Here is a 72,089-nt window from a genome sequence, read left to right as displayed (position 1 = left end):
ATGAGAAATTGATACTGTTCTGACACCATTTGGCTCTCCTGCAATTCAATTTTACTGTGATGCCAACTACCCTGAGCTAATACCAGTTCTCACAAGTCAAGGGCAAAGTCTTCCTGAAGACTGCCTTCCCTTCGCAAAATCTTATGGCCACCGGTACTTCTTACCAACTGGCTAAATTCAGGGGCTCCCATTACCATCTCAGATTTGTTAATTCTCTAGAACAATTCCTAGAACTTCCTGAACCTATAGTTTTATTATAAAGGCTACAACTAGGGAGCAGCCAAATCAGAGGTGCATATGGCAAGGTCTGGAAGGATCCTGAATAAGGAGCTTCTATGTTCTCTTCCCTTGGACTCAGGACATGTCACCTTCCTGGCACATCAAAGTATTCACCAACTAGCTAGTTCTGGGAGTCCAGAGTTTTTTAGGGATTTTATTATGTTATTAGCCACTTCATTAAGTTCAGTCTCCAAACCCTCTTCTCTCCCTGGAGCTGGAGCTGAAAGGTTCAAATTTCTATTCATATGCTTGGTTTTTCTAGCAAGGCCATCCCTTCACTCTCAAAACTATCTAAGGGGCCCAACCTTAAGTCAACTCCTCAGCATAAACTCAAGGATGGTGAAAGGGAGCTTACTATAAATAACAAAAGAACAGTCCCATCTCTCAGGTTTTTGCAGCATTCTGCAACCAACAGGGACAAAAGCCAGATTTATATTATACATTTTTGTATTTTGCCTCTGGTTTTGTAACATTTTTGTTATGAGGGACACAAATGGTAACTCCAATGAGAGGATCATAATTTGCAAGCTTATAAGGGATAGTGAGCAGTAAGGAAACTGGAAATCCATCAAAAGACTAGTAAGTGGCTATGTTTCTCTGGGATGGGAACTAGAACTCCATCAAGAAATGGAGGAACAACTGTAATAGAATAACAATAAAATATTTATTTAAAAAAAAGAAATGGGGACTTCAGCCAAGATGGAGGCATAGGTAGACACACTGTGCCTCCTCACATAACCAAAAGAAGGACATCAACAATTTAGAAACAAAATAACAACCAGAACTGACAGAAAACTGAACTGTATGGAAGTCGGACAACCAAGGAGGTGAAACAGACAATTTCATCCAGACGAGTAGACGGGGCAGAGTCAGGCAGCTGGGTGGAGAGGGGTCGTGGCACAAAAAGCGGTGGCACCGAGTGCACAAGACAGCAGCGGGCGGGCCCCGGGAGCGCAGGTGGTGGCTGGCAGACCGTGGGCATGGGGTGGCAACAGGCAGACCCAGTGAGGCAGTGATTATGAAGCAAGGCACTACACGCAAAGCAGCTGGCTGACCGGGAGGTCCCACATTTGTGCACAGATAAACCAGGCAAAACTGGGGAGTGAGACAGATCGCACAACCCAAGGTTCCAGCACTGGGCAATAAAGCCTTAAAACACCAATTGAAAACACCTGTGTGGGTTGAGGCGCAGGGAGAGACTCCCAGCCTCACAGGAGAGTTCCTTGGAGAGACCCACTGGGGCCTAGAAGGTACACAAGCCCACCCATACAGGAATCAGCACCAGAAGGGCCCAGTTTGCTTTGGGGAAGTGGCAGAATGGACTGAAATCCAACAGAACTGGCACCATTGTACCCTCTCAGACCCCGCCCCCATATACAGCATCATGACCCACAGTCACGGGTTGCCCTGCTCAGGCAAACACCTAACACTCTGCCGCCCACTATGTAAAAGGCGCATCAAGACAAAAAAATGGCCCAAATGGAAGAACCGACCAAAGCTCCATAGCAAATATAACTAAGCGACGAAGACATAGCCAACCTATCAGATGCACAGTTCAAAGCACTGGTGATCAGGATGCTCACACAATTGGTTGAATTTGGTTGCAAATCAGATGAACAAATGAAGGCTATGCTAAGTGAAATGAAGGAAAATGCGCAGGGAACCTATAGTGATGGGAAGGAACCTGGGACTCAAATCAATAGAGTGGACCAGATGGAAAAAAGAAACAACCAAACAGAAAAAAAATGAATAAACAAGAATTCAAAAAAATGAGGAGAGGCTTAGGAACCTCCAGGACATCTTTAAATGCTCCAACACCTGAATTATAGGGGTACCAGAGAGGGAAGAGGAACAGCAACAGGTGGAAAACTTATTTGAACAAATAATAAAGGAGAACTTCCCCAATCTGGCAAAGGTAATAGACTTCCAGGAAATCCAGGAGGCTCAGAGAGTCCCAAAGAAGTTGGACCGAAGAAGGAACACACCAAGGCACATCATCATTACATTAGCCAAGATTAAAATGAAGGAGAGAGTTCTAGAAGCAGCAAGAGATAAGGGGACAATCACCTACAAAGGGGTTCCCATCAGACTGTCAGCTGATTTCTCAAAAGAGACCTGATAGGCAAGAAGGGGCTGGAAAGAAGTATTCAAAGTCATGAAAGGCAAGGACCTATCTCCAAGATTGCGCTATCCAGCAAAGCTTTCATTTAGAATGGAAGGGCAGATAAAGTGCTTCTCAGAGAAGGTCAAGTTCAAGGAGATCATCATCACCAAGCCCTTATTATATGAAATGTTAAAGGAATTTATCTAAGAAAAAGATTAAAAAATATGTATAGTAAAATGACAGCAAACTCACAATTATTAATGACCAAACCTAAAAGAAAAACAAAAAACTAAGCAAACAACTAGAACAGGAACAGAACCATAGAAATAGAGATCACATGGAGGGTTATCAACAGGGGAGTTGGGGAGAGAGGGGAAAAGGGGAAAAGGTACAGAGAATAAGTAGCATAGATGGAAGGTAGAAAATAGGGGGAGGGCAAGAATAGTATGGGAAATGTACAAGCTAAAGAACTTAAGACACATGGACATGAACTAAAGGGAGGGAATGTGGATGGGAGAGGGTGTGCAGGGTGGAGGGGAATGAAGGGGGAAATGGGACAACTGTAATAGCATAATCGGTAAAATATATTTAAAAATAAAAAAGAAAGAAAGAAATGGAGGCACCTGAAGAAATCCTCTCTTTTTTTTGAAGATTTTATTTCTTTTTAGAGAGAGGAGGAGGTGAGAAAGAGAGGGAGAGAAACATCAATTTGTGGTTGCCTCCTACGTACCCCCCACTGGGGACCCAGCCAGCAACTCAGGCATGTGCCCGGTACTGGGAATCGAACCAGCAACCCTTTAGTTTGCAGGCCCATGCTTAGTCCATTGAGCTATACCAGCCAGGGAGAAACCCTCTCTGTTATGGGCCATGTATACACTATATTTCTGTTCTATCACCTTGCCTCTGATAGTTTTGCCCTTTTTTGACATTCAATTTTTTCTCTACCCTAGAGCTTCTGCTTACTGATAGTTTCTGCTTCCTTATGAATCCTTAGAAATCCAGTTCTAGTTATTACTAGGTTATGCCTGTTTAAATCTTTAGTGCTTATGAGTTGTAAGGCTGTCATCTTGACTGGCTCTTACCTAGGCTGCTCAGCTGGGGGTTGGAAATTGACAGTATTCTTGGGCTCCGAAAATAAGGAAGTTTCCCTCATGTGCCAAGAAAAAATAGGCTTACTACAAGAGAAAGCACTTTGAAGACAATATTAAAATAGTTCTTTTTAAAGAGTGATAAAAATGTTAAGGATATCAAGGGTACAATTCCTTCTCTTGCCCCGGCTGGTACAGCTCAATGAATTGAGTACTGGCTTGTGAACCAAAGGGTCAAAAGTTTGATTCCCAGTCAGGGCACATGCCTGGGTGTGCAGAAAGACTATTTAGCTGTGCAAAGCTTTTAAATTTGATGTAGTCCCACTTGCTTATTTTTCCTTTGTTTACCTTGCCAGGAGATATATCGGCAAAAATATTACTACACAAGATGTCTGAGGTTTTACTGCCTGTCTTCTTTTAAGATTTTTGTGGTTTTGCAACTTACATTTAAGTATCTTATTGCTTTTGAATTATTCATGTGTGTGGTGTAATTTTGTGGTGTAATTTTGTAACTTCTAGTTTCATTTTTGGTACCTATCCCAATTTCCCAGCACAATTTATTGATGAGAATCTTTTCACTCCATTGTATGCTCTTGCTTCCTTTGTCAAACATTAATTAACCATAAAAGCATGGGTTTATTCCTGGGTTCTCTATTTGTTCCAATGATCTCTGTATCTGTTCTTATGCCAGTACCAGGCTGTTTTGATTACAGTGGCCTTATAGTATAGTTTGCTATCAGGTATTGTGATTCCTCTAACTTGGTTCTTTCTGAAGATAGCTACACTATATAAGGTCTGTTTTGGTTCCATATTTAAATTTTTGGAATATTTGTTCTAGATTTGTGATATATGTCATTGGTATTTTAATAGGAACTGCATTAAATCTATAGATCGCTCTGGGTAGAATGAACATTTTAACGATAATTAAATTTTCCGAATCCATGAACATAGTATATGCTTCCTCTTGTTTGTATCTTCCTCAGTTTTTTCCTGAGTCCTATACTTTTCTGAGTACAGGTCTTTTACCTCATTGATTAAATTTATTCCTAGTTACCTTTCTTTAATCATTGGAATTAATCCTTCAAGCTGAGTGACTGTAAGAGTAAACCTCAATCACCACACATGAAACGCTGTGCAGGGGCTGCCCCCCACCCCATGCAGGGTTGTTTCCAGTAGGGTCTGGTGCCTGCAAGAATCCCCCTTTGGATGTTCTGCTTGTGTGGCTAGTTGGGTTGAACTGTGTTGTGGTCTGAAGCCCACCACTGGTTTTGAAGCTGACCACTGGTCCGCTTGGATGGGATTCAGATACAGCTCGCTGTTAGATGTTGTGTGTAAACTGGCCTTGGGCTACCTGTCTGTAGTTACCACACTGTTCACTGTTTGTCTACTGGACCTGGGTGTGCACAATGGAGGCCAAGCTGTGTAAAAGGGTTGGTTTCTTCATGCTTAGAACTAGGGCAGGTCTGTAAAAGAACAGAGGCTCCTTGGGGTCCACCTCCACCCTTCAGCTACTCTGCCTCCCCCTGAAGTTGCCTGGTCTTCCTCTAGAGGCTTCTGAAGAGACTGTAGGATGAACCTAGGCTAGTTAAGATAGGGCTACTGGGTCCCCTACTTGGAGGTCATGCAGTCAGGCATTCAATGAGGGGAAAGTATTACCTTCTTGAAAGCCAAACCCCTAACTCTCCTCCAGAGATGCCAACTCTAGTTCCGCCAGGGGGCTTGCTGGTGATTCAATATGGGTACAGCCAGCCATCCCCTTTGCAGGAGCAAGATCAGTCCTCCTGGGTTCAGATCAAAAGAGTCTCCAATTGGGCGTGTTGCTAATGGAGCCTCAGGGGTAAGCTAAGCTCTTGGTCCTGGTCCTAGATAATCACCTGAAGGTCTAACACTTTGAATGTCTCTGTTATGAGTCACTCTCCTTTCCATCCACAGACATTCTCAGCTGAGGTATCAGGGACTTGGCAGGGCTAATCTAAACAGTCACCCATTGTTGTCGTGCCCCAAAACCTTGGGAGGGGGTAGGCACTCCTCCCCCTTCCTGGGGTAGCACAAGCTGAAGTTACAGAGCAGGTTGGATTTGCCTCCCTGCAATATGTCCATGCAGCACAGCACTTGCCCATCTGGCTCTAGGACAGAAGCCTCTCGAGCAAACACACTCTGAAAATTCCAGCTCCGTGAAGTTCCCCAGCCTGCAGTGGAAACAAGAAAGATAAGGCCAAAAACCCCAGCTCTGTGCCACACTCCAATCTTTCTGTGTGGCTGGTCTCAGTGTGGGGGGGGGGCGCGGGGAGAGGAGTGGGGGGCCAAAAGCCTCCCTTCCCCAGGGAATCCTAACCCAGTAGGCTGGGGCTTAAAGTCCCAGCTTGACATGGTTCACCTGTGCTCCCAAGTACTGCAGGACAGGGCTGAAAGTCTCAGCCTTGTGCAGCTCTTCTGCACTTCCAAACAAAGCAGAATGGGGCAGGTGAGTAGCTCAGCAGGTGGGGGAAGGGCTCCAACTGTGCCCTTGAGATGGGGAAGATGGGTCCTCTTCCCCAAGCCACACAGTTATGTCACTGAGTCTCTGCCTAAAGCCTCGCCAGAAAATCCAAGGCCCCATAAAGTCCCTGCTGGCTGTATCCAGCAAACCTCTCCAGAGGAGCTGAGTGTGGCAGCATAGCCTTTCCAGCAGTACGATTCCAAGCGATGATCTCCCCAGGCCGGTGCTTTAATAATAGGAGTGCGCTACACTGGGAGTGTGCACGCTGAATCTCCCAGGTGGGGCGAATCCCCACTGATTCCCACCACAAGACACTACAGTCTTCTCTTCCTGTCTCTGTTGCTCTGGGTTGGGGGTCTCTGTGTGGGGTTAAGACCCTTCCCTACTAGGGGGAGGGAGTTTTGCAGCCACATGTCTCTCCAGCTTCTCAGCTGCCACTGCACCAGCATGTTGCGGCTTTCCCCCTCTGCATTTCAACTCTTCTTACCAGTCTCTATGTAGCTTCTTATGTACTCCTTGGTTATAATATTTCATATTAGCTGTTCAGTTGGTTTTTCAGGTTGATTGCTCTGCAATTTAACTGTAAATCAGATTTGGGGCTGGGAACAAGTGGATGCAGGTACCACCATCTGCTTTGTAGCATTCTCAGAATCCTTGCTTTTTCCCCCGAGTTGTGTAATTTTCTATTTGTTAATTCACCCATCTTTTCCTTACTGACTTGTAAATCACCTTTATCTTTCTATGTCTTGAAACACAGAAGCTACAATAAGATTAATACATGCAGCCTTATGAATAAAATCATATGAAAAAGCACTGTAAATGAAGTCAAAAGAAAAATAAGAAACTTAGGGAAATATTTGCAGCACATTTACCAAGTGCTAATCTCCATTAATACATAAAAATCTTGTAAATAAAGAAAGTCAAACAACCATGGGCATGATTAGACATTTCCCAGTAAAACAAGTGACACAAACTTAAGAAAGAATGCTCTAGTTCATTTATAAGAGAAATGCAAACTAAAATCACAGAAAGTTAGTACTTGAGAACTTTGTTGGAAGGGCTATGGGAAGACTGGCATTTACAGAATGTTACAATACAAAACAGCATATTTATGAAGGGCATGAAGGTAGTTGTCAAAATTCACTAGTAACCTTTATTCTTCTGTTAGTGGCAAAACAGCACCAAAATGTTGCTGGTGATTGGACTTCAATTCAGCAATCTCGGTACTTGCATTCTGGCTAAGAAAGAATTCAGCCCTGACTGGTGTGTCTCGATTGGTTGGGCCTTGTTTTGCAAAAAAAGTTGCCAGTTCCATTCCAGAGCAGGGCACATGCCTGGGTTGTGGGTTCAGTCCTGGTCAGAGTGCACATTAGTGGCAACCAATTAATTTTTCTCTCTCATATTAATGTTTCTCTCCTCTTTCTCCCTCCCTTCCCCTCTCTCTAAAAGTAAATAAAATCTTTAAGGAAAAGAAAGAGAAAGAGAGAGACAGAGAGAGAGAGAGAGAGAGAGAGAGAGAGAGAGAGAGAAAGATTGATTCAGAGCCAAGATGCAAATACAAGCAGAAGTTTATTTAGAAAGTCACAGAAGTAGCCCTGGCTGGTGTAGCTCAGTGGATTGAGCGCGGGCCTGTGAAGCAAAGGATCACGGTTCGATTCCCAGTCAGGGCACATGCCTGGGTTGCAGGCCAGGTCCCAGCAGGGAACTCACGAGAAGCAACCATACATTGATATTTCTCTCCCTCTCTCCTTCCCTTCCCCTCTTTCTGAAAATAAATAAATAAAATATTAAAAAAAAAAAGAAAGTCACAGAAGTAGAAGTGACCCGTGGAGGAAGTGAGCCACCTGGGCTGCATGGGCAAAGTAAATGAGTTACAGAGGTAAAAGAGGGGGCCTTGGAGATTAGGAGAAAGAAAGGCAAAGAAAATGTGCCTGAGGAAAGAACAGAGTGGGGAAAAGCACAGCAGGGATATCCAACCCATTGGTCCAGGATGGCTATGAATGCGGCCCAACACAAAATCATAAATTTATTTAAAACATGACGATATTTTTTTATTTCGTTAGTGTTAAGGTATTTAATGTGTGGCTCAAGACAACTCTTCTTCCAGTGTGGCCAAGAGACATGGAAGGGTTAGATATCCCTACAAGAGAGAAAGAAAGAACATGTGTGCTGGGTTTTTCATATTAAGGAGTTTTATCTATTTTTCCAAAGGTGGTGATTTTAGGGAGGTCTCAGAGTAGGATTTCAACAGAATATCAGCTTTCCAGGTGTGTCCTTTTAGGGTCATGATCTCTACTGATTATTGGCAGTAGAGAAGGTGTTCACTGCTCATTGCATCTGGTCCTGAGGCAGCCGTGGCATCACTTTGTCTGGTTTTGCTGCTGCTCTGGGCCTGGAGCTGAAACACAGCTGAAACTTAGATATTATCTCTAGTTTGACCAAAACTGTCTCTGTGGTCAACAGACCAGAAGCTTTGTTCCAGAGATCATTTAATGCTGATCATGACCTAACTGTCCTGAGAGCTTAATGCTTAAGGGAGTGGTTGTACAAGGCCTTGTATGGAAGTCATGAGGCTATTCTCTGGCCCATTGTTCCTCCTCTAAGTGGGTCTAAACCACATGACCAGCAAAATGAAAGATCAGCGGGTCTAAACTGCATGACCAGCAATGTGCTAGGGGAGGAAAGGTCACCCTGGGAGGCAAGGTTCTTGTTTTCCCAGTTTTGCCTGTTGCTAGGCACCTGGTGACCTTCCATGCCTGGCCTGTTGTTCCTATCCTGCTCATGCCTGTCTAACTGGCTACTACACTTTGATCTAGTGATCCTTCTTTCTAGAAATTATCCTACATATCTGCAAATGTAAAACAAAAAGCATATGTATTATTGCATAATATTTTATTATTTTTTTAAAGATTTTATTTATTGATCTTTAGAGGGGAAGGGAAGGAGAGAAATATCAATGTATGGTTGCCTCTTGTGAGTCCCCTGCTGGGAACTGGCCTGCAACCCAGGCATGTGCCCTGACTGGGAATCGAACCGCGACCCTGTGGTTCGCAGGCCCGTGCTCAATCCACTGAGCTACACCAGCCAGGGCTATTATTGAAGAATACTTTATAGTGACAAAATATTGGAAGCAACCCAGGGGCCCATTAGAGTGGGGCTGGATAAACTGTTGCATTCACACAATGGAACACCATATTGCTATAAAAATGAATGAAGAAATAATCTGCAATGATGTATTATCAAGTGAAAAAGTCAAATACACATGTTCATTTATGTAAAAAAAATTATACTGGGACTTCCAGCCAAGATGGAGGTATAGACAGACACACTGTGCCTCCTCACACAACCAAAAGGACAACAATTTAAAAACAAAACACAACCAGAACTGGGAGAAAAGTGAACTGTATGGAAGTCTGACAACCAAGGAGTTAAAGACATATTCATCCAGACGGGTAGGACGGGTGGAGAAAAACAGTGGGGCAGAGAGGACTTGCAGCAAGGCAGTGGCTGGAGTACCAGAGCGGGCAAAGCAATGTCTGGCGGACCCAGTGAGGCAGCTGATTGCAGACTGGGTGATCCCACATTACCACGCAGATAAACCGGGAAAACCAACTGGGGAGGGGGACCGACTGCGCAATCCAGGGCCCCAGCGTGGGGAAATAAAGCCCCAAAACACTGATTGGAAACACCTGTGGGGGTTGAGGAGCCAGCAGGAAAAACTTTCAGCCTCACAGTGGATTACACTGGAGAGATCCACAGGCTCCTAAAACATACACAAATCCACCCACATGGGAATCAGCACCAGAAGGGCCCAATTTGCTTGTGGGAAGTGGTGGAAGGGACTAAAATCTTGCAGAGAGTAGAGCAAGTGCCATTGTCCCCTCTTGGACCATTTCCCCACATATAGCATCACAAACCAGCAACTGGGTCACCCTGCCCTGGTGAACAACTAAGGCCCCACCCCTCACTGTGTAAGAGGCGTGCCAATATAAAAAAAATGGCCCAAATGAAAGAACAGACCAAGGCTCCAGAAAAAATACAACTAAGTGACAATGAGGTAGCAAACCTGTCAGATGCACAGTTCAAAACACTGCTGATCAGGATGCTCACAGAATGGGTTGAATTTGGTTACAAATTATATGGAAAAATGAAGCCTATGTTAAGTGAAATAAAACAAAATGTACAGGGAACCAATAGTGATGGGAAGGAACCTGGGACTCAAATCAACGGTGTGGATCAGAAAGAAGAAACATCCAACCAGAAAAGAATAAAGAAACAAGAATTAAAAAACAATAAGGAGAGGCTTAGGAACCTCCAGGACATCTTTAAACGTTCCAACATCCGAATTATAGGGGTACCAGAAGGGGAAGACTAAGAGCAACAAATGGAAAACTTATTTGAACAAATAATACAGGAGAACTTCCCCAATCTGGCAAAGGAAGTAGACTTCCAGAAAGTCCAGGAAGCTCACAGAGTCCCAAAAAAGGTGGACCCAAGGAGGAACACACCAAGGCACATCATAATCACATTAGCCAAGATTAAAATGAAGGAGAGAATCCTAGAAGCAGCAAGAGAAAAGAAGACAGTTACCTACAACGGAGTTCCCATCAGACTGTCAGCTGATTTCTTAAGAGACCTTGCAGGCAAGAAGGGGCTGGAAAGAAGTATTCCAAGTCATGAAAGGCAAGGACCTATCTCCAAGATTGCTCTATCCAGCAAAGCCTTCATTTAGAATAGAAGGGCAGATAAAGTGCTTCTCAGATAAGGTCAAGTTCAAGGAGTTCATCATCACCAAGCCCTTATTATAAAAAATGTTAAAGGGATTTATCTAAGAAAAAGAAGATAAAAAATATGAACGGTAAAATGACAGCAAACTCACAATTATTAACAACCACACCTAAAACAAAACAAAAACAAACTAAGCAAACAATAGAACAGGAACAGAACCCCAGAAATGGAGATCACATGAAGGGTTATCAACAGGGGACGGGAGGAGGAGAGAGGGGGAAAAGGTACAGAGAATAAGTAGCATAGACAGTGGGAAATGTAGAAGCTAAAGAACTTATGACAAATGCACATGAACGACAGGTGGGGAATGTGGGTGGGAGGAGGTGTGCAGGGTGGAGGGGAATGAAGTGGGGAAGGGGAAACTGTAATGGCATAATCAATAAAATACATTATTAAAAAAAGAGAGAAAACTGCAGGCCAATATCGCTGATGAACATAGATGCTATAATCCTCAATAAAATATTGGCAAAGTGGGATTCATCCCAGGGATGCAAGGATGGAACAATATTTGCAAATCAATAAATGTAATACATTATATAAAAGGAAAGACAAAAATCACATGATCATATCAAAAGGCAGAAAAAGTATTTGATGAGGTGCAGCATCCATTTATGATAAAAATGCTGAGCAAAGTGAGAATAGAGGGAGCATACCTCAACATCATAAAGGCCATATATGAGAAATCTACAGCCAACATCATACTCAATGAGCAAAAACTAAAAGCTTTCCCACTAAGATCAGGAACAAGTCAAGAATGTCCACTTTCACCACTTCTATTCAACATTATAGTAGAAGTTCTAGCCACAGCGATCAGATAAGAAAAAGAAATAAAACTCATTCAAATTGGAAAGGTGAAAGTAAAACTGGCATTATATGCAGATGACATGACAGTGTATATAGAAAACCCTATAGACTCCACCAAAAAACTACTCGACCTAATAAGTGAATTTGGCCAAACAGTGGGATATGAAGTCAATATTCAGAAATTGAAGGCATTTCTATATATCAACAATGAAATATCAGAAACAGAAACTAGGGGGAAAATTCCACTCACTGGAGCAACAAGAAAAATAAAGTACCTAGGAATAAACTTCACCAAGGAGGTAAAAGACCTGTACTTGGAAAACTATAGAACTCTGAAGAAAGAAATGAAGGAAGACACAAATAAATGGAAGCATATACCATGTTTATGTATTGGAAGAATTAACATCATTAATATGTCCCTACTACCCAAAGCATTCTATAGATTCAATGCAATCCTTATTAAAATACCAAAGATATATTTCACAGATTTAGAACAGGTATTTCAAAAATTTATATGGAACCAAAAATGACCTCAAATAGCCACAGCAATTTTGAAGAAAAAGAACAAAGTCAGAGGGATCACAATACCTGATATCAAACTATACTACAAGGCCACTGTAATCAAAATGGTCTGGTACTGGCACAAAAACAGACACATATAGATCAGGGGAATGAATAGAGATCCCAGAAATAAACTCATGGCTCTCTGATCAATCAATATTTTACAAAGGGGACAGGAGCATAAAATGCAGTAAAAATAGCCTCTTCAGCAAATGGCACTGGGAAATCTGACTGGTACATGCAAAAAAATGAAACTCAACCACCAACTTACACCGTACACCAAAATAAACTCAAAATGGATAAAAGATTTAAACATAAGCCATGACACCATAAAAGTCCTAGAGGAAAACATAGGCAGTGAAATTTCAGGTATCCCATGCAATAATATTTTCACCAATACATCCTCTTGGGCAAGGGACATAAAGGAAAGACTAAACAAATGGGACTACATCAAATTAAAAAGCTTCTGCACAGCTAAAAAAAAAAACATCATCGAAATGAAAAGTGAACCAACTGTATGGGAAATATATTTGCCAACAATACCTCAGACAAGGGTTTGGTCTCCAAAATATATAAAGAAATCATACAACTCAATTACAGGAAGACAATCCAATTAAAAAATGGGCAAAGGGGAGCCCTGGCTGGTGGCTCAGTTGGTTAGAGCACTGTCCTGACACACCAAGGTTGCAGGTTTGATCCCCTGTCAGGTTACATACAAGCAGCAACCAATAACACATCAATAAGTAGAACAACAAATGAATGTTTCTCCCTCCCTAAAAATCAATAAATAGAACTTTTTTTCAAAAGCCCTGGCCAGTATAGCTCAGTTGGTTGGGCATGATCCCATGAGCAAAGGGTTGCTGTTTTGATTCCCAGTTAGGGCACATACCTGGGCTGCAGGCTAGGTCCCTGATTGGTGTCATGGGAGAGGCAACCAATCGATGTTTCTCTCTCACATTGATGTCTCTCTCCCTCTTTCTCTCTCCCTCCCACTCTCTCTGTAAAATTATTTATTTATGTATTTATTTATTTATTTATTTATTTAAAATGGACACAGGACCTCAACAAATAAGTGTCCCAATTATAAAGAAGTGGGACAACTGTAATAGCATAATCAATAAAAAATACTTCAAGATATGAATGCATACAAATTTCCAAATTGGATCATGATTTTTAAATAACATTTTCCTCCTTTTTACACATTAATATTTTTAAGTTTTTAAAAGTAAAATTTGAACAGAACAATGCAGTTAACATACTTACGGAAACATCTGTATGTGTATTTCCCTGATGATTTCCTTTATTACAAACTTGTTCTCTACCCGATTGTTTTTTGTCTGTTTTACATCTCTTAATCAGCTGATGTGAATAAAGTCAAACATAAAATAGACACAAATTGAAGAAGCAGACATTATTTATGTCACTATACCTTTTCACACTTATCATTCTCACCACTGACAAACAAATCATCTAGTGCCCTGCTGTCATCCACCATTCTTTGCCTTCCTCTTTCATCCCTACGTTTTGAGATGGTTCTGTTCCTTTCTCTTTCATTAAATAATACACCTCTCATGGTTGCCAGATTCTTTCACTCTTTTAATCTGCTTTTCCAGCACTTTCTACCAAATACAACTATAGTCGTCCCTCGCTATATCAAGGTTCACTTATTGCGGCTTCACTGTATCACGGATTTTTTTTAAAGAATATATCTAATTCTGTACCATGGAATTTTTGCTATATCGTGGGATTTTGCAGTATATAGGTATTCATATAATATTTATGACTTTAATTATTTTTGCCTAAAATTTTAAAAACAGTGTAAAATTAAAAATGTTAATTCAAACATATTTAAAATATTAAATCAAAATAAAATACAGTATGTATTTCATCAGCGAATGAATACCGTACTGTGCACAACGGAAATGCAGTAGGCCACTACCGCTTGCGCAAGTTTGCTAGCAGCAGGGCACACTATTGGCTGATGGAATGGAAGGCGACCAACCACAGCACTATGTTCAGTATCCTGGGCGCTGATTGGCTCAGTGACCATAGCAGCGGTCTGTTTACTCTCCCACACTGTGCCCATATGTTCAGCATCTTTCCTTGGCCACTTCACATCAACATCTGATCACTGCGTGTAGTGTTGCTCTGTGGTGGTGTGTTTTTGTGAAATTTTCATTAAAGTTTGAATTTATTTCAAGCCCTAGGGTGCCACCCAAATGTTCTGTGCCTTCTAAGGCTTCTGGCAATGAACCCAAGGGCCAGAGGAATATGCGTACCATCAAAGAAAAGGTGGAACTTCTCAACATGTTAAAGGAAGGTAAAAGCTACGCGGCTGTAGGCCACCATTACAGGATCAACGAATCTACTGTTTGCTACATAAAGAAAGATGAGAAGAATATTAGGTCTACGGCAACAGTGACTTTAACAAGACTGCAGAGAGGGTGGCCACTTCCCACAATCTGCATTGGCCCTGTGCATGAATGACTGCAGGAAGAATATCTCGCTGGATACCAACCCCATCCGGATGAAGGAAAAGAAACTTTATTTATGGTAGTTGTGCTCTGCACAGACGTTCATGACAGTGATGAGGATGAAGATGAGGGTGGCGATGCAGAAGCAGGGCCCTCAAGTGCTTCTCCCACCAGACCAACCCCATTCAGTGCCAGCAAGGGCTGGTTTGACAACTATCAGAGACGTTTTGGACTCAAAAGCATTTCTCTTCACGGAGAAGCTGTCTCGGTAGACAAAAAGCAGCATCAGCAACTCCCCACAACTATATTCATCACTCAGCCGAAGAGATCAGTTACACCTATGCCTTTAGCGGAAATAGCAGTTACAACCCAGGGCGAAGATACTGCACCACCTGGTGAAGTGGTGCCTTCAGAAGAGCTGTAATGCTCTTCCTGGCTGTGCAGTACATGCGTCTCATTGTCATCACCCCTCACGGCCATCAGTACTGCACAGCTACATAATTCATGATCTTCATGATTCAAGTTGTAGTATACCTCACTGGTGAGTTCCCACAGAGAATGTTATGTGTTGTTAAAACTACGTAGGTTTAGCCCTGGCTGGTGTAGCTCAGTGGATTCAGTGCGGGCCTGCGAATCACACGATCGCGGTTTGATTCCCAGTCTGGGCACATGCCTGGGTTGCAGGCCAGTTCCCAGCAGGGGACCCAAGACAGGCAACCATACACTGATGTTTCTCTCCCTCTCTCCTTCCCTTCCCCTCTAAAAATAAGTAAATAAAATCTTTTTTAAAAAGTTTAAATGCTGGACCATGCTAGACACTGACAGAAGAGTTTATAAGATAGGTGTGTCAAGATTAACTGGGGTGCATCTCTAGTAGAACTGGATGTGACCTTTGTCTCCACATCTGGTTTCAAACATGGCAGACATAGTAAATCATACAGAAATGGTTAAAGGCCATTTCCCCCCAAGGTTTGTTTGCTTCAGAGACAGCCAAACCCAAATTGTTGTAATTGCTTCTACTTGATGTAATAAATCTTACCAACTGTGCTAGCATTTTTTATTACATCTTAAAGACAGATTATCAAACTGAAGGAAGTTCAGAACATGGCAAAGAATAGCCACCCAGTAAACTATGAACTCCCTTCTTTTTTTCTAAAAAAAGATTTTTTTAAATTTATTTTCACAGAGAAAGGAAAGGAGGGAGAAAGAGAGAGAGAGAGAGAAACATCACTGTGTGGGTCCTTCTTGTGTGCCCCCCACTGGGAACCAGGCCCACAACAAAGGCACGTGCCCTGATCAGGAATCAAACCAGCCACCCTTTGGTTTTCCAGTCAGCATTCAATCCATTCAGCCATACCAGCCAGGGCTAGACTCTCTTTTTGAATCCACATCTTATGATACAAGAGCCTAAGCTCTTAATTGTCTCAGGATACTACAATGTCAACTTTGGATGTTTCTAATTACCCTTGACCACAGAGGTCAAGGGTATTACCTCTTGTGATGTCTCCATCCTAACATTACTATACACGTTTATGCCATTTAACCACATTTCACAGAAGAAGCCCTTTAGAATGAGTGTTGTTCCAAAATACTCTATTGGCTTCCCAAGTAGAGAACTAATTGCTTTTTGGTTTCTTTATCTGGCTTCCGGGACAGTGATTTCTGGGAGCCAACCTATCATCAAGTGTTTTGCCCCAGATGTCTCTTTCTAGGCTCAGCTTTGGAAATTCAGGCCACTTTACATACAGATCTTAAGCCTGCATCTGACTTGCCACTTTGTCCACTGAGGACTGTAGAGTTAACTTAGGTGAGGAACCATTCCATCCCATAGTCTGTAATGTCGCTAGGGAGAGGGCTGTGTTTCCATAAGAGGGAGAAGTTTTATTCATTTAAACTACAGAGTAAGTTATGAATTATAATGCATTGTACAACTGGTTTAAAGAAAACCCATTAGTAACATAGCTTTACTGTGTCAGAGTATCTTATGTCTATGTTCCTATTAATTTTTATCCACCATGTGCCTTGCAGAAATTCTCTTCCCTGCATCCCCTAATGTGTTCATTTTAATTGGTGTTATATCATCTACATTGCATAGATAATCAAAGTGTGAATTGGAGAGATAATTTTAACAAGATCAGAGTGCTTTTTAAGTTACAGTTTGAATTTGAAGACTCAGTTCATGGCATTTTACATTCCAAGAAGCTTGGAACTGTTCAGTACACATACTGAAGGAAGAGAAACATGGCTACCCTTCAAACATGAAAATTTTCCAGTATTTGCCTGGCAACATGCCTCAAATGCACTTAAATACTTGTCAAAGGGATACACGTGGTAGCAGTTAAGCATTTGATTCAATTGCAGTGTGGTTAGCCTGCCCCCATCAGGGCAGTTGTTTTGTGAGCACCGTATTTTTTTTTAATAGAAAAGAAAATGGCTATGCACAGAGGGAGAATTGAGCACCGTGTGTTCTTCAGAGAGATTCCTGTGGCGGTGGTTGGGGCTATCAGTGCTCACTGCCCTGACAGAGACCTGCTTCAACAGGGTAGAATGAGTGTAGGCTTTGGGTGTCAGACCTGCATCTCCAGAGTTCATTGAAGCCTTTGGAAAAGTCAGGCCTTACTCCTTTTTCAGTATCAAAAAATTCCCTTTGGAGCCCTGGCTGGTGTAGTTCAGTGGATTGAGCGCGGGCTAAGAATCAAAGGGTCGCCAGTTTGATTCCCACTCAGGGCACATGCCTGGGCTGCAGACCAGGTCCCCAGTGAGGACCACGTGAGACAAAACCACACATTGATGTTTCTTTCCCTCTCTTTTTTAAAAAATTTTATTTATTTATCTTTAGAGGGGAAGGGAAGGAGAGAAGTATCAATGTATGGTTGCTTCTTGTGAGTCCCCTACTGGGAACCGGCCCGCAACCCAGGCATGTGCCCTGAGTGGGAATGGAACTGCGATGGATCGTGTGGTTCGCAGGCCCACGCTCAATCCACTGAGCTACGCCAGCCAGGGGTCTGTCCCTCTCTTTTTCCCTCCCTTCCCCTCTCTCTATAAATAAATAAAAACATTTTTAAAATTCCCTTTGGAATTGAGAATCTGTTCTTTTTATTGGCTCTTAGCCTTGACTTGGTCATGAAGTTTTTGAATTTCTAGCTCTTAAGTTTTTTCACATTTAAGTTAAATGCACTTAAGTTCACATACATGAAAGTCATTCAAGTTGTAATGTGCACAAGTTCTTATACCAGGCACAATACAGAGTTCAGTTTCTTACCTGCCAATTACGGCCCTAGTAAGAAGAGCAAAGCACAGTGACTGACAGACCCAGATTGTTGGGCCCTAGATTCAGAAGTAGCTAATACTTATTGAATTGTTACTATGTGTCAGGCACAGTTCATATATTAAAGGATTTAATACTGACAATAATCCTTTCCTTTAGCTTCTATAATTATCCACATTTTACAGATGTGGAAATTGCAGCTTACATAGTCTACGTGACTTGTCAAAGGTTATCTAGCAAGTCATGTGCAGAGCTGGAATTTATATCCAGGTCTGAACTCGTAGTCTCTACATAGAAGGCTCCTCAGGTATTCCTGTTTATTCTTCTAACTCTGGCACATGTACTTATTATCCCTTCTTAACCCCTTCCATCCATCTGAGTCTAATGTTGTCTTGAGATTTTTAAAAATAATCTTCCTTCTCACCTTTTTCTCCAATCCTTTATATTCAGAGTTTAACCACCTGCCTAGAAAAGGTAGCACACTCATACAATAAAGAAATCTTCATAAAATTATCAGCAAAGTAGATGGCAGTGGGTGTGTGGGTTATTTATCCTTCTTTTGGAATATAAATGGGTTGGTGTTGGGAATTATGGTCTCCTGGGATCTCGGGAGTGTCAGTGATTCAGCTATACTTTGTGGTACAATACAAGGCGTTTCTGTGTGCTGGTTATTTGGGGTCCATGTCTGGAGCCAGGCAAATGAGGGCCTTTATAGCATCTTAAGAATAAGGCCCTAACTGGTGTGGCTCAGTGGATTGAGTGCCAGCCTGCAAACCAAAGGGTTGCCGGTCGAATTCCCAGTTAGGCCACATGCCTGGGTTGTGGGCCAGGTCCCCAGTGGGGGGCACTCGACAACCAACCACAAATGAATGTTTCTCTCCCTCTCCCCTCCCTCCTTTCCCCTCTCTCTCAAAATAAAGAAAAAATATTTTTTTAAAAGGTGGTTGTGTGTGCTGGGCTTACTTGTTGAAGGCTTCTATATTGCACTCTGGCCTATGCTCTGTGTCTTGCCTCCCTGCTTTTCTGTCTGTGAGGCTTTAACCCCAGGTGACTCAGCTCTAGTTTAATAGCAGCTTGGCTGTTAAGTAAATAAATGTGCTTACCACCAGTGATCTTGCATTTTACAGTGCCTCTGAATTAGGTTGGTCTATCCAGGAAGTCACACTGTTTCACCCTGGCCCCTGAGGAATGACAAATATCAGGAATTGGAATCACTTACGTTTTACCCTGCTGCTGGATGCCAAATGACCAAACCATAAGATAGCTTTAGGAAGAATCTGGAAGGTGCCTTCAGGTCCAAGAAACACAGTGGCAGGCCAAGAGCTCATTTGACATTATTAGGCTTTCCCATGGTTGACAACCTGTTGCTGTTTCAGAAAGCTGGTGCATCTCAGAAGATGGTTGAAATTGTTCCAACTCCTCTGGGGTCAGTGCTATCACCAGAGCTGTCCTGGGTTGCCCCTCCTGAGCCTCAAGGTAAAAGTATGTGGTCTGAGGGAAGGAATACAAGCTCATACTGAATAGAGTATTAGAGCTGAACAGATGATTGCCTGGGGTAGTAAATAACTGGTCAACATTTTCTGGCATACAGCTTGATGCTATTAGGAATTCTATTTGAGAGTTATTGGGTAGGGGGAATACATAGGAGTGAGGACCTGAGGGTTTGGGGAAACAGGGGAAGCAGGAAAGGAATGGAGGGTCCATATGGAATATGTTTAAAAGAAGAAAAGACTGGCCCTGGCTGGTGTAGCTCAGTGGATTGAGCCCCGGCCTGTGAACCAGACAGTCGCGGTTCGATTCCCAGTCAGGGCACATGCCTGGGGTGCAGGCCAGTTCCCAGCAGGGGATGCACAAGAAGCAACCGTACATTGATGTTTCTCTTCCTCTCTCCTTCCCTTCCCCTCTAAAGATAAATAAATAAAACATTTTTTAAAAAATGTAACCTTAAATTTAAAAAAAAAAGAAAAGACTGAATAGTACTTTGAAGAAATCAAGCAGCAGTCCAAGAAGAAATGTGAACACAGCAGCCATCTTCACATCACCCAATCTCCTTAGCAAGGCCCAGCCCCACCTTTGTCCCCTTAATGCCGGTCCTGGTTCTGTGTATTTTGGGAGACAGTGATTGTGCATGCTCTGGGTGAGTTCGCGCACTGGGAGATGGACCACTTCAGGCTGTCATTTAGGCCACCAAAGCAGTAGGGAAGGCATGGTTTCCTGTGGTACGGGGATGTGATGTCAGGTAGATGGGGAGCAGCACAGGAGGTGTTGGGGCGGAGGGAGCAGCATGGAGGGAAGGGTAGATATCCTGCAGGAACCAGGCAACACAGGTTTTTGTGACCTTTCAAGTGCCCCTCCAAAGTCAGGAATGATTGGACCTCTATTATTACTCAGCCCTGTCTAGCAGGCACTATAGTTAACAGCAGTGCTTTGAAAAGAATTATTCCTTTGCCACTTCCCTGTTTTACTTCCAAAGTGCTTAATACGTTGAAAATGGAGTTATTGGACCATCAGCTTTATACAGAAGTCCCAGCTTGAGATGCCTCCATTATTATATCCAACCATTCTCTCCACCCTTTGTCTGGCTTCCCATGCCTTATGAGACTGATGGGCCAGCCTGTGTCCTTTGGTGTTTCTTCAGTACCTACCACTGTGTTCAGTTTGGGAGTCAATGGGGGAGGAGTGGGGAATCAGGTATAGTAAGATCTCAGAGACTTTTTGTGGATTTCAGATGCCTGAAAGAATCTTATTCTCTAGTAAATACAGGACACTTTAACAACAATGTAACTACAGCCATTAGACTGTAAGCCATCTGTTTCAGTTACTTGACTGTAATCACTTCCATCCCACTTTGCACATGAAGATAAGGCTAAAGTTCATTATTACCAAATCAGTATTGCAAAAAATATTAAGGAAATTACTTTAAGAGGAAGAAATAGAGAGAGATAGAAAATTAGGTATAAAGAAACAACTGCAATGACCGTGGCTGGTGTAGCTCAGTGGATTGAGCACCAGCCTGTGAACCAAAAAGTTGCTGGTTTGATTCCCAGTCAGGGCACATGCCTGCGTTGTGGGCCAGGCTCCCAGTAGGGGGCGCACAAGAGGCAAGCACACACTGATGTTTCTCTCCCTCTCTTTCTCCCTCCATTCCCCCCAAAGAAAGACTCACTCTACTATTTGGTTTAATGAGAATGAAATTGACTGTTAAAGAAAAAAAAACAATGGCAATGAATAAGTACCTAAAAATAACCTTAAATATAAATAGATTAAATGCTTCAATCAGAAGACATAGGGTAGCTGAATGGTTAAGAAAACATGACCCATATATATACACTGTCTACAAGAGACCCATCTCAGAACAAAATATTTACAAAGGCTAAAAGGTTTGGGAAAACATATTCCATGCAAATGGAGATGAATAAAATGCTCAGGTAACAATACTTTTATCTGACAAAACAGACTTCAAAACAAAGGCCATAACAAGAGACAAAGAAGGTCACTACACAATATTAAAGAGATCAATCCAACAAGAGGATATAACCCTTTAAACATAAATGCAGCCAACATAGGAGCTCCTAAATATATAAAGAAAATCTTGGTGGACAGTAAAGAAGAGGTCAACAGCAATACATTATAGTAGGGAATTTGAACACCCCATTGTCACCAATAGATAGACCTTCCAGACAAAAAATCAACAAGGAAAGAATGACCTCAATGACACTAGATCAAATGCATTTCATTGATATTTACAGAACAGGTCATCCCAAAGCAGCAGAATACACATTCTTCTTAAGTACACACAGATCATTTTCAAAGATAGACCACATGTTAGGACACAAAATAAGTCTTAAAAAATTCAAGGCAATTTAAATCATATCAAGAACTGGGGGGGGGGGGTGTATCACAATGCCATGGAACTAGAAAGCAACTCAATTAAAAAAACACACACACTCAAGACAGACTTTAGGTCAAGATGGCACATAGGTACATATGGCTTGCCTCATCTCACAACCACATCAAAATTACAACTAAAATATAGAACAACCATCACTCAGAACCGTCAGAAATGGAGTTGAATGGAAGTCCAACAACTACCCAATTAAAGAGACCACATCCATCCTAAATGGTAGGAGGGTCAAGCACATAGAATGAGTTGGTCCCATACCCATGTGTGGTTGATACAAATTCAGGAGGGATATCTTGGAAGTAAGGAGTTCCAGCCCCACACCAGGCCCACCAGACCAGGGTTCCAGTGCCAGGAAGATAAGTCCACATAACTTCTGGCTGCAAAAAACAACAGCAATTGAGTCGGTGAAAGAAGTGCTGGAGTCCCAAGCAGTTTCTCTTCCAGAACCCACAGAGGAACTCACCCAGACTCATTCCCTCTGAGTTCCAGCACTGGGGTAGCAGAATGAAGGGCACCAGTGACATATAGGGAGGAACTGAAGTATTTGGCACCAAGGTGAAAACGGAGGGACAGCTTTCCCCCAGACAGAAAGGTGAGCAGAGGTCATTGCGCACTTTCTGAACACTCCCCCTACAGAGTCACAGAGCTGATAGGCGATACTATAAAAATCCTAGAGAAAAACAAGGCAGTAAAATTTTAGCTATCCTGTGAAGCAACTTTTTTGCCAATATATCTTCTAGGGCAAAAGAAACAAAGGAAAAGAATAAACAGATGGGACTACATCAAATTAAAAAGCTTCTGCACAGCTAAAAAAAAACCATCATCAAAATTGAAAGAGAACCCACTATATGGGAGGACATATTTGCAATGATACATTGGACAAGGGGTTAGTTTCTAAAATATATAAAGAACTTATAAGACTCAACACTAGGAAGGCAAATAATCAATTAAAAGATGGACAAAGGACCTGAAGAGACACTTCTCCAAAGAGGATATACAGATGGCCCCTAAGTATATGAAAAAAATGCTCAGCATCACTAGCCATCAGAGAGATACAAATTAAAACCACAATGAGATATCACTTCACACAGGTGAGAACAGCCATCATCAACAAATCAACAAGCAACAAGTGCTGGTGAGGTTGTGGAAAAAGGGAACCCTAGTGCACTATTGCTGGGAATGCAGACTGGTGCAGCCACTGCGGAAAACAGTATGGGATTTCCTCAAAAAATTAAAAATGGAACTGCTTTCTGACCAGACAATTCCACTTCTGGAAATATATCTTAAGAATCTTGAAACATCAATTCAAAAGAACCTATGCACCCCAATGTTCATAGCAGTACAATTTACAATAGCCAAGGGCTGGAAACAGCCTAAGTTCCTAGCCGTAGATGAGTGAATAAAAAAGCTGTGATAGATTTACATAATGGGATACTATACAGCAGTAAAAAAGGAAAACCATGACCTTTTGTCAGAGAATGGATGGACCTAGATACTATTATGCTAAGTGAAATACGCCAGTCAGTGAAAGACAAATACTGTGTGATCTCACTTATAGGTGGAATCTAATAAACAAAGTAAACTTAACGAGCAAAATAGAATCAGAGGCATGGAATCATGGAACAGAGTGGCAGCTGTAAGAGGGGAGGGCCAGGTGGGGACCAACTGAAAGAAGGCAAAGGGAGCCCTGGCTGGTGTGGCTCAGTGGATTGAGTAGTGGCCGACACACCAAGGGGTTGCTGGTTCAATTCCCCAGTCACAGCACATGCCTGGGTTGTATGCCACGTCCCCAGTGGGGGGCACATGAGAGGCAGTCATGCATTGATGTTTCTCTCCCACTCTTTCTCTTTCCCATACCCTCTCTCTAAAAATAAAAAAATAAATTAGTAAAAAATCTTTTAAAAAAAAGAAAGTGTAGGGATTAATCAAAGGACATATATGCATGACCCATGGACACATACAACAGTGTGGGGATTGACAATGGGGGTGGAAAGTCGGCTGGGTGTAGGGGGGCACAGAGAGGTAAATTGGGACAACTATAATAGCATAAACAATTATATACACACACACATACAAAGATAGAGAGGGAGAGAAATAGTTTTAGTTGATAATGGAACTATGTTCACCTAATACAGGAAGCCAGTATTCTTCAAAGAAGATGAGGTTGCTTCATAAGATAATGGAGAACAATTCCCAACACTTTTCCCCCAGGTAACCAAAGACTAACTCAGAACATGTAGACATGTTCCTGAGTCCCCTTAGGAGTTCACTATCATGTGTATTGGTGAAATTCCAGCTGGCCATTGGCTTGAAATGTCTTTGGCTTAGCTATACTTTTCACTGGCTTCTGCTTATCAGTACTAGAAGGCTGTCCAGAGAGACACCACTATGCTGAACTCTTGGTGTTCATTTCAGGAACTTTCTGCTCTACTGCCTTTTAACTACATGCAGTAGTGGAGTGTATATGTTAGAGTTGAGAGGTCTTACATGGAACTCCAAAATAGACAATTTAAGAAATCCTATATCTTATGTTAGGACCAGAGAATGTAGTAAAGGATGTAGTAAGATGGCTTTTTGCCAGAAGGATGATCACAGGCAAGAATAATTCCAAATGAGCCCTGGCTGGTGTAGCTCAGTAGATTGAGCGCGGGCCTGCGAACCAGATGATCACAGTTCGAATCCCAGTCAGGGCACATGCCTGGGTTGCAGGCCAGTTCCCGGCAGGGGACCCCCGAGAGGCAACCATACATTGACTATTTCTCTCCCTCTCTCCTTCCCTTCCTCTCTAAAGATAAATAAATAAAATCTTTAAAAAAAAGAATAATTCCAAATGGGTTTTATATGAAGAGAACAAAGACTGCTTTCATCAGGAAGAGGACTGAGCCTAATGCTTTTTCTTTGTGGCACACTTATCCCAAAGAACTTTGTAATACCCTCAAACATTGATAAAGGTAATCTTTGGTTACTGACAGCCAGAATGGCCAGTGCATCTTGTACTCAGTAGTCTATATTGAGTTACTTGTCATTTGGATGAGGTGTGTTTAGTATGCTTAGCATGCTTAGCTTTTTTAAAGTGCCCCGAAAGCTTCCTTTGCAATTTGTGGTTCACAGCTCACCACCAACCACATATTAAAATGGGTCAGGAAAGGAAAGCTTTGGATTTTGGCCAAGATGGAGGCATAGGTAGATACACTTTGCCTCCTCGCACAACCAAAAAAAGGACAACAACAAATTTAAAATAAAAACAACCAGAGCTGCCAGAAAACCTAACTGTATGGAAGTACAACAACCAAGGATTTAAAGAAGAAATATTCATTCAGACAGGTAAAAGGGGCAGAGATGTGTGGCTGGGGCAGAGAGAATACATGGCAAGGCTGCAGCTATTAGTCCCAACGGGCAAGGTGGCAGGTGGTGGACTGGGTGGTCCCCCATTGCGTGCGGGTAACTAGGAAGAACAACTGGGGAGTGAGACAGACCATACAACCCAGGGTTCTAGCACGACGGGGGGGAAAGCCTCAAAAAATCTGGCGGAAAAAACCTATGGGCTTGCAGCGGAGGGAGAAACTCCCAGCCTCACAGCAGAGATCGTTGGAGAGACCAACAGGGTCCTGGAACGTACAGAAGCCCACCCACCAGAAATCAGCACCAGAAGGGCCCAATTTGCTTGTGGGTAGCTGAGGAAGCAACTGAAAGCTGGTAGAGAGCTGAGCAAGCGGCACTGTTTCCTCTTGAACCCCTCCCCCACTTACAGCACCACAACGCAGCAACATGGGTTGCCTCACCTGGCAAATACCTGAGGCTCTGCCCCTTACTACGTAACAGGTATACCAAAACTACAAAATACGGCCCTAATGGAAGCACAAATCAAAGCTCTGAAAATAGAACGAAGTGATGCAAAGATAGCTAGCTAACCTATCAGATGCAGAGTTCAAAACACTGATAATCAAGATGCTGTCAGAAATGGTTGACCATGGTTGCAAAATTTAGAGTTATGTAATTATTTTATGTTTTTGTACTAAATTTGTCTACATTGCCTTGCTGTTTAGCAAGTGATGAGTTTCCATTCTAACTTTTGAACTGAAGGAACTTTGATAGGCCAAAGTATATATGGGTAAATTTAATCATAAATATATGTCTGATTCTGTTAGCTCCAATATTGTCTTTTGGCCATTTTATTATTAGTTCCATTGACTATTAAATCTATGGTAATGGTGTGGCACACTGATAGGTTGTAATGTATCAGACCTTTCCAGATTTGTCAGCGAACTGCAGACAAATTGGAGCTAATTCAGAACTTTATGCTACCCAATTGGTAGATACATCATTGCCCTTTGGGAATGTAGAGGGTTTGAAGTTCACATGAATATAGGAAATTAGTTCCATCAGCAGTGTAGTTTAATATCTCTGCTACATAATCAGAAATACTGAAAATGGTAGGAATTTGGCACCATCTTGTGGTCACTAAATTATGTAGTACCTAATTTGTCCACATGATAGCGCCCTTTACCAAATAACTACACACCAGATACTGCTCTGCAATTTTCCAGTAGTATTACCATCTAATTTCTCCATTCTGAGTCACTAACATATTGTAAGATTGTTGCACATGTTTTATTATTAGACATTTAAATAGTTTCAATGAGTACTCAAGATTTTCAGGCCTAGCAATTTGGGTTTTTCTTGTTTCTTAAGAGTATAAACAAGAAAGATTATTTACCAGTTCCTTCAGTGTCTTATTCATCCGTTTACACTGTACCTGTGAATTTTGTACATTCCTGTGGACAATAAGCGATGATTGTGGAAATTCACTAGTACTTAATTGTCCACAGTTTGTATTAGTGGTATTGGTTGCCTATTTCCCTTTAGGGATTATTACTCTCAATTTTATGCTCCAATGGTAAGAAGACAACAATAATATTGCAGGGTTCTTGACAGCATTGTGATTCTCAGCTAATGCAGTTTTAGGTATGTATTATTGGTAGTGTGATTTATAGCTCACTTATTTACAGCTCACTTTCATTATGTAATATGTAAAATAGTAGTCTTGCCAATTACATAGGTCCAACATGAGAATGGGGTTTTTACTCTTAGAACTCAAAAAAACTTCATCCAGATTTTGCATAGTTTAGTGGACAAAAAGGAAACAATAGAAACACAGCATTATTCAATTTACCTAGAAATACAATGCCCTTTAGATATGTTAGGGTTACTCCTCCCAACAGAAAATTGGTCATAGGAAACTCCTATCAACATTACAATCTGATAGTACTAAAAAGACAATATTTTAGTCTTGATATAAACTGTTTATTTGCTTCTAATATTGTTAATTTTACCTCTATATTCACTGAGGGGAGCGGAATTTTTAAAGCACAACAGTGTAATTATTATGTATGTTACAGTGGCTATTTCCCTACAAGTTTTGGCATCTACCACCCAATTTTTGGAGATTTTTATGTCCTTCATTTTCAGAAAGTATATCAGAGCTTGTCACCACCTTATGGACACATTAGTCCACAAAGTGTTGCCCTTTTGAACTGATGTTGCATCACTTGCATCACATTCGGGTTCAGATAGAGTATTAATATGCTAAACTGAAGACTATGTTCGTGAGCCAAAAATACATTCAAAGAATTTCTTTCCTTCTTTTTTTTCTGTCCTCACTGAAGGACACTTTATCATTGCTTTCAGAGAGAGGGGGAGAGAAAGAAAAACATTAATGTAAGGGAGAAACATGGATTGGTTGCTTCCCATAAAAACCCAGACCAGGGATCATCCATACCCAGACCCAGGATTGAACACACAACCTGGCTATGTACCCTGACTGGGAATTGAACCTTCAACCCTTCAGTTACAGGACCACACTCCAACCAACTGAGCCATACCAGCCAAGGCCCTTTGAAGAATTTCAGGGGTGTTTACCAGATTTTTAGGACTATAAGACACACCTAGGTTTAAGAGGAGGAAAATAAAAAAAAAATTTAAGCAAGAAGTGTGGTAAAATATTTAGTAACCTGTGACCCTGCTCCACCACTGCCCTCACCTACAGCAAGCCAAGTAAGCTACATTCAGACCATAAGACGCACCCCCCTTTTTCAACCAAATTTGGGGGAAAGTGCATCTTATAGTTCAAAAAATATGTTGTTTCATTTCTTGACTTTGTGAAATTACAGGTTCTGGCTCATAAAGTTTGACATTGGTGTTTGTGTGCAGTATACATTAGTGCTGATGTACAGTTTGCTTATTTTGATAAACTTACTTCTTAGCTTCATTCTGATTTATCAAAATCAGTGTTAAAATTTCCCTAACAAACTAAAAATATACAGACGATTTATTTACAACAGGTACCAAAGATTGTGTTTCTCCTAAAACCAATCAATCTCACAAGAATACATTATTCCATATATGAGAAATACCTTAGGGAGTATATTGTTAAAGACTTAACATACTATTCCAAAATTTCCAAGTATATTTCATATATTTTTATCACACCTTTGTTGCAGTAACTTTAGCTTTTTTTCTTAAGTATAACATTGCCCCAGTAAGCCCATTTCCTATGATAAGCTGACATGGATATCTGTCAGTGTACTACTATTACTAGAGTTGTACCCTGTTTTCCAATTTATATTTTTATTATCTAGTGTCCATATGTATCATGCAGTGATGAATGGTGGTTTAATTTTGCTGATGTTCTCTACATTTGAGCTGCAACTCACTTTTAGTTTCAGTTTTTTGGTTTGTTCTGGAGGCATTGTTACTTGCTAAATATTAGGAAACCATAGGTCCATGATTAGTTATACCGCCAAAGTTAATCACGAAATGTATCCCAGAACTTTATCTTGATGAGCAATCGTTGCTTTCATCTTGCTATCATTATTTCTTGAATAGTGTTCTTCTAAAGTCTAAAACCATAGTTGCCCAGGTGATTCAAATATACTTAGTATGTCTAGCATCTTTCTTAGCATGTTTTTTAGTGGTTTATCTGTGTTATAGTATGTGTTAGTACTTCATTCCTTTCTATGGCTGAATGATATTCTATTTTATAAGTTAACTTTATTTTGTTTATCCATTTATCAGTGGAAGGAAATTTGGGTTTTTACCTTTTGTCTATTATGAAGAATGTTGCTATAAACATTGATGTACAAGTTTTTAGGAGGACATATTATCATTTCCTTGGATATACATTTTGTATTGTAATTGCTTTGTAATATGACAACTTTGTTTAACATTTTGAGTAACTGACAAACTTTACTGAGGTGCCTGTACCATTTTACACTCTCGCCAGCAATGTAAGAGGATTACATTTTATCCCTATTCTCACTTATTTTCTGTCTTTTATAATCACCTTCCTACTAGATGTGAAGTATCTCGTTGTAATTCTGACTAGAATTTCTGTGTTAGGCAACTTTTCACTTGATTAGCCATTTGTATTTCTTTTGAAAAATGTCTAATTAAATACTTTGTTCATAAGAATTGGGTCATATGTCGCCCATTTTGCTGTGAGAGTTCTTTAAACTCGTATAACTGGAAAATAGATGCTTACTGGGTATGTCATTTGTAAATATCTTCTCCCATTGGATGTCTTCTATTTTCTCTTTCTTGCTTGCATTATTTGATACACAGAAGTTTTTAATAAAGAAAGCATTATCTAACTTGATTATAGCTCTTACATTGAAGTCTGATCCATTTGGCATTTATTTTTGCATATGGTATGACATTAAAGTCCAATTTTATCTTTTTGAATGTAGATATCCAGTCGTCCTGGCACCATCTGTTGAAAAGACCACTTCCTATTGAATTATTTTGACACTCTTATCGAAAATCCTTTGGACTTCCGGCAAAGATAGAGGCATAGGTAAACACACTGTGCCTCCTTCACAACCAAAAGAAGGACAACAATTTAGAAACAAAACAAAAACCAGTACTGACAGAAAACTGAACTGCATGGAAGTCCGACAACCAAGGAGTTAAAAATAGACACATTCATCGCTTCTTGGCCTTTTGGCTAAGATCAAGTGTAAAAATAGACACATTCATCCAGACCAGTAAGAGGGACGGAGTCAGGCGGCCGGGATGAGAGGTGTCTCGGCAAAAAAAAGCGGTGGCTGGCAGACCCTGGGCACACAAGGCAGCAGTAGGCAGACCCAGTGAGGTGGCAGATCAGGGAGGGGCACAGCGGGAAAGGCGCTGGCTGACCGGGCAGTCCCACATTCGTGCACACATAAACAAGGCAAAACTGGGGAGTGAGACAGACTGCACAACCGAGGACTTCATTGCAGAGAAATAATATCTCAAAACACCGATTGAAAACACCCGTGGGGGTTGAGGTACTGGGAGAGACTCCCAGCCTCACAGGAGAGTTCCTTGGAGAGACCCACTGGGGCCTAGAAGGTACACAAGCCCACCCACACGGAAATCAGCACCAGAAGAGCCCAGTTTGATTGGGGGAAGCAGCGGAAGTGACTGAAACCCAGCAGAGAGCGGAACAAGCGCCACTGTTCCCACGAGGACCCCTCCCCTACAAATAGCGTCACAATGCAGCGACATGGGTCACCCCACCCTGGTGAATACCTAAGGCTCCGCCCCTCACTACGTAACAGGTGCGTCAAGACCAAAAAAAAAAAAGGGCCCAAACCAGAGAACACATCAAAGCCCCAGAGCCAATACTTTAAAGCGACCAAGAGATAGCCAACCTATCAGATGCACAGTTCAAAGCACTGGTGATCAGGAGGCTCACAGAATTGGTTAAATTTGGTCAAAAATCAGATAAAAAAATGAAGTCTCTGCTAAGTGAAATGAAAGAAAATGCACAGGGAACCAATAGTGATGGAAAGGAAATGGATTCAAATCAATGGAGTGGACCAGAAGGAAGAAAGAAACAACCAAACAGAAAAGAAGGAAGAAACAAGAACTCAAAGAAATGAGGAGAAGCTTAGGAACCTCCGGGACATCTTTAAACATTCCAACATCCGAATTATAGTGGTACCAGAAGGGGAAGAGGAAGGGCGACAAGTGTTAAACTTATCTCAACAAATACTAAATGAGAACTTCCCCAATTTGGCAAAGGCAATAGACTTCCATGAAATCCAGGAAGCTCAGAGAATCCCAAAGCAGGTGGACCCAAGGAGGAACACACCAAGGCACATCATAATTACATTAGCCAAGATTAAAATGAAGGAGAGAATCCTAGAAGCAGCAAGGGATAAGGGGACAGTCACCTTATGAAGGAGCTTCCATCAGATTGTCAGCGGATTTCTCAAAAGAAACCTTACAGGCAAGAAGGGGCTGGAAAGAAGTATTCCAAGTCATGAAATTCAAACACCTACATCCAAGATTGCTCTATCCAGCAAGGCTTTCACTTAGAATGGAAGGGCAAATAAAGTGCTTCTCAGATCAGGTCAAGTTAAATGAGTTCATCATCACCAAGCCCTTATTATATGAAATGTTAAAGGGACTTATCTAAGAAAAAGAAGATATAAAACAGCCCTGTCTGGGGTAGTTCAGTGGATTGAGCGCAGGCCTGCGAACCAAGGGATCGAAGTTCGATTCCCAGTCAGGGCACATGCCTGGGTTGCAGGCCAGTTCCCAGCAGGGAACACATAAGAGGCAACCATACACTGATATTTCTCTCCCTCTCTCCTTCCCTTCCCCTCTAGAGATGGATAAATAAAATCTTTTAAAAAACTAACAGAAATTCAAGAAGACACAGATAAATCCATGATTATATTTGAAGATTTCAATACTATACTCTGAAGAATTAATAGAACAATTAGCTAGAAAGTTAATAATAGATCTAAACAACACTAAAATCAACTTAACTGACATTTGCAAAACACTACACACAACAGCAGAATTTATATCCCTTGCAATTGCACATGAAATTTTCACCTAGATAAACTATATTCTAACTCATAAAATGAACTAACAGAATGGCTGCTTTCACTTAGCAATATAAGTTTAAAATCTCCCTGTCTCTTCATGGCTTAAGAGGTCATTTCTTTTTACCCCTAAATAATGTTTTATTTTATGAATGAACTACAATTTATCCATTCATCTACTAATGGAATCTTGATTGCCTCCAATTTTTGGTAAGTGTAAATACAGCTGGTATAAACATTCATGTGTAAGTTTTTGTGTAATCATGTTTTCACTCATTTTGGATAAATACCTAAAAGTGTGATTGCTGGATGGTATGGTAACTTCATGTTTAATTCTGTAAGAAACTGCCAAACTCTTCCAAAGTGACTATGCTCTTACATTTCTACCAGCAATGAATGAGAGTTCCCCTTTGTCTACACCTTTAACAGCATCTAGTATTGTTAATATTTAAGATTTTAGTCATTCTAATAGTTGAGCAGTGCTATCTCAGTGTTGTTTTAATCTGCAACTTTTTTTTTATATAGCTTTTTAAAAAGATTTTTTAAAGATTTTATTTATTTATTTATCTTTAGAGGGGAAGGAGAGGGAGAGAAACATCAATGTATGGTTGCCTTTCATGCATCCCCTGCTGGGAGTTGGCCTGCAGGGAACCAGCCTGCAACCCAGGCATGTGCCCTAACTGGGAATCGAACCGCGATCCTCTGGTTCACAGGCCCGTGCTCAATCCACTGAGCTACATCAGCCAGGGTGATAATCTGCAACTTCTTAATGACACATGAGGTTGAACATCTCTTCACATGCTTTTTTTCCATATGCATATCTTCAATGGTGAGATGTCTGTTCAGATTCTTCCCATTTTTATAGCACATTAATTTTCTTATTGTTGATTTTTTAGTTCTTTGTATATTTTGGGTAACAGTCCTTTATTGGGTATATCTTTTACAAATATTTCCTCCCAGTCTGTGGCTTGTCTTCTCATTTCTCTTGACAGTGTCTCTTACAGAACAGACATTTTTATCACTTCTTTCTCTTATGAATCATGCCTTTGGTGTAGTATCTGAACAACCACTGTCACAAAGAAACACTCATAGACACAGACAACAGCATGGTAGTTATCAGAGGGAAGGGGGTATGAGGTAGTCAAGGGTAAAGGGGGTCAAATATATGGTGACAAAAGGAGATTTGACTGGGTGGTAAACACACAATGCAACATACAGATAGTATGTTACAGAATTGTGTACTTGAAACCTATAACAGTTTAATAACTAAATTCACTCCAGTAGATTTAATTTTAAAATTCACCCCCAAAAACCACATGGTGTCAAACCCAAGGTCATCTAGATTGTCTTGTGTCTTACCTTGCATGTGTTTTATATTTCTTTTAGTTTTATATTTAGAATTAGAATCCATTTTAAATAACTTTTTGTGACGTATGTAAGATCTGGGTACAGCTCCCAGTCAATGCTTACCATATCTACCCTGGCTGGCAGACCGCCGGCATTCCTTGTCCCTTCCAATTCCAACTTGAAAAGACTAAATTCATTGTGAGTCCAGCCAAGAACCTGAGAGCTCTTTTTTTTTTACCCACTTGCTATTAATAGGGCGGAGATTCCACTACAGGTGTGGTGGGCCTAGAATACTGGAACCTTGACCTCTCTGTTTTGCTCCAGTTTTCTCATGTGGCAGAAGTTCCATACCAGGAGGAAAAAAGCGTAGAAGTCAAGAGACCACAACGCCACCCAGTAACCATAGTAGTTTTTCAGGGGTAGAAGGCGTCCATAAGAAAAGTAAGCTCTAAAGCTCTACCCACAAAACATGAATATTTGAAACGGTGTGGAAAGTTCAAGTCTAAGGGCATCTTGAAATTATTAGTTTTTGTCAATTAAGAGCAAAAGGACTGCTAGATCGCCAGAGAGAACCAGGGAAAGATATAGCTAATGAAAACCCTCTTGGGAGTTAAACCACAAAGGCTAGCTCCAAAACTATCTGTTTACAAGTTCAATTGGATCGAACTGTTGAGTAATTGATAACTCCGAACACTGTTGAAAACATTATAGAAGTTAGCTGGTAATTAATGGATCCTAATAGGTGAAATATAATAATATACGAAATGACAGCTTAAAAAAGAGTTCAGAGATAGTTAAAGAGAGGACTGCTAAGATCTCTGTGACCCCCAAGGTGACCATGTACATGCTCAAGGCTTCACCTGCTGAAGAGCAATATTAAAAGCTTTACAGTATGAGATAACAGTCCTCACTAAAACACCCTAGATACACAACAAACAAAGAAAACTCTGATAAAAACAAGTCTTGTAGAGGGATGGTTTACAATCTAGTGTTCCATACATTACGCAAAATGTCTAGTTTTCAACAAAAAATATGATATCCAAAGAAATAAAAATGCGACCCACAAGCAGGAAACAAAGTAGGTAACAAAAACTGCCTATGAAAGGGACCACATGTCATATTTAACAGAAAGATATAAAAAAATTAAGATCAAAGAACTAAAGGAAACTATGCTTAAAGAAATAAAGTTATAAAGACAATGTCTGATTGAATACAAAATATCATTAAAGATACAGAAATTATCTTAAAAGAACCAAATGGAAATTTAGTACTTTAAAAGTAAATAACAGATAAAAATTTCATTAGCAGGTCTCAACAATAACTTTCAAGTGACAGAAAAAAAGGATCCATAAACTCAAAGAAAGGTCAGTAAGAGTTTATGCAAAGAACAAAGAGAAAATAAAACACAGAAAAATGAAGAGACTATTGGAAATGTGGGAAAATTTGAAGCATACAATGCGTTAACAGAAATGTCAGGAGGCAAAAAATAGGAAAGAGCAGAAAAATATGTGAAGACACATAGATAAAATATCACAAATTTGTTGAAAAATATTGTTCCTATCCAAGAATCTTGAAAAACTCCAAGTAAATACATAGAGATCTCTACCAACACATCATGGTAAAAATGCTGAAAACCAAGGCTAAGAGAAAATGTTTAAAGCAACAAAAGTAAATGACTTCTCATCAGAAACAATAAAGGCCAGAAGGCACAGGGATAGCATAATAAAAGTGTGGAAAGAACAAAAACAGTAAACCAAGATTCTTACAATTAACAAAATTGCTTTTCAAAATTAAAGACAAAATATTTTCATAAATAAAAGTTACGAGATCTGTGGCTGGTGTGGCTCAGTGGATTGAGCATCAGACTGTAAACCAAAGCATCACTGGTTTCATTCCCAGTCAGGGCACATGCCTGGGTTGCGGGCCAGGTCCCCAGTGCCCTCCCCAGTGCAAGGCACTCAAGAGGCAACCACACACTGATGTTCCTCTCTTTCTCTTTCTCCCTCCCTTCCCCTCTCTAAGAATGGATAGATGAAATCTTTTTTAAAAAGTTAAGAGAATCTGAGTGACATCGAAATTGGCAGAGATGGCCCTGGCTGGTGTGGCTCAGTGGATTGAGCGCCGGACTGCGAAGCACACAGTCACTGGTTCGATTCCCAGTCAGGGCACATGCCTGGGTTGCAGGCCAGGTTCCCCAGTAGGGGGCACGTGAGAAGCAACCACACAGTGTTGTTTCTCTCTCTGTCTTTCTCCCTCCCTTCCACTCTGTCTAAAAATAAATTTAAAAATCTTAAAACAAAATAAATTGGCAGAGATGAAACCCCAGCCTGTATTTCCCCCACAAATATCAATAACTAGACACATATCCTTTGAGAAACACAGCTCTAGGAGAGCTCTAGAGCCCACTTAAGAAACCAGCAACACAGTGGAACAAAAACTCTGAGAATAACTGTGAAAAAGAAAAAAAAGGAAGACAGTTTCATTTTATCTGCATCATCCTAGTATACCCAAGCCCGCATTACTCAGTGCCAAGAGGAAACTGCTCAGCAAGAGAGTTCCTGTCACAGCGGGGTGCAGGGGGAGCAATGTGAGCGACCAGCTTCCCCAGCACTTGGATGCACCACATGAAATATCCCACTTCAATTTCACCCCAACCAGAAATAAGCAAATCTGAGACATAGAGAGATGGTTAGAATCAACAAACAAAATCCGAGGCTACCAGTAGTAGGAGTAATCAAGGTTTCCAGTGATTTGCTCTGCAGAAAAACCCAGCGGCTCTCACCACTGAAAAAAAAACAATAGCAAGCACAAATCTGCAAATTTCACCAGCTTTCCTCTCACTGATATTTGCATACACTGATACCACCAGCTGCCTGAATGCCTTCCAACACCCTAGCTTAGTGCAAGCCTCTGGCAGCCGAGATCATGTTATTTTCTTTCTGTGTGTCTGTGTTGACAACACTTAAGATATATTTTCTTAGCAAATGTCAAGTATACATAGCTGCTTTCAATTAGTTGTTAAGATTATTCCACTATATATATTATCCCAGTTTTAATATCTATTTTCCCAGGTAAATTGAGATCTTCCAAGTTACTCCTGTGCTCTGTAATCTGGATGTTTTACATAGTGACTGATGGGACACTAGCTCTTTTTCAAGTCCCCAATTTTGTTTATGCAGATAGTCCCAAATAATTAAATTTCAGCTTCAGCCCTGGCTGGTATGGCTCAGTGGATTGAGAACTGGCCTGCAAACCAAAGGGTCACTGGTTCGATTCCCAGTCAGGGCACATGCCTGGGTTGTGGGCCAGGTTCTCTATAGGGGCATGTGAGGCAACCACACATGGATGTTTCTCTCCCTCTTTCTCCCTCCCTCCCTCTCTCTCTCAAAAATAAATAAATATAATCTTAAAAAAAAGTTTGGGCTTCAAGTTCCAATCTAATTTTTCTGGACAATATCAGTTCAGTTTGCAGAGTTTGTACTGGGCTATTTATTTATATCTGCCACCTATATGTGCCATCAGGTGGCTAGTGGAGGATCTGGACACCATTCCATCCCACAGACAAATCATCAAAGTCTGTAGTATGTTTAAGTGAGACCCAAAACTGTATAACACAGGGGTAAATCCAGGAATTCATAATAAACTTTTTGGGACCATTTTCCTGGCCTACTTCCTCTTTGCAACCATCTTTATAGTTTCTGGTTCTGTGAATCAATCTCAGAGTCTCTCTCTCTCTGTCTCTCTCTCTCTCTCCCCTCTTCCTCTCCCCTACCTTCCAGTAACATAGAGTACAAATAAGCCTTATTTATACTCTATGGCCACATATATGGTTTTTTTCAAAGATTTTATTTATTTATTTATCTTTAGAAGGGAAGGAGAGAGGGAGAGAAACATCAATGTATGGTTGCCTTTCGTGCGTCCCCTGCTGGGAGTTGGCCGGCAGGGAACTGGCCTGCAACCCAGGCATGTGCCCTGACTGGGAATCAAACCGCGATCCTATGGTTCGCATGCCTGCGCTCAATCCACTGAGCTACACCAGCCAGGGCCACATATATGTTTTTTACTGTACCCATGTCTATGATAATCAAGACAGTATGGTATTGGCAGAAGAACAGACACACAGACCAATGAATTGAAACCCCAGAAGTAAAAACAATGTGTATGTAGGCAAATCATTTTTCACAGTGGAGACAAAAAACACACAATGGAGAAAAGAAAGCCTGTTAAAAAAATGGTACAGGCATACTTCAAACGCCACATGCAAAAGAATGAAACTAGATTACAGTTTGTACCCTTATACAAAAATCAATTCAAAATGGATCAAAGGCCTAAATATAAGATCTGAAACAATAAAGTACACAGAAGAAAACATAGGTACTAAACTTACGGACTTTGGACATACAGAACATTTTATGAATTTGACCCCAAAGGCCAGGGAAGTAAAGGCAAAAATAAATGAGACTATATCACATTAAAAAGCTTCTGCACAGCAACAGAAACCAACAACAAAACAAATAGGAGATATTTGCAAACAACAGCTCTGACAAGGCATTAATATCCAAAATATATAAAGAACTCATATAACTCATACAACCAAACAAACAATCCAATTAAAAATGGGCAGAGAACTTAAACAGACACTTCTCTTAAGAAGATATAAAAAGGGCCACCAGATATACAAAAAGATGCTCAACTCTACTAGCTATTAGGGAAATGCAAATCATAACTACAATGAGATGCCACCTCATACCTGTTAGAATAGCTATGATCAACAAGACAGGTAATAACAAGTGTTGGAGAGGTTGTGGGGAAAAAGGAACCCTCATTCACTGCTGGTGGGAATGTAAACTGATATAGCCACTACTGAAAACAGTATGGAGGTTCCTCAAAATATTAAGAAAAGAGTTATTATATGACCCAGGAAACCCTCTTCTGGGTATGCACCCAAAAAGCTCAAAAACACTTATTTACAAAGATATATGCACCCCTATGTTCATTATTCATGGTGGCCAAGACATGGAGACAACCAGTTTCCTTCAATGGATGATTGGATAAAAAAGATGTGGTACAATGTTGGAGCATCCCTACCCTGTCCCTACACAGCTGATCCTCCATGGAGGGTGGAAGTTGGTGGTCAGTGGTCATAGCCAGTCCTTGCAGCTGGCTGGCCTGGGTAAATCCCTCCCATTGACCTGCCAACAGCAATCAAGGCTCAACTACAAGGGGAAGGTGTACTCAACCCACACGAAGGATGCACCTCAAGTACCCAGTCTGAGTGATACAGGAGGCTGTGCCATTGAATCTGTTTTGATGGTTGCCAGATGGGAGGTGGGTGGGAGGGAATGGGTGAAGAGGTGAGAGGATTAAGAAGTACAAATAGGGCCCTGGCTGGTGTAGCTCAGTGGACTGAGCATGGGCCTGTGAACCAAAGGATCGCAGTTCGATTCCCAGTCAGGGCACATGCCTGGGTTGCAGGCCAGGTCCCAGCAGGGGATGCACGAGACACAACTATACATTGACATTTCTCTCCCTCTCTCCTTCCCTTCCCATCTAAAGAGAAATAAACAAAAAAAATTTTTTTTTAAAAGAAGAAGTACAAATAGGGACTTCCAGCCAAGATGGAGGTATAGGTACCTCCTATACATGCTTCGCCTGCTTGAACAACCATAAGAAGGATTACAACTAACTTCGAAACTAGAAACAATCAGAACTCCCAGAAAATCAAACTGTATGGAAGTCTGACAACCAAGGATTTAAAGAAGAAATATTCATTCAGATGGGTAGGAGGGATGGAGACAGGCAGCTGGGGCAGAGAGGACACAGTGTGGCAGCAGTGAGGCAGTGCGGTGGCAGGGCAGCTGGAGTAACAGGTGGTCTCACATTCACAAGTAGTGGATAAAAACCTGGAAGGACACCTGGAGAGCAAGTGATCCCAGGCCCAGACCAGAGTGCGCAGCCCAGGGTTCCAGCACTGAGAAAATAAAGCCTTATAACTTCTGGCTGTGAAAAGCAGTGGAGATTGGGGCAGCGGAAGAAACTGCTAGTCTCTCAGGAGAGTATGTTTAAAGGACCCTCACACTCCTAGAACATACACAAACCCATCTACTCTGGGATTCAGTAACAGGGAAGCAGCTTGAAGGGTGCCAGTTACATACATACAGGAAGTGGGGAAAGTGACTGGAAACTGGACGAGAGCTGAGCAAGAGGCATTGATTCCTAAGCAGCTAGAGAAAAGGAGACAGTTACCTACAGGAGTTCTCATCAGACTCAGCTGATTTCTCAAAAGAAACTTTGCAGGCAAGAAGGGGTTGGAAAGAAGTATTCGAAGTCATGAAAAGCAGGACCTACATCCAAGATTACTCAAAGGTATCATTTAGAATGGAAGGGCAGATTTAGTGCTTCCCAGATAAGGTCAAGTGAGAGGAGTTCATCATTACCAAGCCCTTATTATATGAAATGTTAAAGAGACTTCTTTAGTAAAAAGAAGAAAATCAAAACTATGAACAGTAAAAGGGCAACAAACTCACAACTGTCAACAATCAAATCTAAAAAAACAAAAACAAACTAAGTGAACAACTACAGCAGTATCGGAATCACAGAAATGGAGATCACGTAGAGGGTTATCAGCGAGGAGGGGGAACAGGGAGAATGGCGGAAAACTCACAGAGATTAAGAAGCATAATAGTTAGGTACAAAGAAGATAGAGTATGTTAAGCATAATATTGGAAATGGAGAAGCCAAAGAACTTATATGAGATCCACGGACATGAACAATGGTGGGAGGATTGCCTGAGGAGTGGAGGGTGCTGTGTGGAAGGCGTAAAGGGGAAAAAATCAGGACAACTATAATAGCATAATCCATATAATTACAAAACAAAAAGATGTGATACATATATACTATGGAATACTACTCAGCCATAAGAAAGGATGAAATAGTGCCATTTGTGACAAACATGGATGGACCTTGAGGATACTATGTTAAGTGAAATGAGTCATAAAAAGCTAAGAATCAGAGACATTGAAATTAAGAACAAACTGACAGTAACCAGAGGGAAGGTGGGAGAGGATAAAGGCGGGGAAAGGGGAAAAGGTTTTCAGCAACAACTATAAAGGACACATGGACAAAACCAAAGGGGGGGTGATATCAGGGGAGGGAGGTGGGGACGGCTGGGGTCGGCAGGGTGTGGTGGGGAGAAAATGGAGACAACTGTGCTTGAACAACAATAAAAAAATAAAAATAAAAAAGCTAAGAACCACACGACTTGTACTTGTATGCAGGATAAAAACTGAAACTGACAGACACAGACAACAGCACCTGGTTACCAGAGGGGAAAGGGTAGGGCATAGTAAAGGGTAAAGGGAACTAAATATATAGTGACAGAGATGATCTGACTTTGAGTGGTAGGCACACAATGCAATATACAGATTATATATCATAAAAATATACACTTGAAGCCCATATAACACTATTAACCAATGTCACCTCAACATAGTTAATAAAATAAAATAAAAATATGGAGATTGGCCCTGGCAAGTCATGCCTCAGTTGGTTGGAGCATCATGCGTAACCACAAGTTTGTGGGTTCAATTCCTGGTTAGGGCACATACCCAGGTTGTAGATTTGGACCCAGGTCCAGGCACGTATGTTTCCCAGTCCAGGCATGTACGGGGGGCAACCAGTCGATGCTTCTCACTTCTTTCTTCCTCTGTCTGTCTCTCAAAAAAAAAGCAATTAAGAAATGTCCTCAGGTAAGGATAAAAAATAAATATATTTATGGAGATTGTTGGAGTAAACAAGACCCAACAATATGTTGTCTACAAGAAAACCAATTTAATATAAGGACACAAACACTAAAAGGAAAGGGATGAAGAAAGATATACCATGCTAAAATGACTTAAAATTTGGGGTGACTATAACTTCAGACAAGCAGATTTCACAGCAAGGAAATTATCAAGGATAAAGAGCATTATATAAAGACTAAGGGACTGAATCTCCAGGAAGACATTCTACTTCATTCAGCAACACCCCCTCCCCCGCATCAATCACCACACTGTTGTCCATGTCCACTGAGTCCTTTTTCCTTTTTGCTCAATCCCTTCACCCCTAACTTCCCTCTGCCACTAGATGTCATCCTGCTCTCCATCTATGAGTCTGTCCCCATTTTCCTTGTTAGTTCAATTTGTTCATTAGATGCCACATATGAGTAAGACTGTATGGTATTCGTCTTTTTCTGGCTGGCTTATTTCACTTAGCATCATGTTCTTTAGGTCCATCCATACTGTCGTAAAGAATAAAATTTCCCTGGCTGGCGTAGCTCAGTGGATTGAGCACGAGCCTGCGAACCAGAGGATTGCGGTTTGATTCCCAGTCAGGGCACATGCCTGGGTTGCAGGCTGGTTCCCTGCAGGCCAACTCCCAGCAGGGGATGCACGAAAGGCAACCATACATTGATGTTTCTCTCCCTCTCTCCTTCCCCTCTAAAGATACATAAATAAATAAATAAATAATCTAAAAAAATTTAAAAAAAAAAAAGAATAAAATTTTGCCCTGGCTGGTGTAGCTCAGTGGATTGAGCACGGGCCTGTGACTCAGACGATCGCGGTTCGATTCTCAGTCAGGGCACATGCCTGGGTTGCAGGCCAGTTCCCTGCAGGCCAATTCCCAGCAGGGGACGCACGAAAGGCAACCATACATTGTTGTTTCTCTCCCTCTCTCCTTCCCTTCCCCTCTAAAGATAAATAAATAAAATCTTAAAAAAAAAAAGAATAAAATTTTATTTTTTGTGGTGGGAATGCAGACTGATGCAGCCACTGTGGAAAGCAGTATGGAGAAACCTCAAAAAATTAAAAATGCATCTGCCTTTCAACCCAGCAACCCCACTTCTGGGAATTTACCCAAAGGAACCCAAAACACTAATTCAAAAGGACATAAGCTCCCCTATGTTCACTGCACCTCTATTTACAATCTCTGAGATATGGAAGCAGTCCAAGTGTATCAATAGATGAGTGTATAAAACAACTATGGGATATTTACACAATGAAATACTTACTCGGTCATAAAAAAAATAGATGTTGTGCCCTGGCTAGTATAGCTCAGTGGATTGAGCGCGGGCCTGTGAACCAAAGAATCGCAGTTCGATTCCCTGTCAGGGCACATGCCTGGGTTGCAGGCCAGTTCCCAGCGGGGGATGCACAAGAGGCAATCATACACTGATACTTCTCTCCTTCTCTCCTTCCCTTCCCCTCTAAAGATAAATAAATAAAATCTTTAAAAAAAATAGATGTTGCAATTTTTTACAAATTGATGGCAAGACCCTGTAATAGGACAGGCCATTGTTGCCAGAGCTACTTTGCCTGCATAAAGCATGACTGACTCTTATTTTATGAGCCTCTGTCCTCAGAACTAGAAAATTACTTACTGGAAGCGCCCTGAAGGTGCAGAGGCTCCAGGAATTTACCAAACAGGACATGCCAGACCAGCACCCAAAGAGAACATCAAAACAAACTGCGGCAAGACCAACTGAAGCATTCTGCCCTGCAACCACCCCAATCACGTAATAAACGGTCAAAGCCCCCACCCCTCAGGGCTGGTGTATCTCTCCACACCAAGCCCCTCACCCCTCATGGGGAGTGAATAAAAAACTTTACTCTCTGCATGTTCTTCTCTTTGTGGATTCTTTCACAGCCCTAGTCTCCAACCACCCCAAAACCCTCCGCCAGCAAAAAAGTTAAAACTCACTTCATTCTGGTCATCTGGAACCCAAGACTGCAATGTCTCCAAGGTATTCCTATATGTCACTTGTTCCTTTTGCCTTAATACTTACAGGACTTTTCCGCTAAAAGTACATAATTTGATTTGAATGTATAATGGATTTTGACACTGGCTCATATTTTCAGATACATAGTTGTATGTATGTCCTGGTTGGGAGCTTCCTGGATGTAACCTGACACTGGCTCCCTTATGTGGAAGGCAGGAAGAAACTGAAGAAAACGGCGCACCAATCTATATTGGTAGATGGCAGGGTTTTTTTGTTTGGGGTTTTTTTTTTTTTTTTGGTAGATGGCAGTTTTAATTAGCAAGGGAACTTAACAGGTTTGTCTTGGGTGTCTGCAAAATGAGCAGTTTTCTGCAACCAACTGCCAAATCTTAAAAATTTACACAGAGATCTTCAATACATTGTCACATATACTGGCCAAGTAGTCCCCACATTTCTATCTCATTTTTCTATCTCAAAAGCTGTATCCTTGGTGCAGCTTCTGGGAATGAGGAAGGTAAGCAGAACATTTTCCAAGTACATTGAGGGGGTGGAAAGCCTCTAATTTCCCAGATCCAGCTAGAGGATCAACTGCCAGTCAGTTCTTCTTGGTGACGATCCCAACACTCCACCCCTTGTGACTGACCCTTACAATCTCATATGCACTGATCTTCTGAATAGTGAGTGCCCTGAGTAATCAGCAAGGGGTTTCACTAGCACGGAGATGGCTCATTTGGCAGCAGCTCTCTGGAGGCAGATACCACAGCACCACACAGGCACATACAAGAGAGAACACAGGTTAAGACAGTAACTCCCAAAATCAATGACAAGTTTTCCACCAAGAACCCCAGGATCCAAACCATTGATTACGTGTGTCCCTTAGGCTAGGGGTTGGATCACTCGGGACGTTCCTTGGTGTCCTCATGCAATTAAATAAAAATAATACATTAACATTCTCATCAGGTATAAACATAAAACATTCAGTAATGTTGAAGGCCATTCTATTATGGAGTATAGCTTTTCTCATTAGAGACACTGCAGTGTTCAGTAAGGACAAGCTTTGCTGGCTATCGTAAGGCTTGCTGGGTGAATTTAATAAGGGTTTCTATGTGTGCTATAATGTCCTCCAGGCCAATGGGGGGACCAAAGATAGCAGCCAAGTGATTCTACCTACAGGGAACAGAATATGTCCACCAAGGGAATATTCCTTGAGAGGAGGGCAGCTTTAGGAACCTGACCTAGTTGTAGGTACCATACACGTTGGCCAGAAAGAGGCAGAACTGTCAGATGTGAGGAGATGGACTGGGAGTGGGATATGCCAAAACCTCTATCTTCTCCCCTCTTTCAATAGTGCATGTTCCATTCCAGGTATAGTGCATTTCAAGAGGTCCAACTTGTCCCAAGACAATGGGATCCGATGTAGACTGAATAGTTTCTTCTCAACCAAGGGTATGAAGTAACTCACCCATCATAGTAGGATGTACCATTGCAAATTTTAGTAAATAACTCCTTTCCCAGGCATAATGGGGCTTTGTGTTCTCAGCAGCATAGCACATTGATCCAGAGTAAGAGTGAGGACAATGGCTTTTTCTTGAGACTTCCATACCTTTACAGTGCTGCATGCTTGGTATGGATCCCAAGTCTAGCATAAGGGTAACAGGCCCTCCGACTCATCATTCAAATATATTAAAGCCTGGAACAATACTTCAGCCTACCCAACCAAGGTGGTTTACCTGTTAGTAACTTAATCTGCTGCTTTAATATTCCATTCTCCCTGTCTACCAACCCCTGCTGCTTAGGGGCTATAGGGGAAATGGAACCTCCCATTCAATGCGATGTTCTCTTGCCCACTATTGTTCATCAGGGCCTTCGAAATGTGATCTCTGTTCATTATCTATTTAACTAGGGTATCTATACCTGGTACTCAGCTTCTCTAATCCACTAATGATGGCAGCCTGGTTTGCATGGCAACAAGGGAAAGTTTGGGTTAGGTCAGACTCAGCATCCACACAAACCAAGGCATATCTAGAACACTCACTTGGAAGGAGTGGGCCAATATAATCAATTGGCCTATCCTTCACCAGTTGAGAACTCTGGTGGATGACCCCAGACTCCTTTGGCTGTTGCCTTGGGCGTTGTTTAGAACACACGTGACATGCTATTACTCCATTAACCAAGTTACTGTATTTCAAGGGAAATCTAGCATCCTTGACAGTATGCCATCCCACCTGAATACTGCAAAGGCTACTCTTCCTGTGCACCCAATCTGCTGCACATACTAAAAGGTCAATTGCTAGGACATCAGCTTCTTGATTGCCAGTAGGTGTCAATACCTTAGGAGTAGAGATGCAGAAGATAGTGAGGACTGCCTTACACTCTTGGTGGCAAACGCAAATGTCCCTCTACATATCCTGACCCCAGAAGGGACCACTCATGAATTATCCACCCTCAGCTATCCTTTGTTCAGGCCATAATGTCAATCTCTTTAGAACCACCCAACTGTCAGGGCAAAAGATTAATGGTAAGGGCACCTGAGTGGTCACCAGCCAAACCGCTCTGAGTTCAGCACAGTCTTCTCTAATTTATTCCTTCACTAGAGGCTTCACCTGGAGAAACACTACGTGTACTGCTAGGAACTGTTGCTCTAGAGGAAAATATCCCTTTCTCGTGTCTCTGCCACAGTGCCTAACCCCTAACTTCTAGAGTCATAGAACATCTAACTCAAATGCAAGCCTTCCTTGGAAGATGCCCAGAGTTTTGGGGGGGGGGGAGTTTGAGCTGGTTAAACAATCATAATTTATTATGTGACTTAGCAATTTTTCATTCAAATTAAATACCTTTCAAGTCATTAAACTCATAAGGATTTACTTCTTTTGTGGTGTCTCAAACAACTATTTTAATTGCTTCTACTAATTTCACCCATATTCTTCTTGTTTTTGTTCTTCTCCTCTTCCTTCTTCTTCTCCTTCTTCTTTTAACAAACAAGGCCTGTATCCTCATCACAAAACATAAATGTATGATTTAGCACATAAAACCAGTAATTACACACTAATTTATGAAAAATTAAAAAATAAAATGTTTTGATATAAATAATGATCATCATAACAAGTATCACGCATATGTTCTTGATAGAAAGTATTGACTGTGATGGTATGAGTAGCAATTTTCACATAACTGTATACCATTGGGATAAATCAACATTCTGAGTTTTGTAAAGAAATCCTTATTTTCCTGAGGTATTCTGACATAATACACATTCTTATTTGACAAAGAGCATTGGAGAAATAAAAGTCAATGGAAACTTTGCCAGGTATGAAATTATTATAATGTGCCATTTTTCACACACAAAAAGACACAAGAAAATAGAAGTTCATATACTTTGAGTTATATGTCAAAACTGGTACACACATCAAAAAAGATTTTTTGTGTTTGTTTTATTACTATATTTATTTATCTTTGGAGGGGAAGGGAAGGAGAGAGGGAGGAAGTATCAATGCACAGTTGCCTCTCATGCGCCCCCTGCTGGGAACTGGCCTGCAACCCAGGCACGTGCCCTGACTGGGAATCAGTGATCCTTTGGTTCGCAGGCCCACGCTCAATCCACTGAGCTACACTAGGCAGGGCTCAAAAAAGTTTTAACTGAGCCAAAGGAAGAAAAGACTTACAGATGGCTAAGTGGTCTTGACATTGATGGAGAAGTACAGGAAGAGTGGTTATCAGATGTTTTACTATTTCTATGAAGACAATTCAAAATATGATTAAACACTATAGAAAAATTAAGTTTGGCAACATGTATGAAATTTCAGACTAGCTGGAACCCATTTATCACTAGAAAAGTTTACTAAAGGAGACTGTGGAAGAATGTATTTTCTTTGAAGAGATTCCTTTAAAGAAAAGAAGAAAACCAATGTCTGTGTCAGTTGTTCTCAGACTTCATTGCATCTGAATCACCTGGAAAGATTTGCTAAACACAGACAGTCCACCCCACCCCCAGAGTTTCTGATTCAGTGGGTCTGGGTTGAAACCCAAAAATGTATTTCTGACAAGTTCCAAGGTGATGCCAATGATGCCGGTCTGGCTGCCATACTCTGAGAACAACCACTGGTCAGTGTGCTAAGCCCGTGCTAGGCATGGTCACACAAAATACCTCACTGACTCTTCGCAACAGCTCAGGAGTAGATGTAACTCTTATTCAAGTTTGATATACATATATTCCATGACTTACATACATTTAATTTTCACATATTGTGTGTGGGCAGCTATAAACTGTTTACTATACAGCCAAACCAGACTTTTTGAGAGACCTCCTAGGGCTGCCTGCCAGCTACAGTCCAGTTTGGGCAACAATACTGTGTGATACAGTGTGATTTTGTTTCTCTCCTGGGCTGCCCAGAGCTTTAATATGCTTCACTAGCATTTTTTCGCCTTCTCAATGGTTGCTTGCTGCTCTGATCCCTGGTCCCACACAAGCCCTTTCTTTGCCAGGTGGCCTAAAGAATGGAGTATGCAGTGTCAGGTGGAGAATAAAGATTTTCTAAACCCCACAAAATCCCTACAAAAATTGCATCTTCTTTACATTCTTAGGGGTTGGATAGACATGCATCTAAGCACAGCTAATGTAACAACAAAAATCTTAACTCACAAAATGACTCCTGAAACCTTATTAAAAGTCAGGCCATATCCACCACCCCCCGGCCCCCCGCCCCTGCTGCTAATGACCCAGTCAGGCCAGTTTCCAACCCTCTGGAATGCCTATGACTCAGTTGTCCCAACTCACTTGGTAGCCTGCGGCACAATTGAAACTCTCCCCTACTGTGCACAATAGACACCTGGCGCCAGCTAAAATAGCTGGTGGCGACACTGACCCTCCAGTACTAGGGAACAACCCACCCTTTACCTAACCCATTGTCCCAGCTCATATCCTGAAACCCTGAGGCACCTGCCTGGAAGAACAAGAGACTAACCCTTCTCCTTTCCCCTCACAAACCCCTAGCTTTTTCTCTTAAAAACCCCACTCTTGCCTTCCCCCTGGTGCTGAAGTCAACCTGACTCAGCCCATCTCTCAGCGTAGCATCAAACAAAGGCACTTGGATCAGACTGCCCAGTTCTTCCTCCCTCTATTTCTCTCACATTTTTATTTATTTTATTTATTTATCTTTAGAGAGGAAGGGAAGGAGAGAAGGAGAGAAACATCAATGTGTGGTTGCCTCTCGGTAGTCCCCTGCCAGGAACTGGCCTGCAACCCAGGCATGTGCCCTGACTGGGAATCGAACCGCGATCGTGTGGTTCGCAGGCCTGCGCTCAATCCACTGAGCTACACCAGCCAGGGCTTCTCTCACATTTTTAATACTTACTGCAGGGCCTGTGTAAACAAGCAGACAGGGGCCCGTTCATGTGGTACCTTGATGTATGATCCAACAATTAGTATTGGAAGACACAGGTTTTCCTTTACAATATTCCAACTTTGGCGGACAGTGAGAGTACCTACACTCAGAGCCCTGTTCTTCCCCAAGACCTACCACTTCCCTTTCCTCAAAAGGCTAAAAGCCAAAGCCAAGCCCAACAGTCCCCCACATCCTTTCGTGCTTAAGCAGCTGTGCAAACAGCCTCGCGGCAGCTCTCTGCTTCAGGATCTGGAGTACGCTGTCATCAGCCTCCATGCAACAGCCCAGGAAAGCATGAGCTGTGGTACACTGAATCATGGTGAAGTCCAGGAAAGGTGTAGTCCCAAGAGAGTAGCCTTTCCTTATGTCCCAAGTCCCAAGAGTCCAGATAGAGTCTGGCTCTGGAAGTTTAACAGGTCAGCATCTTGTAAGGCAGGATCCTTGGTGGCTTAGGAGTCAGCTAGAGAGGGCACAATCAGAGCAGCAGTATGTCTCCTTCCTTACTCCACCAGATCTCAAGGCAGGATCCTGACTACAAATTATATAGCTGCTTGCTTAGTCCTCCCTTCACATGGCTACTACATCATTGCTCTCCTTCCTCATGGCTCCCCTCTCACCACGCCCTTTCCAAACCACAGGGCAGCTGCTTCATGGCTCTTAGATTTAAATTTTGACCATGTGGCTCCTCCCACAATGAACTACATTTGCCAGTTTCCCCATATTGTTCTACCTTCTCTTGACTACCACCCTTGGTCAGGGCAAGAGTGACTCAGTGACACAAGTGGAACCGCCCCCCTGACTCTTGGGCAGGCACCACACAATCCCCTGGCTGTGTCACAGGTCACCATACATTCTGAAAGTCAAATACATACCTTTTGCACCTTTTGCACAGAGCGGTAGCACAGGTTCCCTTCAGGGAAGACGGGGCTATCCACTTGTCTTTATTAAGCCTTATCCTCTTCTCCACTTCCCCCAGCCATGAGCTATGAGGGAATATGGTCTGTATCCCGTTTCACCTGGGCCTTACATTTTCTGTGGGTTCACCATCCATCTTCTCTCTTGCAGATGTTGCAACAAAGCCTATAGAATACCCTAATGCAAAAGCAAGTTTTCACATGTGAACATTATACCATCCATGTAATGGGCCCATTTTACCAATGTGGGGAAGGAGAACAGGGACTGGTCTGAGGCTGCCATCCCCAGATATATTGTTTAGGTAGCCTTGGGCAAGTACTGGAAAGGTTCATTATTATCCCGCTCACAGGAAGGCAAATTTACCTTAGTTATCAGAAACTTATAGATGTCAAAGACTTCTCCATGAATATCCTTGAAAATGAAGCACTTTGCAGGAACACTTTTTGCCAAAGAATCAGAATAAATAAAAAATAAGTCTGCAAATGACCAAAGATTTTTAAAGTCGTCATGGTTAAGGAAGTTTAAAGTTTAGTATCATTTCTTCTTCAACAGTGCTTCCCATGACATTTATAGATACAGAAAGTTACACAGTTGTAAAAAAAAAAAACTCTCTTTAAAGATGACTCCATTTCCTTCAATGATCAAAGACCTGACGGAAGCAAAATACAGAATCATTGTTTTCCAAACAGATTACACTAATAGTAAAAATAAAAAATAAAAGCTTTTGTTTACAACTCCTTATTAAGAGCAGACCAAAAATATTTTTCAAAAAAACTTTCCCCTTTTAACAGAGAGAGAGATAATTCTAATTTTTTACCAGTATACTTTTGATACTAAAATAAATTAGAAGGTACAAAATAGGGGGATGTTAAGAACAGTATAGGAGCCCTGGCTGGTGTAGCTCAGTGGATTGAGCGCGGGCCTGCAAACCAGAGGATCGCGGTTCGATTCCCAGTCAGGGCACATGTCTAGGTTGCAGGCCAGTTCCCTGCAGGTCAACTCCCAGCAGGGGACGCACGAAAGGCAATCATACATTGATGTTTCTCTCCCTCTCTCCTTCCCCTCTAAAGATAAATAAATAAAATCTTTAAAAAAAACAGTATAGGAAAGCCCTGGCTGTTGTGGCTCAGCGGATTGAGCACCAGTCTGCAAACCAAAGTGTCACTGGTTCTGTTCCCCAGTCTAGGGCACATGCCTGGGTCACCAGCCAGGTCCTCAGTAGGGGGGGTGTGAAAGAGGGTGAAAGAGGCAATCACACATTGATATTTCTCTCCCTCTCTTTCTCCCTCCCTTCCCCACTCTAAAAATAAATTTTAAAAACCTTAAAAAAAAGAACCGTATAGGAAATGGAGTAGGCAAAGAACTTATATTCATGACCCATGGACAAGAACTCAGTGAGGGGACTGCTGGAGGGAGTGCTGGGTGAAGAGTGACAATGGGGAAAAATTGGGACAAGTATAATAGCATAATCAATGCAATACAGGGGTCAGCAGAAGTAATGCCTGCTTGAGTGTGGTGGTAGGGTAATAATATGGGTATAATAATTTATAGTTTTAATTTGAACATTTCATCTAGAATGTCATATGGTGTACTTGAGTATTATAGTGTTATGTTACAGAATTACATGCTTATGATTTTGTAATAATAGATTTTGTAATAAAAAGGGGTGTTATTTGTGCCTGATCCTGTATATTTAAAACCAAAAACCCAAAACCAAAAAACTATACTATTTTTTGCACAGACCAATGTGGCTCAAGTTGGTTGGGTGTCATCCCACAAACCAAAATGCCATCAGTTTGATTCCTGGTCAAGGCACGTGCCTCAGTTGTAGGTTCGGCTCCTGGTTGGGGTGAGTATGAAATTCAATGGATCAAAGTTTCTTCTCCCCTCTCTTTCTGCTCCTCTTCCTCTGTCTATAAAATAAATAAATAAATAGAATGTTTTTAAAATTTAAAAAGTTATATTATTATTTTCTTTTTAACTTAAATAAATCCATTCCAATCAGAGCTCGACAGCACATAAAATTCCTTTCTCAGTATTTTTTCCTTACAAACCTTCTGCAACTTTCCATGTTCCTCTTTTTCTTTACCCTGGAACAATCATTTTACTTTAATGACAACATTATTTCCTATTTGTCCTTTACAAAAACCAAAACAACAACAAACATGTTCTTCATACCTTTCCAGAAAACATATTCTAATTTCCTCACCTATGTTTCATATATAGCCATTCTCTTTAACTCTCATTTCCAGTAGTTTTGTAAAAAAACCTTATCTTTTTTAGAAATCAATTTTGGCAATACTTGCTAGAGGTAGAAAAACATCATATATACACATATGTCCAGACATACATAAACATACAGAGAGAGACACAACAGAAACCACATAGCTTTTATTCCAAAATTGTAGTCGTAAATCAGGTACCTGCTCAAATGAGTAAAGCTTTTTATTGATACTTGTTATCTTAACTGAGGTTGTGGACTAGATATTGAGGCAAGGAACTTCTACAACAGTGTATATTTTTAAAAGTTCCCCCCTTTTTCCTTGTCTCAGTGGGCAAAGCCTTGGTTATCTCATGAGACATTCACATCTCAAAAACATGATAAAATTTACAACTTCCCATATACAGAAAGAATGTAAGAGTTCTCCTAGGTGGTTTGGGATAACTGATATTTAAAATTCTCTTTTGTATTAGGGGCTACGGAGTATGGGGAGTTTTGCCCATTTCCTTATCAATCACCACAGCCACCTCTATATTCTCATTACTTTCCCAGAGATTCTACCTCTTAAGAATTTTAAGCAGGCTTTGTCACCAGTACGGGAAACCTTAATCTGCAACATCCTGTGCCCTCCTAGCTTTAGAAAATGGCACAATAACATTTCCAATTTATCATGCTGTTCTCCAGCCCTAAAGCTAGCAGAATACTAGAAAACCCTATGTCCTTCCCTAAAATCTCACATCATCTTCTAACTTGGCATTGGTGTCCATCTGAACTGCTCACAGTAAAGAACAGCCACTTGCTTCCCCTCTGCCAGTGTGCTATACAGTTTCTCAATCGAACTAATTAAATCAGCCAGTGATCTTAGGACATCCCCATACTCATGTCAACATGAGAAACATCCAAAGCTGTAAGAATTTTTGCAAGTTTATTTGAGCCAAACTAACAAGAATTGCTGGGAAGCAAAACCTCAACAGATTGACGAAATGCTCCAGAAAACGGTATTTTATACATTTATACAATCAAAAGACATGATTTAAGTGGGTTAGGTGAAATCTACTGGTGATAGACCAGCAAGGCAGGAGGAAGCAAAACAGGGAAACCTTTGGTATGGGACAAAAAGTAAAATGATAGATGCATACTTCTTTCAAATAGGTGGGTACAGGATAGTTAAGTGAACAATTAACAAGATGAGAATAACAATGAGGGGATTTGTGGTCTCTGCTCTCACAATGAGGTGATTGTGCCCCAGGGGTTTGGAAAAAGGAAAGTTACCTTTATGCAAAACAAAAGACAATAAATAGGCTTAATTAAGGTCAAGAGAAAATTCTAGTCTTGGACAGGACTTTAAGCCCTGACAGCTCTTAGTTAGAAAGCTTTAATTTCAGACCATCCTGTGGTTACTTTACATCTCTGAATTTGTAAGGCCATCATGCAGCCTTTCCTTGAGGGTGTCACGTTATTTTAGTATATGGCCGGTTTTCATTCACATTCACATGGTGGTTCACATGTATCTAGCATATGAGCCATTCCTTCTCCACATAGAGTTTGATAGCCAACAAGATTTTCCTCCTCAGATACTTCTTTCCCAAAGCTCATCTTGGGTCTCCTGAGTAGCTGACCAATTGTGGGTTCCCAAAGTGGCCAGGAGCTTCCCACATGTAATGTTGAACTGGCCCTCACAAGGGTTAAAATAGTCTTTTAATTTCTCTGTATTTATTCTTTGTTACATGAATTACTTTCATTTTCCAAGATATTTTCGTATCTTATGTTACGGATTTCTATTAAGCGCTTTTCTATGTAGAAAACATACTTCTTATTATCTTATTTCTAATGTTTTGAAACATTTGTGGCCCAATAAAGAGTCTGCTCTTGGTAAACATTCCATATACATTTGACTACAACTTGTATTCTGCAATTGTTGGGTATAGTGTACTGTAACTATGAATTAGATCAAAGTGATTGACAGTGCTGCTTAGATTCTGTTTACTGACTTCTGGGGGCTCTTTCTATTCTACAAATTGCTGAGAGAATATTAAGTTGTGATCTACTCACAGATTTGCCACTTTTTAAAAATCAACTAACCAGGTAAAGAATAACTGAATTACTTCCAGGCTTGGCAATAGTAAATAATGCTATGGTAAATAAAAGAAGGTTTAAGGGTGAGTGAACTATGGCCCAAAGACTCAATCTGTTTTGTAAGGCCAAGGGGCTAGCAATAGCTTTTACAAGTTAAATGATTGTAAAAATTAAAAGAATATTTCATGACACATGAAAGTGGAATACAATTCAAATTTTAGTATTTGTAAAAAAAAAGTTTTGTTAGAATACATGTATACTGTAGACCTGTGAAACAAAGGGTCTCTGGTTTGATTCCCAGTCTAGTGCACATGCCTGGGTTGCAGGTCAGGTCCCCAGTAGTAGGCATGTGAGAGGCAACCACACATCGATGTTTCTCTCCTTCTCTTTCTCCTTCCCTTCTCTTCTCCCTAAAAATAAATAAATAAAATCTTTTTTAAAAAAGAGAGAATACATGTATACTCATCCAGTTACATATTTTCTATGGCTTCTATCATGCTACAATGGCAAAGTTAAGTAGTTGTGACAGAGACCATTGCCAACAAAGACTAAAATATTTACTATTGGGCAGGTTACAGAAAAAATTTACTAGACACTTGACTGAGATAAGTACTTAGAAATAAGAGTGATGGATCATATAGTAATTGTACATTTAACTTTAAAATAAATGCCAAACAAGCCCTGCCTGGTGTGGCTCAGTGGATTGAGTGCCAGCCTGCGAACCAATGGGTCACCGGTTCAATACCCAGTCAGGGCACATACCTGGGTTGTGGGGCAGGTCCTCAGTAGGGGGCGTGCAAGAGGCAACCATACATTGATGTTTCTCTCCCTCTATTTATCTTCCCCTTCCCCTCTCTCTAAAAATGAATAAATAAAATCTTTAAAAAAATAAAAATCTTTTATGTACCCACCCTCTCTTCTCTGTGGAGCTCCCTTACAGATATGTCTCTTTCTCTCATTGCTTCAGGCTGCTGAATAGCCACCTCAGAAGTGACAACAGCCTTCCTCCTCACCCATTTCTGCCCAAGTATTTGGAAAGATATGCTTTGAGAGACTTAGGGACTACTTCTTGTAGTCCCTAAGAAGGGGCAGGATCAGATTCCCATTTGAAGCCGAGGACTGCCTCCTGTCCCCTTTGAGAGGGTCCTATTTTTCAGAGCAAATAGCAGTGCAAAAACCTCCTGAAGGAATCTTTTGCCCACTCTCCCACAAATGTATTAAGAATCTTTAATCAATATCCCCTACCGGCCTAAGGCTCAGGAAGAGCATAGGGGTAGGAGTAGGAGGGGAGAGAAAGAAGCTGAAAGAGCAGAAAGGAAAGGAAAAGAAAAGAAAAGAAAAGCAGAAAAGAAAAAACATTCTGGGTTTGGCCACCCTTTCCCGCATCCTACCAGTCCTACCAGGAACTGTACACAGGTATTAATACAACTCCCTACAAGCCCAGGCCTTATCAGGCAACCTTCTCTCCTAGCAGCATTGCCTTTACCCCTTTGCCTCTCATCTTACAGTGTTTGCCATACAAATAAAGTATCCTTTATATTTCCAGGTTTAATTCTGCCCACCCTACAACCTCATTAACTACAGTAAGAATTCAACTCTGAGGCTGAGAAGGGGTGGGGGGCCTGGCAAAGATGAGAAGAGGCTATATCACACTGATCACGACTCTACCCCAAGTTGTTATAGCTAGCATGCATCAATTTAATGACCTGGAGGGTAAAGAGGTCACTTTTCCCAAGACTCAAGAGCCTGCCTGCAACTTCATCTTCCCTGAAGGTTGTTCTCCCTTCTTTCCATTGCTTTCTTGAAGGCCATGTAAGGCCAGCCTAGAGTGGCGGTGAGTGCTTTACCTGGGAGACTTGTCTACTCAAGGAGATTCTAGGGCCCATATACCTGTCTTTTACTTAATATGAGTATGTGCAGGTAAGCTTCCATAGTGTTTGAATACAGGCACTATAATATACATTTTCAAAGCAGATGATGTAATCCCATCCAGGGCCGGCTGATTTCAAAGCTATAAAACTCTAAGGTGCATGCACTATTGAATTAAGAAAGTTTCAAACTTTCACAAACTTAATTTACATTTCTGTTTCCACTCTGTTTTTCCTCTTATTCCTTTGGTATGTTTCTTTTTCAAGTGAATGAATGGTAAATCACCTTTGGAAAAATTCACTTTACCTACTCCGGAGATTTGACTGTTTCTCCCCCTCCCATGCTATGTGTGGCAAGCCCCAGGCCTGGTGTCTTCTAAGAAGTTAAAGTAAGGTTGTGGAGAGGAAATGTGAACTGAAATCATCCGTTTGAAAAGGAACTACAGAAACAAGAGCTCCAGGCAATACATCAGCCAGCACCAGTGGTATATAGTGTTTTAACAACCAACACTCTGAAAAAGTCCTGGTTGGTACAATGGTACACTCTAACCATGACCAATTACAAGACACAAACTAAGGTTACTGAAGGTGGAGGTGGCAATAAGCACACACAGTGTCATTTCTTCAGTAGCTCTGGCTGGTGTGGCTCAGTGGATTGAGTGCCAGCCTGCAAACCAAAAGGTTGCCAGTTTGGCTACCAGTCAGGGCACATGCCTAGTTTGTGGTCCAGGTCCCTGGTTGGGGTTGCATGAGAGGCAACCAGTCGATGTTTGAGATTTCTCTCCCTCTCCTTCTCCTATCTCTAAAAATAAATAAATAAAATCTTAAAAGACAAGAGTCACTCTAACACACCAAAGCTCTGTATAATTTGGATAAACTGCTTCATCTCTCTTTCTCTTTTTTAAGATTTCATTTGTCTATTTTTAGAGAAGGAAAGGGAGGGAGAGGAACATCCATGTGTGGTTGCGTCTCACACACCCCCTACCAGGGACCTGGCCGGCAACCTGGGCATGTTCCCTGACTGGGAATCAAACCAGTGACCCTTCGGTTCACAGCCCACGCTAAATCCACTGAGCTAAACCAGCCAGGGCTGCTTCATAACTCTTGATGATGGGGTCCTCCTCTTGTCAGTAAAGAGGGTGGACTCTGTAGTGCATAAGGAATAGTGCACACAAAGGTGGAGAGATGTGGAGAGATGTGGAGGTCCCTTTGTTCCATATCAGCCTCCTGAGACTCACCCACTTCTAGTCCAATGGTCCCTCCACCCTGAATTCCCACCAAGCAAAGGTAAATCAACAGACTCTGGAGTGGTTATGAATTCTAACACAAATTAAAGATAGTTGAGGGGAAGAAGGGATGGAACTAAGGAAACTTCAGAGACTTCAGCAGTGTTGTTTAGGGGTAAAATGCAATCCTGTTACTATAAATTAAACATTTTTTGAGATTATTGCGTTCTCAGCACTGTATTAATAATTCCTTTTTTAAATCTTTACATAAACAAGATGTGATAAATAGGTACTATCATTATAACTCCTGTTTTTTTTTTACACAAAGAAATGGAGGTTCAAAGCAATTACTTGTTGATAATCAATCAACTTGAGCACAAATCTGCCTTCCTGAAGTTGTTACAGGTAGGTGATATCGTCGCAGATGGGCACAAGTAACCAGTTTCTCAGTGACTGTGGATAAAGAATTGAACCTAACATAGAGTTTATAGCAGAAAGAGAGAGAGCAGATTTATTAAGCTATAGTACACTCCACAGAACATGGGAGTGGGACGAGTCTGAGCAGACACTAACCTCAGGGGCTGGAAGGATTCTATTCTTACAGGGAAGATACTTCTTGGCTAGTTTTGGCTCAGATTAATTGATTGAGCATGTACAAGTAGTTACTGAAAGGGCAAAACCAGCTGCATTTGCTATTGTGACATCATTTGCCTAGCAGGCCTGTGACCTTTTTAAGCATGACTGACATTTTACTCTTCTGAGCTTGTCCCCAGGCCTGGAAAATACTGGAAATCAAGAATAGAATAAACCACTCCCTAGAGCTACAGGCAGGAGATAACACAGGTACGAACTGCAGCCTCCTGTTACCACACCCCAACTGCCCAGGGGACACACAGCAGCAAACCCACCCTTTTAAATCCAATTATAATCCAATAAAAGGTCAAAGCCCCCACCCCTCAATGCTGGTGTAACTCTCCACACATTGCTCCTCTCTTTTCCTGGTGAATAAAAACTTCATCCTCTACACTTTCTTCTTTGTGAATTCTTTCACAGCCTGCATTACCAACTACCCTAACCATTATATCACTTTAAAGCTACTGTACATATGGTACCCCTTGATTTTCCTTGACTGGCCACCAGGGAAGGGGGTCCTATAACATTAATTTATTATAATGCTATTATAATGAAGCAGGGGTCATGTAGCATCTTCTGCAGAGATGCATTCATGATTGACCAGGATTCAACACTTTTCCAGAAAGTGGAAACAACTGCTCTTAGAACAGTGTCTCTGTCCTGTATTCATGTCCTTTGTCTTAGCTTTGGGGCATGTCCAGAGATTTCCTCCTCCCTGACTACCTCCTGCCTCAAAGTGGGTGTAAAGCTTTTCAATTCCTAGCTCACTGATGCCTCCAGAGTTCGATTCTAACTGATCAAATTATTCCTTGCCTGAGAAAATTTGGCTTCCCCCTGCAAGACATCAAATGCAGTAAAAAACCATGGATTAAAAATTTAAAAATGAGTTGTCAGGTAGAAAGAGTCTCTTGTCAGAATGTGCAGCCCTGTCATCCACCCCACTTGTCCTGGAACCCAACCCTAAAGTACCCAACCCCACATACAGCAAGAATCAAAGCTCACAGGTGGCTTGGAAAATACTGTAGGGGTTTCAAACACCCCATACCAAGATGTATTTCTGTGGAATGTGGATTATTTTGAGCTAAAGGCAATTTTGGCCTCAGGCTCAAGAGAAACTTCTGCCCCTCCCTTTAACTGCCTAGAAAAACACGAACTAAAGGCCTTGCCCATAAGAGATTACCAGTGATCATTTTTTGGACCAAACTGTAGGGACTTTTATTTACTAATCCTCCTTCAAAGACCCTTTGAAGCCCCCAAAGTACATGACTTTCATCCCTAGTTGAGAATGTATTATACACTCGATTTCCTTTTCTATTTATGACTCTCTTACTCATGTGGGGCCTCTGACTCACTCATGCTCATGTAGTTCCCATACATAGGTATGTATTAAATTTGGTCATGGTTTCTTGCTAATCTGTCTCATGTCTGTTTGGTTATTAGATCTGGCAGAGGAACATTAAGGGTAGAGGAAACTTAGTTCCTACCCCCCACCTGGTGCTGTGAGCAGGATGAACTCACTGGCTGAAACCCCATACCTCCCCACAAGGTTGCTACAGATCAAAAGATCCTGCGGAATCTGACATAGGCCAGCGGAATGTAAGGGTACACACCGTATCAGCACATTCCCCAGACATCTGTCTGTTGGATTCAGTGGAATCAAAGTGGTGAGAATCTTTTCCTCTCACCCAAATTTGGATTAGCAAGAGAAAATATTTGTGAAACTGAAACTAGAAAAGCCAGCATTCATGCTGCTGCTTGTCACCTACCAGACCCAATAAGCAGAGACAGGGATTGAATCTTTAGGGGTGCTTTATACAGATGGCTGGCAATCTGAGAAGATGGCTGGCAATGTGAGAAGATGGCGGGTTTGTACCCTAACAGACAATCTTAAATTCCATTCTCAACAGACCCTCTTTCTTTTTTTTTTAACAAACCCTTTTTTGAGGACAAGAAAAGCATAGGTAAGGGGTTTGGAATTCAGGAAAAATGTTAATCAGATAAAAACCTGCAGCATTCTTTCTCCTGTGTCCCGGGCAGTGAATGATCTTTCTTTATCTGTGCCTGAGGTGGTGGGCGTCTCACCCTGGAGCACAACGGCTCACATACCATCTGGATTGCTTGCATTCCTCCTGAGGCACAAAGGTGGAACTGCTTCTGGTCTCCTGGAATCAAGGTGAGTCATAGCTTCAGTTCCTGAAACAACAGCTTTTTACATACATTGATTACTAAGCTTATTAGCTATTACCTGAAACTAAAAATTTTCCAACATTTTAGTCCCCCATCAAAACCAGTTTCTTGAGCAACTTTAGTTACTTGGTATGAGTATTCGTGGGTTTTCTTTTGCTCTGTCTGGTTTCTTTCCTTCATCTGGTTATATGTCCTGAGAGTTCTGTCTTATCACTAATGAGAACATTTTCTCTATGGCTTCTACCATCCAGAAGGTACCCTTGCCAAGGTGCAACTTGCTCTCTATCTGGCCATGACAAGCTCTCAAGGAGTTTACTGTGTCTCTTCTGATCCTCCTAGAGATGGTCTATAGGCTGTGGATCCAAGCTTAGGGAATCTTAAACCTTATTCTGTTCAAGATGGCAAAGCAAGTGATTGCCTGTGTTTCAGAACAGCTGTTTAAAAACAGCCCCCCCCCCCCCATCTTTCTTAGGTTAACTTTACAAATGAACTTTCTTGTAAAGGCTGCATCTTTCGCACTCTCTTTTAGGGATGCCTTGTGGTCATAGCAATGGTTCAAGTCACTACAGTTTCCAACATCAAGGACATACAATGGATCGTTTTTAATTGGAAAAAATTCTAAATAGAAAAGAAAGAAAAAAAATTTTTAGCCCTGGCTGGTATAGCTCAGTGGATTGAGCACAGGCCTGCAAACCAAAGGGCTGCCGGTGTGATTCCCAGTCAGGGCACATGCCTGGGTTGCAGGCCAGTTCCCCAGGGCGGGCATGTAAGAGGCAACCACGCATTGATGTTCCTCTCCCTCTCTTTCTCCCTCCCTTCCCCTCTCTCTAAAAATAAATAAAATCTTTAAAAAAATTTTAGAGAGCTGTCTCATTGTTACAATAACTGATCATTGAGATACATGCAAAACAATAAAAACAGAAACTTTTCTTTCACCATAGACAATAAAATGGATTAAACACTTAAATGTTAGACTCAAAACCACAAAAATCCTATAATAGAACCAAAAGAAAAAAATAAACAAATGAGGCTACATTAAACTAAAAAGATCTATACAGCAAAGGAAACCATCAACAAAATGAGAGGACAGCCCACTGAATGGGAGAACATATTCACCAATGATATACCTGATAACCAAAATGAACAAAAAACTTATACAACTCAACACCTTCACCAAAAAGACAAACAATCCAATTTAAAAATAAATAAAGGACCTGAATACACACTTCTCCAAAGAGGACATACAGATGGCCAAGAGACACATGAAAAGATGCTCAAACTCACTAATAAGCAGAGAAATGCAAACTAAAACCACAATGAAATATCATTTCACACTTATCAGAATACCTACCATCAATAAATCAAAAATCAGCCCTGATAGGTGTCATTCCACAAACCAAAAGGTCACCAGATGGATTCCCAGTCAGGGCACATGCCTGAGTTGCAGGCCAGGTCCCCAGTTGGGGAGCGTGCAAGAAGAGGCAACCAATTGTTATTTCTCTCACACATTGATGTTTCTCTCCTCTCCCTTCCCTTCTCTCTAAAAATAAATAAATAACATCTTTAAATCAATAAATCAAAACCAACAAGTGTTGGCAAAAATGAGGAGAAAGGGGAGCCCTCATGCACTGTTGGTGAGAATACACATTGGTGCAGCCACTGTAGAAAGTAGTATGGAGTTAGCACAAACAATTAAAAATGAAACTGTCTTATGACCTAGCAATTCTACTTCTGGGAACATATCCTAAGAAACCCGAAAAACTAATTCAAAGCAATATATGCATCCCTATATTCACTGCAGTGTTACTTGTAATAGTCAAGATTTGAAAGCAGCCCAAGTATCCATCAGTACATGAGTGCAAGTAAAAGCTGTGGTACATTTACACAGTGGAATACAACTCAGTCAAAAAAGAAAAAGAAAATTTTACCCTTTGTGACAGTATAGACAAATCTGGACAACATTATGCTAAGTGAAATAAGCCAGTCAGAGAAAGACAAATACCGTAAGATTTCACTCATATGTGGAATCCAATGAACTAACTAAACTAACAAGCAAAATGGGGAGAGACTCAGATGTGGAACAGAATGATGGCTGTCAGGGGAGAGTGTGTATAGAACTGTACAACTGAAATCTAAATTTTATTAACCAATGTCATTTCGATAAATAAAAAAATTCTCCCAATCAGATGGAAAGACAGAAATTAGAACAAAAATCAAAGTCCATTCAAATACCTCCCTATTTACTCTTAGACATTTGCAGATATTGTAAAAGTCATAACATTGGAAATTTAATTTGCCCAGCACTTAAAAAGAAAGATGAAAGAAAACAAATGGTAAAGTCTTACTAAAAGACAACCTAAAAATTTTATATTTAAGAACTTGACTTGGTCACTCAGGTTGGAAGCTCCAAAACATGGCCAGACAGAAATGTGGGCTTAACTTCATTTATGGCTAAGGTCCTCCCAAACTGCTGCCAGCCCTCAAAGAAATTATAATTTAAAATCACAATGGTTATTATGAGGAATTTGCCAATTAGAAAAAAATGAGCTAAATAAAACTGACATTAATGAGGTTAAAACAAAGATTTAGTACACCACCACCAAAGACTGAATGGGTCAAAGTGACCACCTGTTTATCCCCTACAAATTACAGGGTCCCAAATAATGCTGCTACATTTACTCCAGTGTGGCAAAATTTCAAAGACTAGAAGGAAGGAATTACAGTAAGAAACCTGACCAGTGATCCCTTGAGGAAACAGGCTGGTTAAATCAAGTTAAAGATTGATAACAGGGCAAGGGTCCTTGGCTTGACTCCTCAATGAGGACATAAAGCCTTTTTGCTCAAGAGTAGAAAAGATGACAAGGAGATAGAAAGAGAAATTTTCAATACTCCTTCACATGGGAATTCCTGAACTGTGATAACAAAACCCATGGGTGAAGCCCTGACACAGGGTACAATTACACAGGGTTTCAATTAAAATATTGAAACGTAAAGATTAATAAGATTAGGGAAATTGAAACATTTAAACAGGCTTTATGTTAGAAAAAGAAGTTAATGACAACTTTGACTGCATCTCTTTTACCTGAAAGTATTGCAGAAACAGACACTGTGTCTCATTGTGGAACTGGGCCATGAAGCCTGTCAGTTCTTTTGGCTATCAGAGGGAAAGACTCTGGAAGGTCTTTACACCCTCTGGGGTCCACTGAATTGTTTAATAATGCCAGAAATATTTATTGTTTATCCCAGCTGAAATCTGACAAGATATTTGAAAGGATTCAATATTTTTTTATCAGAAATTTAGACAAATTGGAAACTAATTGTCACAGCCCTGTAGGAATTTTTTATATTTTCAGGCCCTCCCTAAGCTAAAATAAAACACTCAGTGAGACGGGGAAGGACATTACGGATTGTGTAGTATGGAAGAAAAAGGAACACATCCAAAACCTGAAAAGCTCCTATGAGGTCTGGGCTGCAGCCTTACAAACTAAGAGACCTAAAGTAACCACATGGGAAGGTCAGAAATTAAAACTTCCTAACTAAAAGCAGTTCAGGGCCTGTAAGGCAGGCCCTAGGCCAGCATTTTTCCCTAACAAAGGTCAATCTTTACCTTAACTGAGCCTACACCTTGTCTTTTTGCATCTATGATAACGTATCTTTAGAAAGTCAAATTTCCCTCATCCGGACCCCTCTAAGGACAAGCACCTCACTAGGAGATGACAAATCCCCTCATTGTTATTGTCATCATGTTAATTGTTGACTGTTGGCTGTACCTACCTATGTAAAAGATTAGTCTATCATTTTACTTTTTATCCAGCCCCAGATGTTTCCCTGCTGTGCTTCCTCCCATTCTCTCCATATGTCACCAATGGATTTCTGTAACCCCCTTACACCTCCTCTTTTGATTGTAATGTATAAAATAAGGTGCAAAACTGCCATTCTCCAGAGCATTTTCTCAACTGGTTGAAGTTTTGCTTTCCAGCAATTGTAGTCAGTTTGGCTCAAATAAACTCACGAAAATTCTCTACAGGTTTGAATGTTTCTTAGGTTGAGTAGTTAGACAGGTAGGTCAACCTATAAACTAGCAAGTTTCAACCCAAATTTTGAGAGCAATTGTTATTTTACACATTTTTGTGAAGCCAGATATGCAGCTCTAGAAGCAGATCAAGCCAGGTCAGGCTTACCTATCTTTATGCCTAATTCTAAAGACTGGAGGAAAATATGGAAGACTACAGTGTTTTAGAAAGCACAACCTGCTTTTGTGGTTCCAAATCTCCCTTGCCAAGGACAAATATAGGATGATGCAAAAGCCAGTTCACAGTTTTTCATATGGAAAATAATACAGTAATTAATGAAAAATACTGTAACTTGATATGAAGAAATTTTCGTAAGGAATTTTACCTTAATTGTTTGAAAAAAGTAAATTAAATGTAAGTAGGATAAAAAGCTTCTTCTTAGGTGAACTCTTCAGCAATAATTATATCATTTAAAATAATCTAAATGTTTTTTGAAACTTGAAACTTGAAAAAGCTTTGTTAGATAAATTAAACAATGGCTATTCATTGAATGTCTATACCATTTCCAAATAGATAAATAATGAAACATTAACTACTGAAAATAGGTTTATCTACTTTTTGCTTCTTATTACAGAAAAAGATATTTGGGTCTATTAGTAAACATGTCTTGTGCCACAGTTAAAAAATTATGCTATGAGCTAATATATATTTCTAAAAATTATGAAATGTGTTAGGAAATACATCAATCTAAAAACTACTAATGTAACAGACAGTTCACAATTGCTAACTTATTGGTTTCAGTAGAAATTAAGATCATTTTTAAGGTTAAGAACTCTAATATGTAATTAAAGCTATAAAAATTAATACTATTAAGGAAAACAACTTTGTATATAAGAAAAATACACTATGTTTTGTTATTTAAAAGGAGGGATATGAGAAATATAAAGATATATTTTTGAGGGAAAATAAATTAATTTTGTCCTAAAATAAGGTTGGCTGTTTCACAATGGGAAAGAGGGGGAAAAAGGACAAAAATGTGAATATGAAAAGGAAAGATATAGGTTTCTGAAGAGGAATCATGAACCCTGGCAGGTGTAGCTCAGTGGATTGAGTGCAAACTGTAAACCAAAGGGTCACCAGTTCAATTCCCAGTCAGGGCACCTGCCTGGGTTCTGAGCCAGGTTCCCAGTAGTAGGGGGCATGTGAGAAGCAACCATAACTTTGATGTTTCTGTCCCTCTCTTTCTCCTTCTCTTCTCCTCTCTAAAAAAAAATAAATAAATAAAATCTTTAAATAAAAAGAAAAGGAATCATGAGAAAGAAAATTTTCAAGTGAGTGAATTTAAGTATCAAAAATAAGTTGATGCAAAATTAGAGTTTCATTGTTCTCTCCCTGGTAAAAGGACTCTTGGTCTTCTGGTATTGTAAAATAAAATCTGTCTAAACAGCAAAAAATTATTGTGTTCTATCAAAATAATTTAGTTTGTTGTTTCATTCAGGTCCTTGATTACTTAAGACTGAATCTACTGAATAGTAAGAGTACTAAGTTTTGCTAATAATTAAATTTCTGTATGTTTGGAATGTTATATAGCCACTTTAGATAAAGGCATAACTAAGCACTGCTTCATAATGACATACAATCCTATATGGTCAAATGTCCAAACCTTGTATTTTGACAAAATTCCATAATACAAGTTATAAATAGAGTTTTGACCTGGGAATAACTTTGAGGTTTATTCCAGAGAGACTCCTGGAACACCTCAAAAGATCTGCTTTCTCTCCTTATACAAGAGATACTTAACTAGTTAGGCTCATTTTTGTTGTGTTGAAATGGTATGGGAAACACTGACAAATAAGAACCAATACTGAGCCTTCTTTATGTTGCACTTGTGTAAGTCTGTTGTAAGTGTGCCAGACTTCAGGCCAAGATAGAGGCGAAGATAGACGCACTGTGCCTCCTATAGCACAACCAAAATAAAGACAACAAAAATTCAGAAACAAAATAACAATCAGAACTGACAGAAAATTGAACTGTATGGAAGTTGGGCAGCCAAGGAGCTAAAATAGACACATTCATCCAGACTGGTAGGCGGGGTGGAGTCGGGCAGCTTAGTGGAGAGGGGTCACGGCACAGGAAGCGTAACCCCAGCGCGCAAGGCACCCTGGGCGCGCAAGGCACCCTGGGCGCGCAAGGCACCCTGGGCGCGCAAGGCACCCTGGGCGCGCAAGGCACCCTGGGCGCGCAAGGCACGGCACCCTGGGCGCGCAAGGCAAGGCACCCTGGGCGCACAAGGCACGGCACCCTGGGCGCGCAAGGCACCCTGGGCACCCGAGATGACGCCAGGCAGATCCTGGGAGCCAAGGCAACCGCTGGCAGACACCGGGCATGCAAGTGGCAACAGACAGACACAGCAAGGCAATGATTGAGAAGTGGGGCACCATGCGCAAGGCGGCTGGCTGACCAGCAGCAGTCCCACATTTGCGTGCAGATAACTGGAGAGGGAGACAGATAGAGCGACACAGGGTCCTAGCGCTGGAAAATAAAGCCTCAAAACACTGATTGAAAATACCTGTGGGGACTGAGGCTCAGGAAGAGATTTCCAGCCTCACATGAGAGTTTGTTGGAGAGACCCATAGGGTCCTAAAACGCATACAAGCCCACCCACACGGGAATCAGCACCAGAAAGGCCCAGATTGATTGGGGGAAGTGACGGAAGGGACTGAGGTCAGACAGAGAGTGGATTAAGCACCATAGCTCCCTCTCGGACCCCGCCCCCCCATACAGCATCACAACCCTGCAACTGGGTTGCCCTGGTCTGGTGAACACCTAAGGCTCTGCCCCTCACTACATAACAGGTGCGACAAGACAAAAAAAGATTGAAAAGGAGTAACAGATCAAAGCTCCGCAGCAAATACAATTAAGCGACCAAGAAATAGCCAACATACCAGACGCACAGTTCAAAACACTGGTGATCAGGATGCTCACAGAATTGGTTGAATTTGGTCGCAAATTAGATGGAAAAATGAAGGCTACTCTAAGTGAAATGAAGGGAAATGCACAGGGAACCAATAGTGATGGGAAGGAAAATGGGACTCAACAATGGGAACAAGAAGAAAGAAACATCCAACCAGAAAAGAATGAAAAAACAAGAATTCAAAAAAAGTGAGGAGAGGCTTAGGAACCTCCAGGACATCTTTAAACACTCCAACATCTGAATTATAAGGGTACGTGAAGGGGAAGAGGAAGACAAACAAGTTGAAAACTTATCTGAACAAATAATAAAGGAGAACTTCCCCAATTTGGCAAAGGCAATAGACTTCCAGGAAGTCCAGGAAGCTCAGAGAATCCCAAAGAAGTTGTACCGAAGGAGGAACACACCAAGGCACCTCATAATTACAGTAGCCAAAATTAAAATGAAGGAGAGAATCCTAAAAGCAGCAAGAGATAGGAGACAGTTACCTACAAAGGAGTTCCCATCAGACTGTCAGATGATTTCTCAAAAGAGACCTTACAGGCAAGAAGGGGCTGGAAAGAAGTATTCCAAGTCGTGAAAGACAAGGACCTACATCCAAGATTGCTCTATCCAGCAGAACTTTCATTTAGAATGGAAGGGCAGATAAAGAGCTTCTCAGAGAAGGTCAAGTTCAAGGAGTTCATCAACACCAAGCCCTTATTATATGAAATGTTAAAGGGATTTATCTAAGAAAAAGAAGATTAAAAAAAATATGTATAGTAAAATGGCAGCAAACTCACAATTATTAACAACCACACCTAAAACAAAAACAAAAGCAGCCTGGCTGGTGTAGCTGAGTGGACTGAGGGCACACCTGCAAACCAAGGTATCTCGGTTCGATTCCTCGTCAGGGCACATGCCTGGGTTGGGGGCCAGTTCCCCACTTGGGGGTACACGAGAGGCAATTTCACATTGATGTTTCTCTCCCTATCTTTATTCTTGCTTTCCCCTCTCTCTAAAAATAAATAAAATTAAGGAAAAAAACAGTAAAAAATGTAGATAGAAAAATAAATTAAATAGATACCATGTAAATGAAAGTGACACAACTTACAATTTTATAATAGGATTTCCATAATTAAAATACCTGGATATGAATTTTTAAATTAAATACTTAGGAATAAATTTAAATAAATAGATAAAAGATATGTATACTGAAAACTGAAAGACATTAATAAAAAATACAAATAAATGAAAAGGTAATGTGTTCTTGAAGAATTAATATTGTTAATGTTTCCATACTGCCTAAAAGTGACCTACAGATCCAATGCAATCCCTATCAAAATTCCAATGGCATTTTTCACAGAAATAGGAAAAACTATCCTAAAATTTATATGGAACCAGAAAAACTCCTAATAGCCAGCAATCCTGAGAAAAAAAGAACAAAACTCAAGGCACACTTCCTGATTTCAAACTATATTACAGAGCAATAGTAATCAACACAGAACAGTACTGACATAAAAATAGGTACTTAAACCAATGGAACAGAATCAACAGCCTAGAAATAAACCTGTGCATATGAAGTCAACTTTAATCTTAGACAAGGGCACCAAAAAACACACAATACATAGAGTGCCTTCAATGAATAGTATTAGAAAAACTAGATATCCACATAACAAAAAATGAAACTGCATTCCCTATCTTATACCACTCAAAAAAATTAACTCAAAATAGATTAATGACTGAAAGGAAATATATGAAACTAAAACTCATAGAAAAACTAAATAATAAACTTCTTCACACTTACCTCAGCAACCATTTTTTGGATATGTCTCCAAAGCACAGGAAACAGAAGCTTAAATAAACAAGTGGCTTCTGCACAGCAAAGTAAACAAACAATAAATTGAAAGGCAAACTTTAGAATATGAGAAAATATTTGCAAGCCATATATCTAATAAAGGACTAATAACCAAAATACTGCAAAAAATCCTCCAAACAACCCAATAAAAATGGGCAAAGAACCCCCTTAACACTTGCTATTGCTTTTTTGATAACAGCAATGCCAACAGGTGTGAGTTTTTATGTGCATTTCTCTAATAGCTAGTGAAGCTGAGCATCTTTATATATCTGTTGGCCATTTATGTCTTCTTCAGAGAGATGTCTGTTCAGGTCCTCTGCCCATTTTTTTCATTGGATTGTTTGTTTGGTGTTGAATTGTGAGTTCTTTACATATTTTGGATACTAATACCTTGCCAGAGATATTTGCATATCCACATCCACTGTAGCATTATTCACAACTGTCAATATATGGAAATGACCTAACTGATTGAATAGTAAAAATGTTCTCTGTATATACATTGGAATATTGTGCAGCTGTTAAAAAAAGAAGGAAATATTGCCATTTGCTACAACCTGGATGGCATTATTCTAAGTAAAATAGTTCTAGACAACGAAAGACAACTTTACTACGCTATTATATATAGAATCTTTTCTTAAACATCAATTTCATAGATACAGAATAGAATGGTGGTTGCCATACAGTAGGAGGAATAGGAAATGGGGAGATAGATGTATGTCGAAAAATACAAAGGTTCACATACAAAATGAATAACATTTGAGGATCTAATGCACAATATGGTAATTATAATTAATAACATGCCTATGTATACTTTAAATTTGCTAAGGTATCACTGGCTGGTGTGGCTCAGTGGATTGAGTGCCAGCCTGTGAACCAAAGCATCACTGGTTTGATTCCCAGTCAGGGCACATGCCTGGGTTGCAGGCCAGATTCCTGACTGGGGACATGCGAGAGGCAACCAGTGGATGTTTCTTTCACACACTGATGTTTCCCTCTCTCTTTCCCTCCCTTCTTCTTTTTCTAAAAATGAATAAAATCTTTTTTAAAAAAGGAAATCCCATTCTGAATAGTATCAAAAAGAACAAAACATTTCAAAATAAATTTAACAAAAGAAGAGATAAAGAAAACTGACAAAGACTCAGTGTTATTGAAAAACCCAAGTTTAGCTCTTGGTCACTCAAAAACCAATACTGAGAGACAAATGTTAGATTTGAAAGGAAAATATGCTTTATTCAGGAAACCAGCAGCCTGGAAAGATGGCAGACTAATGTCCAAATATCATCTCCAAAGTTCCAGACTAAAACAGAAGGGGTTTAAAGGGAAGGAAGCGGGTGAAATAGCAGGAACTGTATGCTGGCATGCAAGCAGCCAGAATGCATTTAATCATTTTCTTGATTATGCAGAGACTTGCAGGCTCAGCAGCTGATCACAGCTCCTTTGAAGACCTGTAAAACAAACTCATAAATTCTCCTCCAGACCCTGAAATTATCCCCTCCTGCTTGACAAAGAGACAGCACATCAGCAATCTAATGACTAACATTTCTGGGAACAAAAGTTGAGCAGGAAGTCTTTAACATGTGAACAAAGGCCCAATTAAGAATTAAATTATTTAATTCTAGCTGCCAAAAATACTAGGACCATTAAAATCACAAGGGGTTCAGTTAGAAATGATACAGAAAACAAACTGATGGTTGCCACATGAGAGGAGAGAGGGTGGCTGTCTATAAAAAGTGAAGGAATTAAAAAGCACAAATTCGTAGTTACAAAATAGTCACAGGTATGGAGGGAAAAAGGGGCCATATATTAAACCTGAGAAGTTCAGGGGAGGCCAGCATGGAGGGTCCTACAAACTCAGAGACTGAAAATAAACACACGCGATGACCTGAACACAAAAATTCCTAACTAAAAGCAAGTCATGATGGTAGTCAAGTCCTGGGCCTGTAATTTCTTTAACAAAGGTGAATCTTTATTGTAAATGAGCCTGTCTATTGTGTTTTTGCACCAAGAAAATATACCTTTGAAATGTCAGAGTAATCTCTCTTCTTTTTTTTAACTGAAAAATTGCTTTATTGTATTTGACCTTATTACAAAATCTAGGTTCATGCTAGGCCGACAATAAAGTAATTTTTACATTTGAGATCCTGGATATCAAACAGTAAAACAGTTTTATTAATATAAAATTTATGTTGTATTTTTAATTGAATTTACTGAGTTCAGGTTGCATTAATTTGCCATATGAGCAGGACAAGATGACAATATCTCTTCTTTTCTTGAATCCTCAGGGCATGCATACCCGCTGCACCAGAGCACAAGACCACCAGAATATTAGACCTACTCAGTTATCTTGTTACTGGTATACCATCTCTGTGTGCTGTAAATGTTAATTATTAACTATCCTGTACTCACAATGTAAAAATTGAGTACACTATCATGTACTCACATGTCTCTCCATTTCACTCTTTATCCTATCTCAGACATTTACCCATTTTGCTATCTCCCACCCCCTTAATAGACCACCAAAGGATTTCATGCAACCCTCCTTACATCTCCCTGCCTGACTCTAATGTATAAAATAATCCACAAAACTGTCATACTGTAATGTTTTCAGTTTATTGAGATTTTGCTTCTCATAGATTGTCCTCAGTCTGGCTCAAATAAACTCATAAAAATTTGCTACAGGTTTGGACATTTCTTACATTGACACAAGAATATAAAATACAGCATAGGGACTATGGTCAATAATAATATCATAAAAACTATGTACGGTGCCAGGTGGGTACTAGACTTATCAGGGGGAACACTTGGTGAATTAAGTGAATTCCTCACCACTATGCTATAAGCCTAAAAATTAATATAAAGTAATCTTGAAGGTCAACTTTAATTGAAAAGTAAGAAAAAAACCACACAAAAAAGAGAGAGTGATTTATATCTTGGAAACTACCAAACATTGCTTGAAAGATGCATTATTATTATGATTGGATTTGAAGATGCATTACTCTTATGAAGACAAGACTCATCAATCTACTCTATAGAGTCAATGCAATCCTCATTAAAATCCTAGCAGGTTTCTTTTTAAAATGAAATACAGCAAGCTGATCCTAAATCAAAGGGATACAGAACACCCAAAACAATTTAAAAAAAACAACAAAGCAGCAGATCTTTCATTATATAAATTTAAGCTTGTTTTAAAGCAAAAGCAATCAAGACAGTATGGCACTGATCAAAGATCAGATACAGAAAATAACTGATATACTGGACTTCATCAAAATTTTAAAAAATTAAATATATCTTATTAATTATGCCATTACAGTTGTCCATTTCCCCCCTCATTCCCGTCCACCCTGCACACTCCTCCCCTGACATTGCCCCACTTTAGTTCATGTCCATGTGTCATAAGTCCGTTAGCTTCTACATTTCCCACACTACTCTTGCCCTCCCCCTGTCTAGTTTCTCCCCACCATCTATGCTATTTATTCTCTGTACCTTCTCTACACTTCTCCTCTTCCCACTCCCCTACTGCTAACCCTCCACGTGATCTCCATTTCTGTGGCTCCGATCCTGATCTAGCTATCCTCTTGGTTTGCTTTTGTTTTAGGTGTGGTTGTTAATAACCGTGAGTTTGCTGTCCTTTCACTGTTCATATTTTTAATCTTCTCTTTGTTAGATAAGTCCCTGTAACATTTCATATAATAAGGGCTTGGTGATGCTGAACTCCTTGAACTTGACCTTCTCTGAGAAGCACTTTATCTGCCCTTCCATTCTAAATGAAAGCTTTGCTGGATAGAGCCATCTTGGATGTAGGTCCTCACGTTTCATGACTTGAAATACTTCTTTCCAGCCCCTTCTTGCCTGTAAGGTCTCTTTTGAGAAATCAGCTCACAGTTTGATGGGAGCTCCTTTGTAGGTGACTGTCCCCTCATCTCTTGCTGCTTCTAGGATTCTCTCCTTCATTTTAATCTTGGGCAATGTAATTATGATGTGCCTTGGTGTGTTCCTTCTTGGGTCCCACTTCTTTGGGACTCTCTGAGCTTCC

The 72,089-nt window shown here is 40.8% G+C and overlaps 2 long non-coding RNA genes across 4 annotated transcripts; both read right to left on the bottom strand.

Moving 5' to 3' along the window:
• Nucleotides 1-13,075: 13,075 nt before the first annotated feature.
• On the bottom strand, nucleotides 13,076-40,676 carry LOC118990513 (uncharacterized). 2 transcript variants are annotated; one of them, XR_005067245.1, is made up of 3 exons: nucleotides 40,579-40,676; nucleotides 18,949-19,026; nucleotides 13,076-13,101 (listed from the first exon to the last, which is right to left on the bottom strand). It is a non-coding gene; the product is annotated as an uncharacterized LOC118990513 (long non-coding RNA). The 2 variants fall into 2 exon arrangements; XR_005067244.1 differs by lacking the exon at nucleotides 13,076-13,101 and adding an exon at nucleotides 17,600-17,616.
• A 7,352-nt stretch (nucleotides 40,677-48,028) lies between these two features.
• LOC118990512 (uncharacterized) lies at nucleotides 48,029-50,786 on the bottom strand. Of its 2 annotated transcripts, XR_005067243.1 has the most exons (4): nucleotides 50,752-50,786; nucleotides 49,388-49,500; nucleotides 48,982-49,201; nucleotides 48,029-48,569 (listed from the first exon to the last, which is right to left on the bottom strand). It is a non-coding gene; the product is annotated as an uncharacterized LOC118990512 (long non-coding RNA). The 2 variants fall into 2 exon arrangements; XR_005067242.1 differs by lacking the exon at nucleotides 50,752-50,786 and having other exon boundaries at nucleotides 49,388-49,750.
• Nucleotides 50,787-72,089: the final 21,303 nt, after the last annotated feature.

The sequence above is a fragment of the Sturnira hondurensis genome, unplaced genomic scaffold, assembly GCF_014824575.4.
Source record: "Sturnira hondurensis isolate 20B ecotype Veracruz unplaced genomic scaffold, ASM1482457v3 Scaffold0007187, whole genome shotgun sequence".
Lineage (NCBI taxonomy): Eukaryota > Metazoa > Chordata > Mammalia > Chiroptera > Phyllostomidae > Sturnira > Sturnira hondurensis.
Note: the sequence above shows the minus strand (reverse complement) of the source record. Positions and strands in the feature narration are given on the sequence as shown.